At 37.5% G+C, this 52,076-nt stretch overlaps 1 protein-coding gene across 6 annotated transcripts; it reads left to right on the top strand.

Annotated features, from left to right (window-relative positions):
* Nucleotides 1-8,730: 8,730 nt before the first annotated feature.
* On the top strand, nt 8,731-36,045 carry cep43 (centrosomal protein 43). Of its 6 annotated transcripts, none has more exons than XM_041250511.1 (20): nt 8,731-8,845; nt 13,106-13,159; nt 13,366-13,420; nt 15,279-15,367; nt 16,025-16,162; nt 17,224-17,250; nt 19,813-19,869; nt 21,287-21,357; nt 21,573-21,634; nt 22,722-22,783; nt 26,559-26,639; nt 30,213-30,433; nt 30,731-30,802; nt 31,562-31,633; nt 32,044-32,127; nt 32,429-32,544; nt 33,004-33,075; nt 33,485-33,518; nt 33,623-33,725; nt 34,612-36,045. In XM_041250511.1, the coding sequence occupies exons 1-20, from the start codon at nt 8,762-8,764 to the stop codon at nt 34,684-34,686; spliced, it is 1,629 nt and encodes a 542-aa protein (XP_041106445.1). In that variant the 5' UTR covers nt 8,731-8,761; the 3' UTR covers nt 34,687-36,045. The 6 variants fall into 6 exon arrangements, with proteins under 6 accessions (XP_041106445.1, XP_041106446.1, XP_041106448.1 ...); XM_041250512.1 differs by having other exon boundaries at nt 32,062-32,127; XM_041250514.1 differs by lacking the exon at nt 30,731-30,802.
* The last annotated feature ends 16,031 nt before the right edge of the window (nt 36,046-52,076 follow it).

Genomic DNA, 52,076 nt, shown 5'->3' on the forward strand with positions numbered 1-52,076 from the left:
GTATTGGTTGTTAAGGGGCCGGACTGGTGTGGCAGTAAAATCCAAGAGTGTGACGTAGTTGGTTTTTCTGTACCAAAAATGTCCTCAGAATATTAGCTTGATTACTGTAAAAACTACAATATATCCTACTATGTTATTTTTTTTTTTACTCACTGTAACTTGCTTGTTTGTAATTTATCTGCAAGAAAAAACAAAACTAAATCTTCTCATAGTAAGCACATTGTTTTTATTTGTACGGGATTGAGTACGGGAATTACATGAACTAAAAACAAAACAACCAAACCACCTATAAGAACTTCAGAAGGACTGCTGTTCTGTACGTAGTTTATCTTTAGCTTTCTTTCAGAACTGTAATACACTAAAGTAAAATGTGCTTATTATGTGTGTGTTCATTAGTTTGTAATTTACGTGCTAGATTGAGGATCCCGTCTATTCCTGGGCGTTATATGTGCATAGTCAGTGTTGCGTGTTTATTTGTTTACTGTGTGTGTTTTTTTTTTTAACAGGGGGGAGAAAAAAATACCTTAATGTTTCTTTATTGATAGTGGCGTTTATTCGAGGGCGGCCTCTATTATAAAGCTGATATATGACTGCGGCGTCCATACAAAGGCGTCTTTAATTCGAGGGCGGCACCAAATTGAAGTAATATGGTACCTATAATGTGATCTATAAAAAACACTAGACCTGTAGGGTTATAAAATCTAGTGCATGTACTGTATGTGTTTGCATTTAACTAAACTTGATCTCGCCGTGCTTCACTTTGACACTCAAGGCACATTGGAAGATTTAGGAGCACGTGCTTGTTTTCACACAGTACTGCTTTGTGACAACTTTTTTTTTAATTTAGTCGTTGCCAATTATTTTTTGTTGTTTTTCTCCCAATTTGAAACGTCCAGTTATTATTTAGGCTCAGCTCACTGCTACTTACCCCTGTGCTGACTTGGGAGCGGCAAAGATGAACACACATTGTCCTCAAAAGGATGTGCCATCAGCCGAACGCTTCTTTACACACTGTGGATGTCTTACTGACGTCTTACTGGCAGCACCTGGTCTTTAAATAATATACCTAAAAAGGGGATTTCTGGTAGCATGACTATAGAACTGGTAACATGACTATAGGACTGGTACCATGTCTAGTACAAGTTTCAAGCCTGGATGAAAGCTCCAGTTTTAGCCAAACTGGATACACAAATTAAAATCAATGCTGGTGGATTTCAGATTTAAACAGAAACTTCAGTGGTGCCCATAAGTATTGCTGCCATGTGGTCATCAATGAATTAGCTGTCTTAACGATTTTCTTGAAAAATTACTAACATGTATGCGGTACATGTTTACTGAATTTCAAATAACCCTATAGATCTATACACCGGTTTTCAACAGTAAAGTCATCATAAGATGATTGAACTGCACAATTAACTTTATAAGGCAGTGTGGCAGGCTGACTTGAGCGGTGACATTAGAGCCGAAAGAACACACCGTACTGAAGGTGAAATGAATGTCAATCACACAGCAGACTGGGGTATGAAACATGATGACGCGCATATTTATCAAACCAAATAAAAGATTTAACAAAACACAACACAAAACAAAAGGGTACGTCGGCCAAACTTATCTTGTTAACCCCTTGTTCACATTCTGCACTGGTTCACTATGGATGCGTGACTGTCAGCTAATCATATTATGCAGCTGATCAGTCACGCATTCCCGAGGTAATTTTCAAAAAAACTAAAACAATAACAAATAATGGCGGTGGCTTTTCGTCCAGCCGCAAAAAACAATAATATAATAAATCATAATACAATAATAATAAGAACGACACACATATACTATATACATAGGGGGCGGGCACTTTGCCACAGGCAGCTTAAAGGAATATGACCGACTGAGAAAGCCCCCTAGGTTGTTGACTGCCTAGGCTGCCAGGGGTAGTTAGTCATGCATCTAGTTATCCCACTTGCCTCCCTTAATCCCAACCCCTCCTCATACTACAGCAGCCACTGAAAAGATAACTATATTTGATTTTCTTTATTTCAACAGGGCTGAGAATCAGTGTTCCATTCTTAAACTGTCCAACTTGTCCACTAGGCAGTATGCTTGATCCTGACTTTTTCTTTTTAGTTCTGTTAAAAAGATATCAAAATGAAAAAAGACTTAGAAATTCAAAACAAGATACTCTGAAACGCTGCTGCAGACACTAGGCCTGATTTTTAGGAAGAAAAGAAAATTATGTAATGTGTGTATATATGTATGCATATATGTCCTTTCTTTTGCAGGCTCTTTGTAGGTATCACCAACCACATTTGGAGGAAACATCTCCACAGAATTTGGGCCACTTGAGTTGGAATGACCCAAAACGCACGACAGAGTGCTTGTGATGTTCCCTTCACTTTCTCCTTAAATGTGGTTACATTTACTGCTGTCGCTTTTTCTTTTTCTTCATCAATTCAAGGGGAACATTTAAATAACCTCAAGCAAAAGTTGCAGCTGCTTCCTGGTACCTACTGACTTCATGTGTTCTAGTTCTAATTCACTCCAATGGTCTGGTAGCAATAAGACTATGTGATATACGGCATGTGTACCAGGATGCAGCCATTTCTTCTTGAGCATTGTATTTTAAACATTTGGGTATCCTGAATTACCTTAAAAAAATATTTTAAAAGCTTTAGTTACCACTTATATAAAGTATATATAGTACACACATGCATATTAGGTTGAAACAAAATGTTTTAACTTGAAAAATGGTCACCAATGTAAAAAACGTAAGGCCAATTGCAGTGCTCATAAAAAGAAACAATACTTAGTGGTTGAAATGTATTGAAGACAGTGAGACAAATTAAATCTTGCTTAACCCCTTTAATAGGTGGTGTTTAAGACTTCTGATTGCCCACTTCTATATTGTGGCTGTAAACCTAATCAGATCTCTAACACAACAACACTTTTGGCTATACAAATTTATTTAAGCAATACTAATGAATAATAAAACTGACCATTTTTGTAACTTCCTGTTCCTTTACTCGCTTCTCTTTGATCGTTTCCTGGTAAACTTTGTAGTTGACATACTCCTGTTTTGGGGTCTGTAATAGAGAACACCACTTACACACTGTATAGCTCAGGGGTGCCCAAACCTGGTCCTGGAGGGCCGGTGTCCTCCTGGCTTTTGTTCCAACTGTCCACTAAATTAGTTAATTGGACCAATCAAGCACTTATTAGGAACTTAATTGGCCCAATTAAGCAATTTAGTATACAGTTGGAACAAAAACCTGTAAGGACACCAGCCCTCCAGGACCAGGATTGGGCAGCCCTGGTACAGATGATGCTGTATTCATATTCACATTTATAAGGTAAACATGAATGAAATACATTTAAAACTAAGAATTTAAATTGATAATCTATTTATTTATTTTTATATCACACAGTATAAACTCTTGAGTGTCCCTCAAGTGAACAATCGTTTACATGATTTTAAAAAGAGAAAACATTTTAGATCCTGTAAAAACATTTTCAACATAGTCTCTACATAAAATATTTACATTATGTATATTGTTTTGGGGTTTTTTTTGCTAGATTTTTTCACATACAACACTAACGGTAATTTCAGAGACTCCGATTAGCACTAATCTTGGCTCTAATGTTAATTTAGTAACCAAATCCACAGGTTCAGAATCTGACAGATTCTCTTCATTGCACTTTGCTCCGTTTTTCTTTTTGGAATTATTTTTTCTTTTCTTTCCTGTACCCTCACCTGTAAAGAAAATAAATAAAGTAGACCAGTTACATCAAACGTTTTAGAAGTATTTTGTGTTATAAAGTCTGTTAACATACCTTTAGGACCCATCAGTGTATATAATATCTCAATTTAGGTAGCATCACTTTGCTTCTGGTGTAAATTTAACCTTAAACCACAAGTCGCTACCCGCTGTTTTGATAAATAGAAGTATGATCACAATCATGTGGGAGTGGATTGCCAAAAATTGATTGATAGGCAAAAATTATGGCGCACATACTTTCTATTTAGTTTCGTATCGTTTGCTGTTAGGGTTTGTATTTCACCGTTGTGTTTTGTGATTCAGGTCATTAGGTCATTAGCTTCTGAGTGTGCTAACACACATTCTTCTTCAACAGTTATGGCGTCTGCCAAAAAAAGACATAATAATAAATAATAATAATAATAATAATAATAATAATAATAATAATAATAATAATAGGCCCAATCTACCCGCTACCAAACCAATCCAAACCAAACCACGCCCCAGCCTTGACTGCTCATGAATATGCATGACAGAGGCAATTTCTGACAGCAATTCGGCAATAAAGAGCTCTTGTCAGGGCAGGTGAAAACATTGATCATAGAAATAATAACATGTATCTGTTAAGGAGGGGTATCTCTAAATAAATCTAGGTGAGTAGTGTTTAAGAATGCAATTGTTTTAAAAAGAGAAGGCTTAGGATAAGACATGAGGCAGATTTTACATTATATAGATAGGGGATAAGTCGCTACCGGAACTGTTTGGATTCCCATGATGCACTGCTTAGGCACGGATGGAGGTTCCAGTGTTAAATCATCAGAGTTGACCATCTTGTGTATAGAGTTGACCATCTTTGTTACAAACAGAAAATGATTCTGAGTTTCTGCTGGCACTGCCTGTGAAACTGTAGCTGGCTTGTTGTTATGAAATTCAGGTCTCATTCTTGATTCTTCTGTCACTCCACTCCATTCAAACTGCACATGCATGCCCTCAAACTTTAATATTTCCTGACATAAGGGATGGCATCTAAATCCCTGTATTCGGCACATATCTTTATTTATGTTGAGTCGTAGTAGTTATAATATGGACATATCTGATCTGTACAGTAAAATTACTGTATCAGTTTGGGCTGTCACATTAAATAGAATTAAGTCATTTCCATTGTTCTTATAACAATGGAAACTATGCAGGACTTTTAAAATGCATGATATTTTGTTTTCTTGGTGTTTACTGTTTTGTGTGTGTTTATATTACTTCAGTATAGAATGAACTACCTGTGGTTTAAAAATACAAGTCCAACTAATTCTGCATGCTGCATATACTTGTGAAATATAATGTGCCTTTTCCTTTACTAGTCCATCTATAGTGCATGGAATGACCTACATACTGTAGGAATGTTGGGTACTAAATCAAATTTAAAATAAAAAAAAATATTAAAAAATGTATATTGGCCATCACAAAGTACCATACCAAATACCTCACTCTTATCATTAAAGTTTTGTAATACCATACAACAGTTTGTACATATCTGTTTGTACTGTAACTGCTTGTCCAACGGGATCCAAGGCTAAAGAAGAGAGATGATTTTGAAGATATCAGCAGTAGAACAGACTTCATTAAGAAATACAAAGCCAGGCCAGCCAAGCCAGTACATCACTGAAAGTTAAAAGGCTACATTTGGCTTGATTTTGAAAAGACTGCCATTTTTTATACATTCTTACTGTACAATACAAAACAACATAATACAAATGTATTAGTATATATCCAGAGAATTCCAGAGTGAAAAATGTAGCACATCTTTTTAACCATGTGAAAACTTAAAAAGGTTAGGAGCTCTGTTACTGATCATTGTGTGTACAGTGCCAAGAAAAATTATGGAAATTCCATGTTTTACCATGAGAGCCATTTCTTAAATATCCAATACGGTTTATAATAACCAATTCCAATTTTGGACAATGAGTAATTAAGATTCAGGGTATGTGAAAAAGTAAGTGCCCCTGGTTCCATCAGCTCAATTAAGGGGATAATTAGAATCAGGTGTTTAAATAATTAGGTAGATCTTCAGAGGTGAGTTTTGGAGGCCCCACTCTATATAGAGATCTGATCAGAAACTTTGTGAGTTTGGTCTTCACCATACAGGTGTGTGGAAACACGTCATGCCATGATCAAAAGAAATCTCTGAGGACCTCAGAAAAACAGTTATTGATGCTCATTAGTCTAGAAAGGGTTACAAAACTATTTCTAAGGATTTGGGGCTCTGACAATCCACTGTCAGACAGATAGTCTACAAATGGAGAAAGTTCAAGACCACAGTCACTCTACCCAAGAGAGGTCATCCTACCAAAATCTCTCCAAGAACAAACCGGAAAATCATCAAGGAAGTCACAAAGAAGCCCAGAGTAACATCCAAGGATCTGCAGGCCATCTCGTCTTGGCTAATATGTGTGTTCATGAATCAACTATTAGAAAAAGGCTGAACAAGAATGGTGTTCATGGAAGGATAGCCAGAAGGAAACCACTGCTCTCTAAAAAGAACATTGCTGCCCGTCTGAAGTTCGCCAAAGAGCACACAGATGATCCACAAGACTTCTGGAACAATGTTCTCTGGACGAGTCAAAGGTAGAACTTTTTGGCCTCAAAGAGAAACGTTTTGTTTGGCGAAAAACAAACACTGTGTTTGAACAGAAGAAACTCATCCCAGGAGTGTGATGGTTTGGGGCTGCTTTGAGCCTCAAGACCTGGACAGCTTGCCATCATTGACACAACTATGAATACGCATTGTATCAGAAGATTCTAGAGGAGATTGTCAAGCCATCCGTCCATGAGCTGAAATTGAACCAAAAGTGGGTCATGCAGCAAGACAATGATCCTAAACATACAAGCAGATCTACAAAATAATGGCTGCAGAAGAAGAAATTCTACATTTTAGAATGGCCTAGACAAAGTCCAGACCTAACCCCATCGAAATGTTGTAGCAGGATCTGAAGCGAGCTGTCCATGCAAGGAAGCCTCTCAAACTGCAAACGGCGAAAAAGCTCACACTTCGACTGAAACCCGACCCGCTTTGCATGTCACCCGTAGGTACCTGATCCGATGCAGGGCTCTATTGCATTTTTCATTATTTTCATACATTGACCTACTTTCTTTCATTAAGCTTTCAATTGTCAGTTAGAGTTAATTATAGTCCCTCAACTTGTCCCACATATTTTCGAACTGTTCACCGAGCTAATAATACAGAAAACATCACCATGGATACAGTCTCTGTTCTCTTTATTGTAGCTGTCAAACCAGTAGTTAATTGCTGGCATGCTGCATCACGCTTTAGTCATGATGATACCTATAGCACAAGTCAAATGCAACAGATTAATACACACGCTTAATCAGAGGATTCAGTCTGACTCATATTTAATAGAGGGTGTATCAAGTCGAAACAGCACACTAATTTGTGTCTTTAAGGACACATTTAACACAGTAAAAATTATATTTTCCATGATCATACACTTTCTACAGTGGCTCATTAAGGACAGGGAAAAATAATTAACTAAAAATATACTGTGAATTCTCAGAATCTCACTTTTTTTTTTTTGCTGTGTGCAGTGTGGTACAAGTTGAGACAATCTAACATAAACTAAATCTACAGTAGGACACTGTGTCAATCTTTCACGCACACCCTATATCCGCTTAATTTGACATAAGCCCCTTTCACACTGGCATGCTGTACCCGGGTCGGAACCTACCTGGGTCGGGACCTGGTGTCTTGTGGGTCGGATATGCAATTTCACACTGCTGTTGATAAAGCAGGGTCGACCTGGGTGAGAGAAGCGATGACACAACATGAGTATCAATGCCCCAGAAGCAGCTTGTCACAGATGCTTCCATCCAAGCTTCGGATTGAACTGTCGGCCCAAATGTTGATTAGGGTAAATGTTCTTAATCTCTGCTGAAATCTGGTTTATGGTGTGTCTCAATCAACAAAAATATGGCTAAACAGAACAAACAGAAACGTTTGCGCAGGTGTGGCTGTTGTCGGCTTACGAACAGACAGAATTTTGTCTCACTCAACCCCGGGTCAAAGTGTGTCGACCCACATCCTGAGGTGGGTCGCTGTGACCCAGGTACGTGGTTTCACACTACACAGGATTGTGACCCAGGTAGCCAGAACCCAGGTTGGGAGTGACAATGTGAAAGGGGCTATAGAAGAGAAGTCCAGGTATTACTAGTTGGTGTTAAACATACAGAAAGCCATTTTGAAATCAAAGCTTATAGTCGCGCTAGCCAACGTTTTAAAATACTTTCTTACACACTTTGTGTTATAATTACAATGGGACTACAGCAAAGGTACCATTGCAATAAAATACAGCATCCTAGATAAATGAAAATTATATATATATATATATATAATATATATATATATATATATATATATATATATATATATATATTTTGCAAACTATTTGCTTAATGACTGTCATAATTAAACAACATAGCAACAATGGTATTAAAAAAAAAAAAAAAAAAAAAAAACAAGAATAAGTGGTACATAAACAACACCTCCAAACATTCACTGGTCACAACATTGTTAATACTTAAATTTGAACAACTGTGTGTGGCTGGTGATAGTGTCACAATGCCACTGTAAAACTCGGGGATTAAGCTTGTGATACATTGCTGTTACCTCAGCTTGTGATAGTCGATTGGCAACTTGCAATCGAGTTGCAAGCGCTACCAAACCTCAATTTTCCCGCTACGCTGTTGACAGTCCTTATTTCCTCAAATAAACCGTTTGAATAAAACTTGACTGGTTGTTCACATTTTACTATTCGACACATCAGCCCTTTTTATTATTCGAGCATACTGCATATACCACATAAAAAGTAGATATTATGCTTCATATGTTTTACTTACTATAAACTGAACGTTTCTGACACACACACACACAAAGCGTCTGAGTTGTGTGTTGAATGTATAGTGTCGAATAAGCAAATAGCAGAGTTTGTGTGGTTGTCTTGGTGAAGATGTCTGCCGCAGAAGAAGATACTGAGCTTCGGGACTTGCTAATACAAAACTTGGAAACTAGCGGGGTCCTCGGTAAAATAAAGGTACATTTACAAGCGCATTAAATGTTTTTAATTTTTCAAATTACATGTTAAAGCTTTTAACGAATATCTTGCTTTCTAAGAGATGTGCTGCAGATTGTTTACTAAGGCCGCGGCTGGATCTTCAGACTTTCCTGGTGCACTTGACCTGTAAACTGACCGACTACTGTATGGGCTGTCCTGTTGTACGTTCTCAAACCAGTTCTCATTTGATCAGAACTGTATATTCAGAAATTTAAAATAAAATATCAGTTTATTAATAATGTTTTATGAGCTCTATATCTAAACCAAAAGACTGTCGCCGATGCAGTTTCACGTTTCATAAATGTTATATTATTTTGCAAAACCGCGGGTGTGGTCATAATGCTTTTGCCATTCTGCTTTTTATATGTTTGGTGTGATCAGTTGTCTAAATTTGCTTATTTATGGTTCGTTCTAGGTTTTCATTTTACATATTGGTAAACTTGGACAGATTATAAACATGTGTTTTTCAACTATATGCAGTTTGCTTTCTACGAATCATTTAGCTGTTCACCTAACGTTTAAAAAGTACATATGCACTTTTAAAGGATCTATAGACAAGATTAGACTAATGGGCTAGTTAGCTTGTACCACTGCCATGCCGCTGAAGATATGTTGTATTGTAACGCTGAATGAGCTGTGGCTTCTAGCGGGAGGTGACAGTGTTAATCACTGGAGGCCAGGTCGGTGGTGTGGTACAGTTGGTCCTTAAAAGTACCATTTATTAAAACTGCTTTTTAATAAAACCCAAATAAGCTCAAGAACCTAAAGAGACAACTGAAATTGTCCAATGAGAGCCAGGGTTGCCAACTATTTTTTACAAAAACCTGCCCACTTCTTCCCGAAAACCCGCCCAATCAGGAGTTTAAATTTTGACATCACAATCACCTCTGATGTTGTCCCCCATTGTAACAAACAACTACACTATTTGCAATTGAAACTTTTTTTGTGTTTTATGTGTTTAATTGCCAGGGGGGAAAACACAGATTTTCTATGCTGTCTGAGAATTTTTAGTTTTACACTTGCAAAAAACATGCAAGGCTTTTTTGGTTGTTTGATAAACAAATCAATACACCTGTGGTATATAATCAATACACTTGTCATATATGATAATCAACACAGGCAATTTTGCTTTAAAGCTTTAAATTTAGTAAACATACTTGTTCAATAAAACTGCTTCTAGAGTACAGAGGTCAAGATTGAAACTTAACTGCAGTTTACTTCAGTCCAGTGAGTTTTTACTACTCAGCAAGCTTTTAAAGATGCTGAATACGATTTAAAAAAAATCACCCCTAAATATTGGGCCAGTGAGTTTGGCAATAGCCATCCAGGTGACAAAGACTAACTCCAGATAAACTAATATAAAACCCTTTTTGTTTTTGCTTTTTATTAGTACACAGACATATTTTCTTGTAACTTCTTTCGAATTTGAAAGTGTACTGATAAATACTTACTGTAAGAACTAACTGTTATTCAATAGTACTGTTTGTGTATCTTATAATGTGACGCGAGGGGCACTCGATTTTATTTTGATAGCGGAATAACATGGAGTCTCTGACCCCTTTTTCCCTTCCTCACTCATAGTCTGACAGTCTGTGTTTTGCCACGCTGTTACACCTCCCCCCCTTATAGCTTAACTCCCCTGACAACACAAACTTAGTTCCAGAAGCGGAGGAGACAGTCGTACGTTGTGGCGGGAACGCTGTCTCGGGGTTGGTCCTGAAGTAGGTGACAACAAGGGCACACAGGTCCTGGGGAAGTCCTAGGTAGAATAAGGGAGTGCAGGGGGAGGTCGCTGCTTCCTTTGCTGGCAGGGACTCAGGGCCGTAGTGGGAAGTGGATATGGCTGTGGAGTAGGGGTAGAAGGAGAGGCGACAGGGCTCAATGGTGGTTGCTGGGTGTTGAGGCCTCCCCCAGTGTGGTCAGTGCAGCAAAGAGGCTGGCACAGGCGAGGGGCATTGGCTGGCCTGTAAGGGGGCTCAGTGTCTGTTTACCATGGTAGGGAGCCAGCCGATCTCGATGCAGGACAAGGCGGTGACTGAGACAGGGCATTTGATAGGAAGATGTGTGGTCCAGTGGTTAAAGTAACGAGCTTGTAACCAGGAGGTACCCGGTACAAATCCCAGCTACTAACTCATTGTGTGACCCCGAGTAAGTCACTTAACCTCCTTGTGCTCCGTCTTTCGGGTGAGACGTTTTGTAAGTGACTCTGCAGCTGATGCATAGTTCACACACCCAGTCTCGTATCTTGTAAAGTGCTTTGTGATGGTGGTCCAATGTGAAAGGCGCTATATAAAAATACATTTTTATTATTATTTGTAACAGGTACACCACCTCACCCAGGCGATCCAGTACCCACGGACTGTCCAGTTTCGGGCAGCGACCTTTCTTTGTCATTGCCTGTAAACCCACACTAGCTCTCCCATGACGAAATACTGCCCCCTTTCCCACATGTTGTAAGTCTGCTTTTGATGTACACCAGCAGCCTGGAGCCGGCCCCTGGCGAAGCGATGGCGGTCCTGGAGCTGGAGCATGTTCTCTGGCCCAGTGGGGGTTGCAGGGGCATCCTGCGGACGGCCTAACATTAGTTCGGCCCACAGTCGTTTGAGTGCATCTGACTGGCCTGCTACGTCTTCCCAGTTAGGTTTCGTACTGTCTTCCAGCCACTGGAATACTGGTGCCAGGTCAGGGTCACGCTCTTGCCAGGCCTGCCACTCTGTTGACGGCACCACCTGGACCACAGCACACCGTCGGATCGGGATGCCGTTCTTTGTTGTCACCGGCAACTGCGTCACCTCGACCTTTGTGCTCTGCTCTCTCTTGACACAGTGATTGCAGTCATATAGCAGGCAGGAACGCTGAGACATGGCATTGGCATTCTGGTGCCTTTCACCTGCGCGATGCTGGATGGTGAAATCACACACCTGCAGTTGCTCCAGCCAACGTGCCAGTTGTCCTTCAGGTTCTTTGAAGTTTAGGAGTCATTGCAGGGAGGCATGGGTGAAGGGTGAAGTACTGGCTGCAGAGGTAGGGGAGGAATTGGATCGTGCCAAGCTGTACGCCCTCTGCTATTCAGGCCAGTCATGGGCCTCTAGAGCTTAAACTGTGTTATGAAGGTCTCTTGTGACGTGATACCGTTGTAGTGGGGCGTCTTGGGTTGGGGACCAGTGGATAACAGCAGTGGCTGGGTTGGCATTTTAGTTGGGGCCTCAGTGGTTACTGTACCCCGCTATGGCTGTTAATTCCCTTGCATCTCGCTGGGTGGTTGACTCTTGGATGTCCGCATTTCATTCACTGGGCGAGTCTGCCATGCGCTTGCCTCGCTGGGTGGTTGTCTTTGGTATGTCCGCATAGTTGCGAGCTGGCCATACAGTTTCGTTTTTTTACAGGGTTTTCTCACACTCTCATCTCGATTTAATGCCATAGTCACTTTCTCTCTCATTTCCCTCACTGTCTGATTTCCTGATTCGCTCACCTTATACTGTTGCTGCTGTCCCCACCAGTGGTAGCTGTCAGGTTCAGCTTTGGTAGCAGATGTTGTTCTTCCCCCTGGCTGTATCTGTCGTACTGCGGGCTGTAGTTCTTTCACCTTTATCCACTCTCTGTCCCCAACAGTTGTATCAAGCACCCCTGGCTTAAGCGACCCTTCTCCTGGGCGATTTCCCTTCATCTCCACTGTGTTAATTGGATCCCTCCTTTGTTCTGACACCAGTTTAACACTGAGGGTTCTAGCAGGAGGTGACGTAGTGTTGACAGTGGTAGTAACTGGAGACCAGGAAGGTGGTGTGGTTCAATTGGTCCTTTAAAAGTACTGTTTATTGAAATTGCTGTTTAGTAAAACCCAAACAAGCTCAAGAACTTAAACCAAGGCAGCAGCACTCCCCCTTCTTAAATATTGCCACCTCAGGATCTCATTGGACAATTTCACACGCAACTTCATTTGCAAGTTTTCCCATACAGCACACAGACAGCACGTGCATGTAACCACTCACTCACTGACAGCCGGGTGGGGGGAGAGAAGACGCATACACAAGCACGCTCCTATGAATTGTTTACATAATTTACATTCTCTGACCCCTTTTTCCCTTCCTCACTCACAGTCCATGTTTTGCCACGCTGCTACAGTATTTGAAATCGCAACCTGCTTTAAAAAAATAAAAATAAAAAAATGACAAAGTTCTATCCAATTGCAGTTCAGAAATGTATTGGTTTACCACACATAATTACGTGTTTCTTTTTCAGGCAGAACTCCGAGCAGCTGTGTTTCTAGCTTTGGAAGAACAGGAAAAAGTAGAGGTAAGAAAGCTATTTTAGGTTTGTTAAATCTATAGCCAGGTAGGTAAAACCTAAATCGTGCTTTGTTGCAGACGATTATTTTTATTTTCAGGTTTCCATCTTGAAATGGTTTTACGATGAGTTGGCCACACTATGACAGTGTGTAACAAATATTTAGCGTATCATTTCTATACTTTTATAATGTTATGTGTTTTTTTTATTTGCAGAACAAAACTCCTTTGGTTAATGAAAGCTTGAAAAAGTTTTTAAACACAGAAGATGGTAAGTTTTAGGTATTAAGCACAATACCTTTTGGTCTGTAACATCAGTTTTCTTTATCAACAGTGTGTGAATGCCCTCTGCTTGCAATAGTGCATGCAGACCAATTTGGCTATAAAAAGAAGTCTTTCATCTCATTTTGATAAAAAATGAAAAGTGTTTGCTTCCTGTAATTAAGTTTTATAGCTATGTAGGAGGTCAGTGTCTTCAATATTAATTTTATATATCTCCTGCTAGGAGGAATGGGTGGAGGCGCCAGGCAATCCACACCTAGATAACTACAGCCCTGTGTTTTTCGCAAAAACTAAATAGCACGAAGTAAAACGAAATGCAACCTATAAAACTAAATGCAAAAATAAAACTAAGTCATTATAAAGCAAACATAGTGTAGCGTTTCAGCAGGAGGCAGAAAACGAGAGAGATGCTTTGTTTCTTTCCTAGGGCTTTTTTTCAGCACGCCTTTCTCTCGCACACAGAGACCGCAGCTCTGTCAGCTGCTCAGGTTACAAGACCAACAATAACAGCTGGTGTCACAGCCTTCTTTTAACCTTAGCCCACCTTATTGGACGCACATCCCATTGGCCTTCAGCCGCACACTAGGACCAATGGGCACAGATAAACAACAGCCAATGAGGACAGACAGACAACAGCCAATCAAGGGGAGACACAGAATATGCCCATACGCAGGCTAGGGTTACACGGACAACAAACAAACCAGCGGCGGGAAATACAGAGCGGGCGGGAACACAATTACACACAAACATAACTGTGGAATTACATTTTTAAATTAGGAGGTTTGTACAAAAAATATTTTAAATAAATACTCGTAGTTGTCAAGGCTCAGCCATTACCATAGACATGATCTGAAGGGAAGTGGAAGCTCTGACTAGCACTTGTGCAGATGTATAATTTGGAGCGAATCATTTGGGAATTCAGATTGTGATGGAAGAGAAGAGACGTTTGTTTCTAAAATGCCTAAACCGCGCATAACAACAGTGACAAAATAATGATGTGCAGATTTTGCAGCTGTTGGCTGGAATGCGAATCGAAAGATACCATCGTTAAGCATTCGATGTTTATTCCTTTTGGGGAAAATATGGCTGTTTTGTATTAGTATGCTAATTCTTTGTTTTATTTCAAGTGGTGCAAACTTTGCACTGGAGTAAATGCTGTTTTGGTTTTGAATGAATTTGAATGAATGAATCTGCTTTGCTTAGTGTTTAAATATTGAGAAACTCCAAGCTTGCTGTATACTGTTATATACTTGTATACCTCCCCAAGCTTGAAATACAATTCCTATCAGTTTTTTTAATGGGTAGATTGCTGTATGTCCGATTATTATGACAGCTCTACAATAGTAGGGCAGTGTAAATATATATTTTTTTAATTTAATCTTATTGTATTTTTATAGAGGGCATGGGCAGTATTTACTGTAAATAGGTAGTTAATTATAGAGAGTGTGGGACTGTACATTACCATTACTGCCGCTAATGAGAAATTATGGTAACTAAATTATTTTTCTATAAAAAAGCAGAAAATGTTTAATGTATATGATGTATATAGCTATAACATGATGTGCACTACACTATTATTGATATACATCTATTTGAGTTGTTTGTATTGTCTATCTGTAATAATAATAATAACAATAATATGAAAACTAGAAAGAGGTAATGGACCTTGCTAAGGACATTCTTTAGCCCAAGTTATTGAGAGCAGAATTGGATGGTGTGTGGCGACTTCTCTGTCTATATGCTTGATATAGGTCTCAATGATTTACTTTTTCAAAATGTTGTCTGTTCTGGTTGTATACTTACTGAAGTAGGGGGTGTATGTTACCACATTTGTTTTAAAACTGCAGGACGATTGGTGGCCAGTCTTATCTCGGATTTTTTGCAGTTTTTTAACCTGGACTTCACACTGGCGGTTTTTCAGCCTGAAATAAGCACAGTAAGTTTTATAGTCAATCTCTGTTTTAAAAAAATAAAAGTACATGCTTAGACTGTTTTATTTAATTTCCCTATCAAAATGATCTACTAGTTTTAAAAATGTAAATCTAGTACAAATGCAGAACTTCATACTAGCAATGTTTTTATGTAGCAAATGCCAGCTTACATGGATACATGTCGTAAACTCTTAGTTCAGCTGCGGTAGTGAGATTAATTCCCGAAACAGAATAATGGTTTTATATTGAATAACTTCACCAGTAGGAGAATGTGAATTTATATACTTCAAATGAAATTTTCATGCAACTATGTAAAATTGTCAAGCTTTGCAAAGTGTGTTTTAGTTTTAGAAAAGTCTCAAAAAGAAAAACATAAATGTGTCCCAATGATAATATAAAATGGACCACTAGGTGGCAGCATAGCCTCAGGATTCATCAAGGGCTTGAAAAAAGAGATTTGTCTGTAGAGGGCCAGAGTGTGTTGTATCAGATTTAATAGAAGCAATTCAGAGGGGGGGGGGGGGGGGGGCTGTTATTAAGACAATATTAAAATGTGACCCCCTGCATGGCATATTTTTTCCATTAAAGCCTATAATAAACCTTTTATGATAGTAAATACTGTGTTTCTTTCCTTGCTTACTCTTGTGTGTGTTTGAGTTCAGTTGAATGGATTGGAAAGCCGAGATGCTGTAGCCAGGGAGCTGGGAATTCCGGACACAGAGGCAACCAAAGGGGCACCGCTGCTGTTGGAATTAATGAAGAGGGGTCGCCACAAAGATAGAGGCTCCAGTTTTGCAGAGGTACCTCTTGAGCAGATCCACATTGCAGCTAGACATTTAACAAACAATATCCTCTTCTTATAATGAAGGGAGGTATCCAGTTTACGCCGCATAATTAAATAAAAGCATGACTGTACAACTTCATCATTTGTCCACATTTATATAATAAATCAAGAAACTAAATTCAAATGCATGAGTAAGTAAATGATGTAACAACTCTGTCCTGTCTTTAACAGGTTCTTAATTTTGTTTCCTATTAAGTTACACTTCCAGAAAATGTTTAGAAAGTTGTTTATGTATGCCCATTTACATTAACTGGGTCAAAAGATGTGTTTACACTTGCACAAATATTCCGGAACGAGTGACAGAGAGGACGTATTTTGGAAGATTTTGCTAGTGTTAATGCTACTGAACGCATTCCCTAACGTGTCCTCTTATTCTCTCAAAAGTTGTGGTCCGATTCCGGCATAGTCGGAATATTTACTAGTGTAATCGTGCTGAGGACACATTCCGGAACTATTTGAGAAAATTCCCAGCAGGCACTGCACACATGCCAGCCACGTCATCACCTTGCTGCCTTCCTGTGATTTAACCACGCTGTAGCATTAAATAATGTGATTAAATACGTGTGTTATATATTACATGAACATAGTAAAAGTAAAATAAGATGAAATATCTGTTGCTTACCTTTCCAAAAGTTTTTTCTAGTCCTCTTCATCAACGTCCACCACACGCACTGAAGAAGGTAGTATTTTAAAATGATGGTGCTTTCGTGATGTCATCATTACACCGTAGAGTCAGACATCTTCACCTTACAAAGTGCACATTCTCTTCTCCTGAAAGAAGTACCCCTTGCTGCTTCATACAAGTGTAAACGCACCCTTCCAGAACAGAATGTTTCAGAATCCTTTCTAAATGATTCCGGAACACAAGTGTAAATGCAGCAAAAATCTGTTCAACTTGATTTTATTTATTTTAACCTTGATACTATGTATTATATAATTTAATAATAGATGAATGTACTTTTTTGCTCATTATCTCGCTATACATGTTCTCATTTTCAACTCTGGTTTCATCTGCAGGGTGATTGGGCTGTACATATTCCTAAGGTATTAAATCTTTATTGGTGATTGTCTTTGATGCCTTTCCTTTTTAACATTTCCTCTCTGTTTGTAGTTGTCTGTAGGAGAAGAAAAAGATACAAGAAATAAAAAATGTACCTGGTATTGCATCAACAGTCATAAATAACACAAGGATTTGTTTTGGATGCATGTTTTTGTAAAACTTGCCAACTTGTAAATCTCAATCTTCCTAGTGTTCTGTTTGCTACGAATCTGTCCTACATTTCCCAAACCAGTCATTAGACATTCTTCTCTGTTATCTATTTTATGCAACATTGCATATGGTTTGTAAACTTTATCTTGCAAACTCATGATAATTGAAGATGTTTTCTTAGTTTTAAAGCAGTTATGTTTATTTTGAATAGATTTGTAGGCTGATGTAAGGGTAAATGGGTAGTAATCTGCGGCTGCAAAACACCCATATTGCTGCCAAAAAAATGTTTTAGCTGGCGTGAAGTGGAACTTTAGCGGTCTGTGCAAGGGTGGTGGGTAATTCACTGACACAGGAGATAGACAGGTGGATTTGGCAACAGGTGCCCAGTTTTATTTCGGGGTGCTATTTTTCTTTTAGCCCGCAGATGGCGCTGTGGGTCTGTGGTCTGATTTACTAGCGATGGTAAACAGAACCACGGGCATACCAAGCGATGGTACACAATACCGGCGCCCTTGCAGGTGCTTCGAAACAATCATTCAAAACAGAAGGCACAAAGAACAGGGAAAATAAAACAGTAACAAAACTACTAAGAAAAGGTGCTGCACTTGACAGCTATATCCCAGTTGCCGCTACCCGTGCGACCCGGATCACTGTCCTACACTGCCGGCTAACTAGCCTGCTCCGTTACAATACTCCGGGGTCTGCCCAAGGGTTCCCCGCTCTCACTATCTCGCTTTGACACACTCAGTTTCGGTTTTTCCCGACTGGTTCTCGGTCCTCGACCAGCGCTTCCGCACTCTCGGCGCGTTTAAAGGGCAGCTCTGAGGAAACAGCAGGGCTAACAATCTCCCAAGACTCGCCTCTCAGCCATTCAGAGAGGGGGAAAGTCCACACACCCACTTTCCCACCTCCCCATTTCACTGCCATGACTCACAGGCGGTTGTTGGACGACTGTCGCCCTCTTCCTGCAGCCCTGTGAACACTCCAGCAGAGCCGCACAGATCTTCCCCTGCTACATGGTCACTGAAAGTGCGGCATATGTAAAGAATGTTTTTCACCTGGCTTCTGCACCCACTATCAAATTTGCACTTTGCCAACATGAACACATCTAAATGATATTGAAATGTATTCAAATGAAGAAAAAAGCATGGAATTGAGTGGGGATCTGGAATACTAAGCAGGCACAAACATTATAATGAGATGTAAAGATTTTGCCTTGTACTTGGGCAAATGCTGACCCTACAAAAACTTTGCACCTCCTATGACAAAGTGCAAACCATTTTAGAAGTGAGTAATTAAAAGCTGTATAAAACCACACACCTTCAGAGACCTGTCATTGGACTCAGGATGGCTGCTGTGGTACACTGCCTCATGCGACGAGGCTTGGTTCTTATTGAGGACAGGCAGGAAAATCTTCAGAGGAGAAGGGCAAGACAGAGAGGGTCCTCTCTGCTTACCTCTCAAGTGGTGTCAGCTGTGATGTGGATGGTGGCCCTCCTCCTGTTTCTGCTGCGTTGCGAGTTTTGCCTTTGTTTGCCGCTGCAGGTCTTGCCACCATTTCATCACTTGGTTGACTATACTCCTGGTAACACCGACAGTATCGACCTCAGCCGTAAGGACTCTGGGCGCCAAGAGGACTTTACTGCCCTTCCTCTGTCTTATTTTTAGTTTGGTTTGATTTTCCTGCTCCACGAATCTCATACAGCGTCTACTGCTGTCTGTACTCCTAGTTCACCTCACCTCTGGACTGCAGGTGCGGCCGCTAAATAGCCTGATGCACAGGCGGTGCTCACTGTGACCCTCATTATCAAGATTGCATCTCATTTTTTGTGTGTGTTGAGTAATTTGCATCGTTCTTAAGCTTACATAGGCAGCAGTCAAAAATAATTGCCTGGCCGCTAGGTAATTTGGATTTTGCAGCCGCAATTATTTGCACTACGCCTATCCTTACATCAGCCCCTTTTATATTTAACACTTTTATAAATGCATTTATTTGTAAGTGATGTTCTTTTAACTGAAACATTATTATCACTGGTAACAGGGATATAGTAGAAACTTCCATACATTTGATGACACTTGGTTCATAAGTTCATTATGGTTTTTCACTTCTCCAGTTTTGGTGAACCTGTGCCTGGGCATTCGTAATGAAGGCAGATCATTGGAGCCTATATTATTTATGTCCTTGGTGAACTTCTTTATATTGCTTGCAAAAGTATCACAAAGCTTATATATTTTAGTTTAGTTTTATATATAAAGTGACCACTAACATATTATTAAATTGGAATTGTGTATTATAAAATTTAAATGTAATGCATTTAACTGATACAGCCATTTTATTTTTCTTACCTGTACCATCTAACGGTTTCACTGCTACCTATTTTGTTTCCTTCTTCTAGGAATTGTCGCTAAAGCAGATAGCTGAAGCCAGGAAAAAGTTTGATCATTATGATAAGGTGCTTTTCCTTCATTTATAAATATTTATACTTCAAGTAGTCTATGTTTTTAAAGTTGTGCATTAATATTGTTACTTGTATTACTAAAACTCTCAGGATACGCTGTGGCGATTACTATATAAGTAATTCTTATTAAAAACATTATTTCTGAAAGCCTTGTTATCACAAGGTTTACATAGCTAATGCTGTGACAAATAAAAAAGGTTCTTGTTTTTAAATTAACTTTAGGCTGTTTTCACACCGGGTCTGTTTCAGATGGACTCGTCTGTGAGCAAAAGAACAGAGTTCACTCGTTTTATTTATATTATGTGTGAACCCGATGTTATTGCTGTAGAAGGAAACATGGGAACGAGGTGGGGAGCACTTTGCTAATTTAAATAAATACATTTGTTGAATGCCTACAATAGAGAACAATAATACAGTATTCAGTTACGCAACACTGCACTGTTCTCTTATTCTAGGCATTAAACAAAGTAAAACAAAGACTGAATATATTTTACTATTTGTATGAGTTTTTTCCCCGTTCATCTTGACTTTTGGTGTCTGACCAAATTTCCATGAGAACTTTAGTTTCTTGCACTGTCCAGGTTACCAGATTTGCACAGTGAAAAACTGGGAGTTTTTTTTTCTTGAATTTACTGATAACAAATAATTCATAAGATTGTTTATTTTATTTTTGAATGGCGCGAACACAACCAAATACATTTTTCTACTTTTAACTTGCTGAGCACGCAGATACAGTTTTGTACTCGGAACGATTTAACAATTTTACTGTTTCCGACCGGGACAAAAAATGAAGAATGACAACTGGACAATCTAGTGTAGTTCCCCGAAACATTTTGTTTTTGCTCTACTAGTTTCCACAGAATATGAACTAAACTACGAGCAAAATGTTTACTTCCGAGTCTGGCTACCTTGAAAGGTTAGTTTCCTATGTGCAAAAGGTCCGGTTCACATTGAGGTTTCGTACGTGAACTAGACTCGGTGCATTTGTCAGGCGGGCCGAGACCATCTCTTTAGGTGGACTTTGTTGTTCACACTTCATGCCAAACTTACCATACCGAGTGCGGACCAAACTCTATAAATGGACCCAGTATGAACACAGCTTTAGTATTAATTAATTTTGAATGGTCTTCCTTTAAGTTGAACCCTTGAGTTATTTGCTATTTTTTACCATTTCACATTTTTTTGATGTGTAAGTCAAATAGAAGAATAGCAGGAGAACACTATATTCAGGTTCAACTTATAATCCAGGTATTATAATTGTTGCTTATAATGTGCTGTTGCTGTACCATTTAGGTACTTATACATTTTAACTATATAATCTGTGGTAAATCTTAATACCATTGTCTTTCGTGATATAATAGTAAAGAAATAATGTTGTTTTACAACAAATGTGTTAATTTCCTTTTTGTAGGACAGAAGTGGTGAGATAAACAAAGAAGAATTGAGGACACTGTTTACAGATCTTTTCCCTCACTTTCATAAGTAGGTATTATGTTGTTATTATTAAGGTGGACCTACTGGTTTTGTCATTTCAGTTTTAGCATTGTGTAATTATTAGTTATTTATCAACAGGTTTTTTTGTTTGTTTGTTTTTTAAAGTACATTCAGCATGTCCTCTACACTGGAACAGTTGCTTTTTCTGACTTTAACTGTCTTACAATTAAGGTAATGTTTTTCTTGTAAAATGTACTTTAAAGGAATATGCTGGAAAGGTATGTTACTGATGAGTTCAGAGCTGTGGATAAAGATTTTAGTAACTGTAAGTATATTGTTATTTCAATTTTTATATTTAAAATAGCTTTTCTTTAGTAACCAAGCTTATCCAACATGGCCTCGATAAGCTTTGTATTGTCAGAATACCCTTGCTACTAACACACACACACACACACACACACACACACACACACACACACACACACACACACACACACACACGTTTGCATTCCTATATTTGAGGGGATTTCTCATTGACTCGCACCTGTGTTTTTATTTATTATTTCTAACTCCAGTCAGACAAAACTCCACACAGGGTGAAAGTTGACAACAAACTTTTTTTTGAAAGCATGTTTAGTTCTTAAAAAGGTATTTTACAAAGTGGGGATGCCCCCACAACGCCATTTTTTCAGGGGTTACTGTCTTTGTGGCGGAAATTTTCTCAAAGTTTCTCTTCACATTGACTGTAACACATGCCCCTGCCCCCCCCCCCCCCCCACACACACACACATATTCAGAGCCGTTCAGTGACACATTGTTTTAAATAATGGCTCTTGTGTGTTTTATAAGGGAAGCAAAAAACTAACAAACAAAACAGTACCTGTAAGAGGTGAACACATTCACCTAAGTTTGATGACAGAGTGTAAATATCATGGAATGAAGACCAGTTTACATACCTAGCTAGCACTGATTCAATTCATGCCACTGTCTGGTTATTTTTTGTTTATTTTTTATTTTTTTAGGGATTTGCATAATTCCTGACTCACGTCATTTACTTTTTTTTCAATATCGATCCAAGACAGTGTGTGTGTGTGTGTGTATGTATGTATGTATGTACTGTACTATATATATGTATAAAATTGTTGTGACATTAACAAATACTTAGCACCACGCATAAAGTGCCTCATTATAAAAGTAAGTTTTATAGTTTACAGCGAGCAGCAGGGGTGTAACATTATACCCCTAGCGAGCAGGTTAGTCTTAACTGAATCACTATAAATTAAATATAAACATATTTCCAAATGGTAGTAGATGTATATGCTGCATATTGTATGTATGAAAAACAGCAGCTTGTAATTTTACCTTCCGTTGTTTCTCATACTGAGGGTTTTTTCTTCATGTTTTCCATTCAGCTATTGACTTTGACGAGTTTCTTGGAATGTACAAACGTTTATTTATCCAGTGTAGAAGTGTGGTAAGTATTGATTTTCAGCTTTAATGTGATGTGGCTGTTTGTTTTATAACACAAAAATACTTCTGCTTGAAGTTATTAATTGGTGAAATCAGGCAGAACATTTCCCTGAAAGAGAAGATGACCAACAACCAATATTTTTGGGATATGCCTGCCACAGGTTAGGTATTTACTGAGCATTTTATGTCAGGAGTGACATTCTCAGTACCGACTACCGAGGGAATAAGTAGTCGTTCCCTTTCAATTCAAAGACGACGAACAACCAATACTTTTGGGAAAGTACATCAAAGCTGTCGCAAGAGAGTGTGAACAGACAGCATATGAGGGACGTCTCGCTACCACCAAACTAATCTTTGTGGTGTGAGCATGCAACCTCAAGGACCCTTGTGCCTAATGAAAGCATAGAGGGATCTACCACATTGAGTCGGTAGAACCTGGTGACTGTAGGCGGAGTAACCCAGCTAGCCACAGTACAAATGTCACTCAATGAGACACCTCTAAAGAGGGCCCATGACAGCCACTCTTCTGATAGGGTAGGGGTAGGCTGCCATTTAGTATATGCAGTTGAAACTGGCCACAATCCAGTGAGACAGCCACTGCTTCGAGAGGGCTTGACCCAGCATCAGTCTGGCCCGCACGGAACTGCAACAGGTAACCAGTGTGTACGGTGGCAAGCACCCAAGAGTCTGAGGTGCAATTGCTGGGGCTGCTGAAGCTGGGGTGGAGCCTGTCTTGGAGGCTGCCTAGAGTGGTTTTGTTGGAACTGTCTCCTGAAGCACAGGTGCACTGGGGCCCCACGTCTAGCATTCCCCTGTCCTTGTGGGCGGTGTTATAACCGAAGCAGTTCTCAGCTTGCAGCGATGTGGAGCACCGCTTTCAGACAGTATCAGTCTTGACCACGTGTAGTCACACAACCAGAACAGCATGTGTCTTACAGCGGACTGGAGCACAGCCTTCAGACGCTATACAGAAAAAAGAGAGCGAGAAAGAAAGAAAGAGAATTCTTTTTGGTTTTGTTTTTTTGATAAGACCTACTCACCGAGGTGTGTGGTAAATGTATACAAGTCTACTCTGAATTAGACCCAGAGGAGGACGCATACGTTATTGTTTTTATTTTTTTTCAGAAACAAACACACACACTTACACACAGCAGAAGCTGAAGGGTAGGGTATTTTTTTAATTTTTTTTTTTTAAGATCGCACACACCGAATGGGCGAGTCAGGTCAGTCCAGCGGCGTCGACTCAACAGCGGGTGTGGCAGAGCCGGATCCTGGTGGAGAAAACGTCTCTCTTTTCTTTGTTTATATATATATATATAATATATACTTCTTTTAACTGCAAAAACCAGAGGGAAAAAAACAGACAGCAGATGCTGCAGGTTAGGAAAGCAGGGTACAGTCACCAAGTGATGTAGGCTGTTGAAAGTAAATAATGATTTTTGTTTTGTTGTTAAACGGAGCACAGTTGTGCAGCATTTCAGCTCAGTCCTCAGAAGCCGAATTTCCTGATTCAGGGGAAGTGGCATGTCGACTTCCAGCAATAAATTGCAGGGGAATTAGCAAGAAAAACTCGAAGCGAGAGCTCTTTCACAAGAATCAGTCACGCAACTGGAGAAGTTAGTTTAACCTACCTTACCTACCTGATTGTGAGAAGTAAAAGAGAGCATGATCTCCGTGGAGTGACTACTTATTCTCCCGGTGGGCGGGACCGATGGCTTCACTCCCCGGAGGAGCTTATTGGCAGCTCTGACATAAAACGTTCAGTAAATACCTGACCTGTGACAGGCATATCCCAAAAGTATTAGTTGTTGGTCGACTTTGAATTGAATGGGAACTAAATATAGAGTCTTGGAAAAGCTAGGGTCTCTAGCTACCTACATTTTAAGAATCACTTTATTCCTGCTTTCTAAAACTGTATAGGCTCCTGTTAGAAACCATAAATACATAATCACAGCACATGTGTTTATTAGTGGTATATCTTAATATTTAGTGGAAACTATCATTTACCAAGTAAGGTGGTGTATGTTTGGAAATCTGTTTCCTTTCGGACAGTTACTGAAGCTTATTGGTAAAGGCACTTGGTTATTCTTGAGATTTACTGGTAAATGTCAGAAGTAAAGCGTTTTGTTTTCGGACATTTACTGCTTTACTTGATAAATGTCGCCATTTACTAGTAAATCTTAAGATTTGCCAATATTCAGACTTTTACCATAACATATTTAGGACCTCATTTACAAAATGGCACTAAACATTGTGGTGCACCATAATTGCAATTGCTCTGCACGTTCATGATTTCCATATTTACTATTGCAATTTTATTAATTATCGTGCAAAATAGTGGGCATGTTAAGGCACACGGTTATTGTGCCATACTATGGTAATCAGAATGAATATGTGATGTGTATGATAATGTGTTTAAATGAGGCAACCCACTCTGAATAATTACACTATGTAACACAATTTTTGTTCCTGGGTAGTAAGTGTTATTTCCTAATTGCTTATGCCTCAAAAGTATAGAAAATGGCTATTATTCCCCACAAACTTTGCTTTTGTGACCAGGACAGTGATATTTCAAAATGTAAATACAGTATAATCATAAATCTCGAAAAACTACTCACTTCTAAATCTTTTGTAGTCATTTTTTGTATTACTTTAGTATAAATACATGTTAATTTGGATTCATATGTTGTTTTTTTCTGACTTTATGTGTACGAAAAGACACACATTTGCCCGTTTTCCCATTGGAAATAGTGATATTTTGAAATATCACTGTCCTGGTCACAAAAGCAAAGCCATTTTCTATACTTTTGAGGCATAAGCAATTAGGAAATAACACTTACTACCCAGGAACAAAAAAAAATAAATTATTGTTACATGGTGTTATTTAGACCGTATTTACTATAGGGCGATAATCTATTTTTCTGGGCTGAAAACTATCTGGTATCATGGAGGCATTACTTGCTTTAAGGTTTTCATACAGAGCAGTGAAAATTACCTGTAAATAACAGGTTATATTAAGAGTGAATGAATGTTATAATTTCTTAGATTTTATTTTATAGTTCAATACATTGGTTAAATAAAACACTGGACCAAACAAGGTATTATTATAATTATATATAAATAAAATAAAAATAAAACCTCCTCCACTGCAAGCAGTTTTAGTTTGCCGTTGCCTCTGTCTGTCCCCTGCTGAGTGCTGTGTCTGTTGATTGCTCATTTTTGGTCAATGTAAGCCACCTCCTTTCACAATAAGCCACTGACCAAAAGACATGCCTAGACTGCTGGGGCTTTTTATATCGCGGTGGTAACGCATAACTCTCTGACATTATTGTGCACATTAAGTTATCGCTCACAATACATGTAGTGTGCACACTATGGTATATAAATTAGCCAAATAGTGTGCACATAAATTAATGCGTACTCTGTTAGTAAATGGGACAGTACATTTTGATCTATGGTGCACCTTAGGCTCACCACTTAATGTGCTCATTACAGCTGCATTTAGTGCCCTTTCGTAAATAAGGCCCATAATGTGTTAACTGTTCAGGATATTTTGTGAATACTGCAGATGACAGACAAGATGTAAAATTATATTTTTGTAAACTGACATGAACAAATGTTCTGTTAACATGCTCTTTAAATGCAAAAAACAAAGTTAAGTTTTGTAATTGTAATACATTTCGGCATTTGTTTTGCTCGAAATTGATGTTTTGCCCTTATGGGTTTATGCAGGAAGCAAGAAACAAAACAAATCCATTTTAAATTGTTTTTACACTTAGGTGACAAATGATATGTCCGACATTGTTCAAACACCAAGCAAGTTCCATGACGAGAAGCTACATTTTACATCAGTAAGCAAGGTAGGGTACAAACATATATAATTCGGTTCTTTTGAGCCCACTGTCTGTTTGTGATGCTTTTATTTAAATTGAAATTGTATGTTGATCTGCCTCTTTTTCTACAAATAATTTAAACAATACAAACAGCAACCCAAAAACATAGATTTTACTTGATTTTCCTCTATCAAAAAAATATTTCTTGTAAAATTTGCATAGCCTTTAGAATGTATGTCAAAAGAGGCTTGATGTTCCTAAACTGAAAGATACAGTTTAAAAAAAAAAAAACATACTTGAATCTTTTTTAATCTTTTTTGAGATAAATAACACTCCTGATGTGATTGTTTTGCATGTTACATATGGCGGTTCAATAGAGTGAAAGGATTAAAAATAAAATATAAAAAAAGTATGCTTTAAATTTTGGAAAATAAATCGCATCCCAAATGTTGTGCGCACCCTGTGCATTGTGCATATAACTGAGCCATTCTGTTTTGGTATGCTAAGAGGTATCTTTAATACTTAGTTTATTTTTTGGTGCTTCCTTGAAAGGATGAAGAGGGAAGTAAAGGAAAGTCGTATGTCATAACTGTGAAGTACTGTAGTATATAATCTTAAAGGCGCTTCATAAAGGGTTTTGTAAGTGTAAAGGAAGCAACGATCTGGCTAGTGGAAGGGTAATTGCATGATGGGAATAAGATAATGGTTTATAATTGTGCAGCTTATGCTGAGGCATGATGTAGCTCGGAACACAGGTTAAGGAAGTGTAATGCTGGCTTTCATGATTTTTGTTTTGTTTCCTGGACAGTTGTCAATGACGTCGTACTGCATATATATTATATATATATATATATATATATATTATATATATATATATATATATATATATATATATATATATATTATATATATATTTGCCCTCATTTTAGAAGGTTTCTGTATTCATGATCATTGCCAGGTGCTTTTTCTGTGACACATTTTGTTCAAAGTGGAGGCATGCCATTGCTTGTTTCATGAATCCAGAACTAATAAGAAGTTAATCATAACCATATGTTCTTGGCCTGCTTTGCAGATTTAATATCTGTATCTCTTGATATTATGTTCATAGCTGTAGCTTATTAATATAATGAGTCTGCACTAATTTCAAATGGGTGCCTTTGATTAGTTTTAACAATGTTATGTACTATCTGTTTCTGTCATTGTTTTCTGTCATTTCTCTGTACTAATAGTATATTACTTTTATAGGGACCAAAAAACACCAGCATACAGTTTATCAGTAATATGTTTCAACCAATGACCTTAAAATCTTCTAATTTTACATTGAAGGTATCTGTAGGTTTTTTTTTTTTTTTTTTTTTTTTTAATTGTCAGTGTCCGTTATACTGAACTGGCAGAACTCAATCTTGCCAACTTGATGTGATGGAGAAAACTAGCTAATGAGCCAATGGGATACTGTAGAGAAGAGAATAGAGGAGTGTGAAAAAAATGGTATCATGCAGGGAAATATTGGAGGAAGGTGAATTCATTTGTAAATGACAGTTATTGAATAATGCAATGCAAGCCGGTCTTTAACCTTTGTGCAAGTTCTGGTTGCTGGATTGCAGACTGCAGATTTAACCTGTGCCAGCCCCAGTTTGATAGTGGAACAAGATTCATTTTGACGGACTGGTTTCATGGTGCTAATGGAAATGTGGCATTAAAAGCAGTTATTGCATTGCATTACAGGGTAGTAATCCACAGGAAATTAAAACAGTAAAAAGTATTAATGGATTTATAGTACATACACAGTGTTCCGCGTTTCTGGTTCATTCCGAATTTTACCGAAAAATTATAGGATTTTTTCTTTACTGGACATTGGTTTTTAATGATTTATACCCGATTTTTGTCTATTATTCAACATTTTCCCGGTGCTATTTTCTAGGAAATTAACAATATTTTGATTAAAATGCTGTTTTATTTTGATTCCGACATTGTAATAAACAGCCCAACTCTTCATCCTAGGCCGAAACAGCAGACGTTTAAACCTCAGAGGATCAAATAATGTTCAAATGTGGTTCTCTGTCACTTCACAAACACATTATCACCTGATTATGTTGGCCAATCAAAGTCAGATTATTGTGGCAATTGCTGGGTGTAGTAACTACTAGCTTGATCAAAAACTAAATTGAAATACTGAAATATTATATTTTTAGTGGATGAGGAATGGAGAGAAAATGTAAATCAGTTTATGAATATTCCAAAGAAAATGAATGTTTCGAAGTATACAAAAAGCAAAAATAGCAGAAGTGGGTTAGATGAGGCAGAGGATGCATAACGTTGCAAGTACTGCTGCATTGAGGTACATGTTCACACTGACAATAAAAGAACATACTGAAAAATAAGTGACACCTTAAACTAAAACAAGAAAGTGAACTGAGAGACAAGTAATCAATTTATGTTGCTTTTACACACGCTTTAAAAGAGAGCGCAGAATGACTGTGTTAATGAGTTTGTCAGAGCGCTGTGCTTTGCTGGACAGCCACTGTTTATTGCAGAGAGGTATGTATTTTTGACCTTGTGCGAAAGTACTGTCTGTAGTAAAACACTGCCTAACGCTCACAATCTTAATCGTAAATATTTGGCAAAAAATGGTGATGCTTTAGTTGTCAATTGTCTTTTATGATTTGAAGGTGAATAAACCTGGCTTGTTTTATGTTCATACCTTCTGTAGATACTGTTTCCGTCAGCACAGCTATTGCCCAAACATTCGCAAAGTACCAGCTAACTTGGGAAACTGTGGCTTCCATTTGCACTGATTCTGCTTCATCATACATGCCAGGGACATTAACCTAATAAGAAACCAGAACTGCTCCTCATGATATTCCACATGTAATGTGTTTTTTTTTCTGAGATTTTTTGCCCTGATTCTTACCGATGTTTCAATTAAAAACTATTTTGTACCAATTTCATCCACATTTTAATATATGTAAAATAAACTTTGAAAAATTCCCGGATTTTTTTTTAGAAGATAAAAGCCGAAAATGCGGAGCACTATGCAAGCAGTAATATAACATTTTTTGCAGTGGAATCTCTGTATTGCAATCATTAAAGGGGCTGGTAAATTGGCTTTAATTGAGGGTCTCAGATTGTTAAGATAGGAAAAAGTCCAGACTTTTAAAAAGCTCTGCATTTTTGACTGGGAGCAATGTAATCGTAAGGCAAATTGTTTTAACATTTTCAAAGGCTCTAACACAGGGCTTTTCAAACTCGGTCCTGGGGACCCCCTGCGTTGCTGGCTTTTGTTCCAACCAAGCTCTCAGTTACTTAAGTAGACCCTTAATTGAACTGATAATTTGCTTAATTAGACCTTTTTACTTGTTTTCAGCGCTTAAACAGTTGCAGAGTTCAAGTTACTTATCAAATGTTATAGCTAATTTGAAATAGGCAACTGTTCAAGAGCTGAAAACAAGTAAAAAGGTCTAATTAAGCAAATTATCAGCTCAATTAAGGGTCTACTTAAGTAACTGAGAGCTCGGTTGGAATGAAAACCAGCAACACAGGGGGTCCCCAGGACCGAGTTTGAGAAGCCCTGCTCTAACAGTTGCTTTAAATTCTTTGAAGGTTATTGAAACCAGCCATAGCGAATTAAGCTTGCCGACTGGAGGTGTGAAGAATAAAAGCAATGTCCAGATATCAGCCAGTGAATCAAAACTGGAATCAAAGTTCAACAGCAATGTTCCAGCAGTTAAGAAGGGTAAAGATTTTGATCTGGACAATGAAGAGGATGAAGGAGATTCTTTCTTTGATGATCCATTGCCTAAACCTGAGAAAACATATGGCTGGTGAGCTTAGTTTAATTTCTTTCACTCATTTACAGGAGTGTCTTAACTGTAAAACTGGTGACGTTCCACTGTTCCTTAACCTTACATTAACAGTTCCGAAGTTATGGCCTCTTATTTCCCTAGAATTAGTAAAAGACTGTGTTTCAAAAGTACACATGGTGTAGATTTATGGTTGTGTTATAAACTTACACAATAGCGTATTTTTTTGTATTCAAATGTATTAGTCTTAACTAAAACTAAACCTCCTCCCTTGTTCTGTTATTCTTTCTCTGTATCATTGCTGCATTGCGATATTAGTATATCCCTGGCAGACAAAAGTGTTTCAGGGGCAAGTGTCTCAGAAAACAAGATGAACAATAATCACGAAGAGTAAGTATGTCAGCGTTGGCTTTTTCAGATGTAGATGTAAATTTGCATGTAACCAGGAACCCTAGAACTACATAACTGTACATCTCGCTCTCAAAAAGATATGCAACCACATAAGGTTAATTTACCTGTTTAAAAACTAATTTAGCAGGTCCAAGATCTGAACAGCCAAAGTGAGGTGATTTTTAGTTACGCATCCCAGATTTATGTGACAAATTGCGAATTCGTGTAAGAAGCAAAATTTTTCATTTGCATGTTAAAAAATTGGTTTCCAACGTTTATTACTTTTGGGGGAAATATCCATTAAACTCAAACAGTGAAGATTTCATCTTACAAATTCTTCACACTATGTGACAAGAAGTACTCTCAAATTACAAACAATGTGTTACTGTGTTAAAATCAATTAAAAAAACTTAATATAAAAAAAGTGCTGGAAAGTATCAGTACTTCACAAATTAAATGAAACACGTACCGAGAAGTTAGGCCTACGGCATATGATCAATCTTAACTGGAAGGGAAAAATCGATCTGCATGGTCCTTATTTGAATGTATTGCTATTGATATTTACATTGTGGGTTTCAGAAACTTAATAGTAATTGCTTTGAACGTGACATTTGCACTAAAATCTAAACTCCAATCAAAGCACTTTAGGAGAATGCTGTGCTTGTCGTTTCTTCTTGAATAACATTTGGAGTGTGTTTCTTTTCTGTTTCCCTTTATCATTTCATGTCTTATTTTCCTGCAAAAAAAAAAAAATTGAAGGTGGTCGCAGACAGACAAAAGTATTTCAGGAGGATCTTTTTCAAAAAGCAGGAACGGTAGTTGTCACAAAGAGTAAGTTGTAGTCTTCAGAAGCACTCTCACCGCTTACACGCTTGTTGTTACATGACATTTGAGTGCTTTGTAGTGGTTTGATACAAAAAAAACAACAGTAAATAACATAAATGTATTAATAACGACTTCTTGTCAAAAAAAAAAGACTTAATGACTGTTTTTTAGTACAGTTACTGGATTACTATGTATTTTGATTGACAGCTAGCAGTCTGTTAATGTTTAAAAGTGCTTCACAAACTGCTTGTATCCCAAGTTTCTGCCCCATGAGTGTTCAGGCTTTGATATTCTATAGCTTGGTTTTCTGTGTCTTTAACATGTGTTTACCATTGTCCTCTCGCCCTCCCCTCTCCCCCCTGCATGTCTGTCTGTGTCTCAAATCTCTTTCTTCTCTTTGCTTGCTCTGGGATTAGGATCACTGATAAAAATAGTGACACAGATGAAGAGACTGAGGATCCCTTTGTAGAGAATGGTAATGGGCACAATCCTGAAGAGAGGTGAGACTAGGGCTACCTGATTCAAAAGATTAAAAAAAAAAAAAAAAAAAAAAAAAAAAAAGTGTAATCTCCCTGGATTCTTGTTGCCTGGTTGATGACCTTTTCCTTTTCTTTTCTCATGATTGCCATTCGTTTGTCATGTGTTTTTAAACATTCTGTTCTGCTAACCGCCAGGGACGTCGATTTTAAAATAAATAAATAATAACTTGAAAGAAATCGTAAACAACCTGGGCATCCTTATGTTCCTGTTTATTGTCTGTGTTTGCACTTTGCTGACTTGTTTGCGCTTTTATTTTTCTAGGAGGACAGATTCAAGTAGGCCAGTGGGAAGTCTTGCATCTCTTTCCGATGCACCTCTTTTAAAAACTGGTTTAGGGTCCCTGGCTGGAGTACCCCCACTTAAAGGACCTGCTGACAGTAAGAAAACAACTACTTGCATTTAGACAGGGCAAAAACATGTGAAACTACATGTCTTTTACGAAAACCTAAAAAAGCTGCACCAGTCTCTGTTACTGTTTCTGTATTGCTGTTGCTCAGGGGTCCACTGCAATAGTAAGTTGCAAAGGTTAAGCAGCCGGCTCTTTTACAATGCTTGCTGTCAGGCCCATTCATGCTTCTCTGCAGTCCTTGGTGGGCATCAGGTTACACTGGATGGATAATTTCTATACATTTTTCCAGTGGGTCTGGGTCAACTGCCCTACTTTAGAAGAAGATTACTCGTAAATCAGTGCAGGAATTTATAACTATGCGTACAAACAAGAATTCATGTGCACTGTTCATTTTTCAGCATAGGGAATTCACTATTTTAAACTGATGCATAAAGTTAAAAGATGTACCTATTTTTTATATTTGTAAATTTGGTTTTTCTTTTTATAGTTGGTAATGGCAAACATATTGATTTGAAAGACCTGAAGACAATGAATGAGAAAATAGGCTCCCTTGGATTAGGCAAGTTTTCTTTATTCTAATGTCATTTAATAGTGTTTGGGCAAGATTTATAAGCTTTTGCTTCATTTCAACGTGTCCCCCCCCCCCCCCCCCCCCCCCCCAGTAATTTCAGAAATTGAAAATGCATGTAGTAGTAGTAGAATTAACTGCATTTTTTGTTGTTGTTTTTTTTTTGAATGAATACATATTTAGATTTCGCCACCTTTTGTGCCATAGCATTTTTATGTTTTAAAATACACATAAATCATAAACAAATGAACTTATTTCCCTAGTTTTAACATGTTTTATTTTAATAAAATTGAATAATGTGATTATCACATTGTGTGTGTGTATGTATATATATATATATATATATATATATATATATATATATATATATATATATATAAAATTATTTATTTTTTTGCAGGAGATGAAGATGATTATGATGATGATTTTAACAGGTAACGTTTTATTAGTTACTCATTTGTCTAATGATTGTATTACATCATTGTTACATGAAAAAAAGAAAATCTGTATGTGCTATTTTGTTGTGTTGTTTGATCAGCACCAGCCATCGATCAGATAAAACTAAAAGTGAAGTTAGCATTGGAGAAGAGATTGAAGAAGAGCTTTCTATTGAGGGGGTGGATTTCAATGCCAGTGATAAGGTAGGCTCAGCTTAAATCGTGATCTCTACACACTCTGTCAAATATACCAAGGCATTTATTTACTGTAGTTGACCAGCTGTTGGTGTGATTTCAAATGTATTTTTCTTTGTATATTTCAAAAGGTTTCCTCTTTTAATTATTGTTTTTTATTTGTTTCATTGCTTTGTTACTGGGCCTCTGCAATGTTTGGGGAAGTAGCTGAAGAGGAAGGCAATGTACTGCAACTAGACTGAATAGAGGGCTTTCATGAAAAAACACCAATAGATTAGAACAATGACAAAGAAAGCATAATGAGAAACCTGCAAATCAAGTTACTAGTAGTGATAAGAGAAGCACGTACGTAAGCAGGATGGAGGTAGAAATAAGAATGCCCACAAACAAGAGGGTTTTTAAAATAAGAAGGATCACATGTATGTACTTAACATGGTCTTTATCTCGTGTTAAGTTTTTTTTTATTTCTAGCATTTTAACTTCCTTATAATTTATTTTCACCAAGTAATACTTGCCCAGCAGTCAAAAGCACATATTGAAGGCACATGTATTTTTAAAAAAATTTGGATTATTCACGAATGAAACTTGTAAGATTAAATTGTAACATTAAGTGCAACAGACATACTACTGTAAAAACTGAAAAATAAATGGTTATATTTTGCATGCAGCAGTTAAGTTTGCATTGATGTCCTTGATAAAGGCACTAATGTACAAAAATGCAATATGTGCAATTTGTATTGAAATACACAACACACACATAGCTGTATAAAAGAGCATAATTGTCTATTTTCCAGGACCTGTCGTGCTTTTCCACTAGTCAAGGGCTTTTATTTTTTTTTATAGTGATACAATTTCTGCTTAAATGCTCACTTTAGTTTTCTATGATCTTTTCTAGCTTGATGACTTCACACTGGATCGCAGCATTTCACAGTTCAGTGAAACTATTGACTACATGGAGGAAGTTGCATAGACATGCTGTAATGTACAATAGATCAGACGGCACTGTTCAGACAATCTTACTTTACTCAAAAAAGCTGGAACTTGAAAACCTTGTCGGTGCCTTTTCTTTACAGATGTACACTAAACTGAAACTTCACTACAAATTCTTAACTGTGCAAAGGAGGCGGTTACAACTGCTATCATTATTCAGTCAGGACTGTACAATTTAAAGTGTTTCTTTTGTTATATTTCAATAAAACAGTATATCGTGAAAAAAACAGCTCCAGACATATTGACACAACCCTGCTGTAGCTAGATGGGGAAATACACTGAAGGTAAAATATGGACAGCTTATGAAAGCTTTCATACTGCTTCTTTTACTTAGCTTGATCTACCTTAAAATTATTTAGCTCAAGAATTGTGCTAGCAGGGTTTGGAATGTGGTTATTGCTTTTGTATTTCCTACCCTAGTTACAGTACACTTAGTACTGTAACTAGGGTAGGAAAGTTCTGATCAGCTGATAATCATATTTACCCTGTTAATATTGTGCCCCTAGGGCCACTGGTACATTCACAAATAGGCAATTCAGACATGAGGATGCAATACAATCTCTTACTGTATATGCTTGAATAATTTATTAAAAATTGCAAAATGGGCTTAACAAAGTGATGCACTCATTTCTAATGTGTTATGTATCAGAAAGAAGTACTGCAGTTTTCTTTTGCGTAAGATGTGGCAGTCTGATTTTGTTATTGAAGCACAACATTAAAATATGAATTCCCATTCTTACCAAGTAGCCAGGTATTTCTCTGACTGCTTTCTCAGAATATTTCAGACCTCTGAGTTACACACAATCTATTTGACTAATGCATCAAAAAGATGTTTCTGTATTACTTACCAGTGCCAAACACCGACTGTGCAGTCAGTGACCTACTTTAACACCAGGAGAATCATTTACAGTGCTGACATTATTGAACTGAAAAGGGGAGTGATACTGTAATACAATTACATTGTGGTTGAAGGGTATTGTTGATTAAATAAAAATTATTGGAGAGAAGTGTACTGTCAAAAAAAACTGTTAAATTGAGCTAATTATACATTATATGTGCTGCTTTGTTGTACTGCTGTGCTTAAAATACATTTTTTCTGTAATTTCTGTCGAGTAGCCTCTATCTCAAAAGAGCCAGAGGAGGGTTTACCTGGAGCCACATGTCAAATCATGATTTTTCTGTATTTACCACAAGAAGTAGTGGTTATCTAAAGTTGATAATGTGGTACCAATCATTTCAGGTGATCTGTTAGGTTGCCTTTTCAGTATATTTATGTATTTTTAAGGTTTCTGCTTTTTAAAAATCCATCTTGAATCTGCTGTTTTAAAAGACAATACAGTACAGAGTTACAAATCCAGAAGTTAGCCTGTATATAATTGGACTGCCAAAACAAAAATACTAACTGGTTGCAGTAAAAAAAGAAAACATGGGTTTTGCAGGTTAGAAAAGTTCATAACTGGCCAAGTTATGCAGGCAAACGAAGACACTTAATGTTTTATTTGTCTTTCAGTGCAGCCTAGTTACTCCTCAGGGTAAATTATCCTAAAATTCAACTAACCAGAATGCTTAGTTATTTGATGTTGCTCTGTACATTAGAGATGTCCCTAAAGCATAAATGTATACTTTGTGCCTCTTGGTAAATGACTTTTTGTTGCTGAAGTATGTTTGTAAAAAAAAGAAATTGGAATTTAAAATGTGTAAAAAGAACCCCTAAATCAAAGTAAAATACTTTCGCACATGTGTTTCATGATTGTGTCGTACTGTTTTGTAAATAATGTCCCTGTTATCCATTTAAACATAAATATATATATATATATATATATATATATATATATATATATATATAGACACACACACACACACACACACACTACCGGTCAAAAGTTTTAGAACACCCCCATTTTTCCAGTTTTTATTGAAATTTAATTCAAGTCCAGTGAATAACCAGAAATGATACAAAGATAAGCGGTAAACTGCCAGAGGTTAAAAAAAAAAAAAGTTTAGGTTACTAAAAACTGAAAAATAATGTACATTTCAGAGTTATACAAAAAGGCATTTTTCAGGGAACAAGTAACGGGTTAATAACTTACAGCTGTTCTGCAGCAATGGAAGTAAATTAAGCCTTGAAAGTTGATGCTAACAATTCCTACATGTGTCCCAACTTTTGTTGATTGCTTACAAATCATCTGTCTGTATAAAAGCAGTGTTGGAACAGACTGTGTTACTACACCCTCTTAAGCATTATTTGGACAGTATTGTACTGCAGGAAGTAGTATATTGCTATCATAATGGCGAGAAAAAGACAATTAACAAAGGAAGACAGACAGACCATTTTAACTCTTGTGTTGGTCTTTCCTTTAGAGAAATTGCAAAAAGCCAAGGTGTCAGTGAGTACAGTTTCCTACACCATCAAAAGGCACTTGGAAACTGGAGGAAACTCTAACAGGAAGAGGTCTGGCAGACCCAAAGCCACAACAGAATCAGAAGAGAAGTTTCTGAGAGTCAACAGCTTAAGTGATAGGCGGAACACGGACAACAGCTTCAAGCACAGCTTAACACTTAACACAACTGTGAAGAGAAGACTTCGAGCTGCAGGTTTGACAGGTCGAGTGGCAGTAAGAAAGCCACTGCTAAGATGGCAAAATAAGATAAAGAGGCTTGCCTGGGCCATGAAGCACCACCAGTGGACTACTGAAGACTGGAAGAAGGTCTTATGGACCGATGAATCAAAATTTGAAATTTTCAGTTCATCACGCAGGGTTTTTGTACGCCGTCGTGTAGGCGAAAGGAAGGTTCCTCGGTGTGTGACACCAACTGTCAAACATGGAGGAGGAAGCGTGATGGTCTGGGGCTCTTGCTGGATCCAGAGTCGGCGACTTGCACAGAGTGAATGGCACCCTGAACCAAAACGGTTACCACAGCATTTTGCAGCGCCATGCAATACCCTCTGGTATACGCCTAGTTGGTCACGGGTTCATCCTAGTAAGATAATGACCCAAAACATACCTCCAGGCTATGTCAGAACTACCTTAGAAGAAAAGAACAAGACGGTAGGCTTCAAATCATGGAATGGCCAGCACATTCTCCAGACTTAAACCCCATCGAGCTGGTTTGGGATGAACTGGACAGAAGGGTGAAAGCAAAGCAACCTAAAAGTGCAACACATTTGTGGGAACTTCTGCAACAGCGTTGGGAAGAACTTTCCGAACAATATTTGATTTCCATTGTAGAAAGAATGCCACAAGTGTGTTCAGTTGTTATATCTGCAAAAGGTGGCTACTTTGAGTCAAACATTTAGATTACATTTTGTTAAACAAAACGATTCCATGATTTCTTTTTTTATCTCCAGTTGTTTACTTGTTCTATGCTTTCATTTCAGAGTACATTGAGACATTAAACTGCATAAATTTCAATAAAAACTGGAAAAATGGAGGTGTTCTAAAACTTTTGACCAGTAGTGTATATAATTTTTTTTTTTTATTATTTAGTAGTCGGCAATTGATTTTACCGTTTTTCTCCCAATTTGAAATATTCAATTGTATTTTAGGCTGAGCTCACCGCTACCACCCCTGCCCTGCACTGCCGAGACATTTGCTGACCTGTTCTGACATGCAGTTTGCCAAATTGCACAACACTTGTTTTTTAAAGAACGGGAGTGAAATTATTTTTATAGCTCTAAAAAACAAAGGACAGTGTCTTTGTCTAAGAAGATGATTCATATTTACAGTCAATAAGTATAAAAAAATCACTTGTAAGATATGTAGACCTAAAAGAAAATAGTAAAATGAATGGACTTAAAGTCGTTATCAGTCTCTTCATAATCAACATTTAGCAATGAATTATCTGTTTTTTTCCCTCTGCTATGACATTTAAAAGAAATACGCATTGCTTTTAAGTTATTTTAGGTCAAAGCACTGCATCCTCCCAACAGCCCTATATCACAGTTCAAATCTTGAGGTAGGAACAGTTTGAATCTTCTAAGTTTAACTGAAACCACTGAGATCTGTGGGAGTACAATTTACCTGTATTACAGTAACAAATTACCATTCAAAGCATCACGCAAGAAAAGGGAGGGGGGGGGGGGGGGGGTGCTGTCCTGACCCTATCCTACCCTACCTTGGAACTGCATTTAGAATGTAGTAGCTTCCGCAAAACGGGGCACAAACCACATTTACAATTATATTTGTTGGCTTGGTTATGCTGGTTTGGAAACATTCCACTTACAATGCTGTGTTGCTGTAGGAAATTATAAATATCTTGACAGGGAAACCTTAAAGGCATTCATTTTAAGGTTTAAAATATTTAAAAGGAAATAGTTATTTGTGAACTAACTTCTCGTCATCATTTTTGCTACTGCATACAGCGATCAAGTATGACTTCCTAAAGAACAGCTTATAAAATAATACATAACTAATTAAAGTGTGTTAATTACAACAAACTGCAATCTTTACTTAGCAATGGACGTTTGTTAATAATACCTGCAAATATATATATATATATATATATATATATATATATATATATATATATATATATATATATATATATATATTTATATTCTAATTCTTTAAGAACTGGAAACGGAAACCTTTAAATAAGACATGTTAATGATTAGTTGATATTTACAGCAGAGCAAATAAAGGGTCATGAACATAAATAATTAAAAACAGAAACAGGGAAATTGGCAATTGGCCTGTGTACTTTTTGTTTTCTCATAATTGTTGTAAAAAGTTTCAAACTCTCTTAAAGCTGATATTGATCCCAGTGGAAAACTGATTTATGAACTTCATTAATCAATCAGAATAGGATTTAGAAAACAGTCCTTAACAAAATATTCCTTAATGTTTTCTCATTAAAAAAACCCAACTCGGCGAGTCAAGTTCTAAATAGAGCAATCACTATCCCACAAGTTGATGCCCTCTAAACTAAAGCCCCCTTCACATTGGCACTTCGGCCCGGGTTCTGGCTGCCCGGGTCACAAGCCCACACGGTGTGAAACCACCTACCTGGGTTGTACCTGGATGGGCAGCGACCCACCTCAGGATGTGGGTCCACACGCTTTGACCCGGGTCGAGTGAGACAAAAATGCATAATGGGTGTTTGTAAGACAACGAAATAACAAACAGCCATGCCTGTTTATTATGTTTAGCCATATTTTTGTTGCTTGAGACATACCATGAGCAGCAAATGAAACATTTGCTCTAATTAACATCTGGGCCGACAGTTCAATCCAGAGAAGCTTGAATGGATGCTTCTGTAACAAGCTGCTTCTGGGGCATTTATACGCGCATTTTATATTTGCTTCTGTCACCCAGGTCGACCCTGCTTCTTTAAAAGTGTGAAATCGCGTAGCCGACCCGCATGACATCTTAAATGTTTTTCTACACATTACATTTTTATGCTTTATAATAGCATTCATATACTGCACATAAATCATTACCTGGAGATAACTGCAGTGACAGGTGTCATAAGAGGAAGTCCAGGGTACTTAATGTAAAGCCTAAATTAAATCAAATTAAAGTTTATGGTGCTGTTAAGATATACTTTTGCCACCATTTTGATTTAATCCAGGCCTAAGTTTATTTTACTGTTACTAAATATAAAACTTTGTATTTATACAAAATGGAGCAAGATAGAGAACTTGCTCGAAACTGCTTGCAAACTCCAACATTTAAATCCAAAACGTCAAAACATTCTCAGTGGAAAATCAAAAAAGCAACTACACAAGCTATTGACCTCATTTCTTCAGTTAACCTACTTGTAAAAATGTTCTGCAACCTAAGTTTAAGGGGGCACAAAATGAAAAAATATTTTGTTCCGGTAAATACTAAAAAGGCATTACAAGTAATTTCTTCTTATTCTTTCTAGTGTATGATTGAAATGTTACTGACGTATACAATCCCACTACTCTGTGAGTGGGCTTTGTTTGATTACAGCATAAGGTACTGTTACATGAACAGGCATTTCAAACACGTTTGTTGTAACTGGCTTTTAAAAAGTAGGACACTGAAACCTATTGCTCATGGAAAAATATTGAAAGTTATAGAAATAACCATCTTGTTAAATATTTGGCTTCACAGTATCAACAGAAAAAAATGGGTCGCGTTCTGTTTCCATGCTGTCACCAATCACTGCACGCAGGGTCTTTGGATTAAAAAAGGTGAACAAACAGAAAACGATAAGGTATGTCATTATCTTACACATCTCACACCAAGGATGTAAATAACACATTAGAGGTATCAGTACCGTACATTAAATAGGTCACAGTGACATACATACTGTAAAATAGTAAAGCATACCAAATGCCAAGAATTTTTTTTTTTTAATCAAAAATCAACATGTTGTTCCCAAGATATGGATTTCAATGGCTCTGCCAATCAGGTGTCGGTACTGCGGAAACTATCACTATGTGCTACATTCACATAATCAGTTTCATTGCAATATTCATGAAACTTGGTGAAGCAGTTCTGAAAACACAGGTCTCATTAATAGCCAACAACTGGATGCATAGTTCTCAATATGTAGGTAAGAATGTGATTGCGATATACAGTATGTATGTTAAGTCTCCATCTGAACCAAGAAACCAGTCTGCAGAATTCAATCTCATCTCATTCTGACGTCAAACCGGGCAGAAAGATGCTAAATGTATCATGATTCAATTGAGTTATACTTATAAATTCCTTCACCTACAGTATTTTTCCCCATTGGTAGAACTGACATACCTCTGATCTGCCAACATGTTTTCTTTTTTTTTTCTGCAGCTCCAGGTTTAAAATGGTTGTTGCTAACAAAATAATTCCATACATATTCACCGCCATGCACTTATCCATTCTCTATATACAGTAGTAAACACATGTTTTATCAAACATATATTGTTATTTTATAACATGATATGAGGTACTACACTTGAGTAGTGAAACTGTCATCATTCCTTCAGGGCCTTCTTCCTGTCAGTAACAAACCAGCTGCTTCCCCATGACTGACATGCTTTGCAGCCAATAAGATGCTTTGACCCTGCAAAGCAGTAACAGACTTCCTGGAAGGCAAGGCGTGCAAACTAAGAACTTTCTTTAACCTAGTATTAAGAACAGATGTCATGTTCTGAAATTAATTTACATACTTGTTCTAATACGTTATTCATTAAAAGCTGCATATTTGTTAAGTGTGCATGACAGGTAAGATTTATGAAATGATTTTGTTAGCAACAACCACTTTAACATCTGCTTCTATCTTCCATCCCTTTGGATAATAATTTTATTTACTTATCAACATTTGTTTTTTATAGTGTATACAGGATTATTGTTGCAGTAAAGACATAAAATAAATAAATAAAATCGGTGAAATATTGTTTTTCGATAGGTTACAGATTTTCTCAGCCAGCAATATGAAGCTAACACCCACAAACACCACAAGACCTTTGTAACGACAAGTGTGAAAAACACAGACCACTTTCCCCATAGCATGATCATGTTGCTTTTCGGTTATGCAAACACAGCCATGTATCTTAAAATCCCATTGGCATTCTTGGAAAAGATATGACCATACGTGCCTGTGCAGCTATGGCCTAAAGTTTAGCGTCACCTAGAATTTTAGGATTGAGCCATAATTTTAAAAAAAGCAACCATATGAAAATAAATTAGATTGTGTAATCAAAGAAACTACAAAATAATATCACAAAAGTCTATCGGAAGCCATACTAATAGTGCTTCATGTTAGATTTCGAATTGTCATATTTTTCAGAATTTGTCAGTTTTTTGTGAAGTTTCTGGAAAACTACAAAGTGATATGTAATTCAATATGTTGACGTAACATTATTCAGCAGGTTTCATTCGACTTTATGAAGCAAAATCTATTAATTCTATAGGGTGATGCAAAACCTTTGGCCATAGCTGTAGATGCTATAGTAATAGATGTTCCATCATGGTCTGATACATTAAATAAATAGTATCTGTGACATATTTACTGAACACCCCATCGTGCAACGAAACCACATGCATTTCTTGGTGGTGGTGGTTTCTAGTATTATTGTACTCCAGTACAGTCTTTAAAATAAATTATACTTTTCATATTGGTTGTGCTTCTAGATGTCAACATACTATTTGTACAGCCTTTGCATTATTCCCTTTTTCTTTTATAGGTTTTATTTGAACTTTAATGTTATTTTTTTCCTACCACAACACTAAGTCTGCTTACTGTGTGTTGCATTCCAGACCCTTACACTTGCATTTCATTTTGCCAGTAGGAAAATGTGTTGGTTTAAGAAGTTACGTCGAGAGCAAACCACATATTTATAACAGACTGCAGTGCTGTGGCAGGCTTCATCTGAGTCAAAGAAAATAACATCTGATAAACAAATGGCTGGTTTCACAGACCACCTGGGGGTAGATTATATCTAAAGTAAAGGCGGATGTGTGCTCTGAGAAGCTATAAGAATTGTGTAGCTTTCCAATTTGCAGTTTCTCATACACAGTATCAAATTAAAAAAAAAAAAAAAAAAAAAAAAAAAAAAAAAATCAGAAATTTAATGCACCACAGAATGGGGGAAGAGATATAATGCAGGAATGTTTTACTTTGAGAGGCAACTTTTTCTGGCGGTAGTTCGCTATAGGTAAGATTGGTGGTGAGGGGGAAATGTGATACGTGATTGTAATAAAAATATACAAAGAAATACTGTCCTACTGCATTATTATAATGTTCATTCTATAGGCTGACCCGCATGACATCTTAAATGTTTTTCTACACATTACATTTTTATGCTTCATAATAGCATTCATATACTGCACATAAATCATTACCTGGAGATAACTGCAGTGACAGGTGTCAATATTCATGTATTTAAGTGCAACTGAGGCAATACTTTTATTTATTTATTTTTTTAAAATTTTTATTTTCCTAGATTAAGTTTTATACAAAAATAAAACTTTTCTTTTTTATTATTTTGCTGCACATCGCTCAACCAAAGTATATAAATTAAAATATAGCCTACAATTGAAACATTCCAATATTGAATACAATAAAGTAAATAAAATAAATATAGCTATAACCCTAACAATTATTTAAAACAGTTAACATAGTAACAGATTATTGGTAATCAGAGGCTCTGTGAGATAACCTGCAAAACACTTGTAAAAAAAGGTGAGGTAAAGTTTGGGGCTTTGGGTTATTACACCAGTAACTGATCTTATCTAGCATGCAGTGGAAAGCAAACATGTAAGAAATTGACCTAATTAGAGTATTGTAATCTTCTCACCAGTACAGATTGGAAATACAAAAGTCATTCTCATACTTGATCTTATGTCTGGTTATGGCTAAGCCTTTGAACTACCAGTAAATACTCGTTTTGTATCATTTAAGTAAGCTTTTAGACCCACGTTTATATTTGTGTATAAAGCTGCCTTGTCACCTCTGATTTTCAGAGATGGATGTCCTTCAACAGATCCATTAGAAAGCCACACTTTTGCAAGGGTAACAGCACGTCACTTAAAAACTTCCCAGTTAACTCCTCTGATGCTTAAAGGTGGAGCACAAATGAAAAAGAAAACAACATACATAAAAACCCTTTAATTAAATAGCATTGAATTGTTTTATGTAATCATCATCAAGACCCCTATTGAATCAATTAGCAATCCATTGTTCAAGCTTTTACAAAATGTGTACATTTTTGTTCTGAATGGATGAATCATTGTTAATGTGTTCAATAATAATAGCATTTGAACAATCCTATTTTTTGTATCTATTTTGCAAAAGTTAAAAAATGAGGTTTGGAATCAAGTCCTATTTTGCAAACAAAACAACAAACCACAAAACCTAAATGTGTGCTACAGTAAGTACGTTCTAAGTGGGGGGGGGGGAAAATTTTTTTTTTTACCAAGAACTGAAAACTGAGACTGAGGTCAGACCCACTGCTATTTGTTTAAAAAAAAAAAAAAAATTGGGTCAAAGTCATACTAATATTTTCTCACTAACTAGCAGAAAATGAAACTAGTTAAATTCTTAGCCACTATGACACATATTGCAGTATTATTTAACAATTAAGAAAAATGTCATTAAATAAAAACATTGTTATGTGACATTGAGGTTGTTTCCATTCATCAATACACAAAAAACAAAGTCCCTCAGTGTTTAACTCAACAATACCAAACAGTTTATTCTTTTAATTCCATTGCATCTCAATCGAGCATTTTGTTTTCATGTTCTTCAGGGGTGTCCAATCACGGTCCAGGAGGGGCATTGACTGCAGGTTTAATAATTAAAAAGAGATAATTAACTACTGGATGGTGGTTTAATTGTTTCAATTAAACAATTTAGAACAGGGCTGGAACAAAGATCAGAAATGGAAGTGTCAACTCTGGACACCCCTGGTGTACATCATATCACCAAAAAACCTAATAGAAAACTAAGACAGCTCAACTTGCTGATGTTTCACGAGCAACGGTGTCTAAGGTGATGTCGGCATGGAACTCCGAGAGAAAGACATCATCAGCAAAGGGCAACAGTGGACGGAAGTGCATACTCCAGGATCGTGATATCCTTGCATTAATTCGAAGTGCAAGGCAAAACAGTCTGAGCAACTGCAGATCAATTGACTGCAAATTTCAACCTGGGGCGCAAGCAGACCGTTTCATCAAAAACCGTCCGCCCAGAACTCCACAGAGCGGGATACCGTAGTCGGGTTGCAGTGCACAATCCGCTCATCACACCTGGCAATGCACGTTTGCAAGTCCAGTGGTGCAAAGATCACAGGCAATGGACTACAGAGCAGTGGAGAAATGTGACATGGTTAGATGAATCATCCTTCACCATGTTCTCAACAAACAGACTATTGCACGTGTGGCCAACAGTGAAGGGTTCTGGTTGTTCCGTAATGTTGTGGGGTGCATTTTCCTGGCATGGTTTGGGTGCACTCATTCCCTTAGAAGGCAAGGTCAATGCTAATCGCTACTTAATGGTACTGAGTGATCACCTTCACCCCATGTTGCAGCATTTCTGCAGCATTTCTTTCCTGTCGGGGCAGGGGGTGGGGTGGGGGGGGGGTGGGGTGTGTGTCTTCCAGGATGACAATGCCCCCATCCACAGAGCATGTGTGGTCGCACAGTGGTTTGATGAGCATGACACTGACGTTATCCATATGTCATGGCCTTCTCAGTCACCAGATCTAAACCCGGTCGAGCATTTATGGGATATTCTGGAATAACACCTGAGACAGCGTTTTCCACCTTTATCAATCAGGCGTGAGTTGATTGACTTTCTTGTGGAAGAATGGTGCTGCATCCCTCCTGCAGAATTCCAGAAGCTGGTAGACTCTATTCCACGACGATTACAGGCCGAACATGGTGGCCCAACGCCCTGTTATGTGACTTTACATAGGTGTTTCCATTTTTTTTGTCCACTACCTGTATATATAATTTGGCCCTATTCATAAAGCTGAGTGATTTACAGTGATGGATAAAATAAAGGGTTGTAAGCATAAAACCTTTAAATTAAAACTAGCAAGTCATCAATTATTATTTTTTAATTAATAGAAAAAGACTGATAGGATAAAGCTTTCTGAATAATGTTGTGTTGAAACAAAAAATTGTTTCAAAAGAGACACAAATGCTAATGTCTTGCAATAAATTATATTTCTGAACAGTAAAAACCAAATGAAATGCTCACCAATGGGACTGAACATTTCAAGGTGCCTCTGCCATTTCTGTACAGTATTTTTTTTTTATTTTTTTTATTGCTGGTAAGACCAAGTGACTGCTTAGTTCATGTGACTGTTAGCACAGGTTGCACTGTGTGATTATTGGGGTTCAAATGTAGCTTTGGGCTTAGGATGTTAACCAAGGATTATGAGAAAGCCATTGAAAGGAATTTAAAAGAACTTCACTGATGTTTTTGAATGTATATTTTTAACAAGGTATCTGTAGTACATGCTTGGAAATGTTCTGTATGGAAACACACACACACACACACACACACACACACACACATATAATTATATAATATATATATATATATATATATATGATATATATATATATATGGGTACAGGATTTCCTCAAATGTAGTGCGCAGTTGTTTGCTAATGTAGTGCAGTTGCAACAGGATGGAATGGTGCAAGGAGCAGTAGAGAGTAAATCAGGTAGTGATTAAAGTGGTGAAGTGGGGACAAAATAAGCCAGACCTTTTCAACCTTTGTTCTTGCTTTTTATTTGAATAGGAAAACCAGACATTTTTTGTCACAACACTAGCAAGAAACAACTTAGGTGCATTTTTTTTTTTTTTTTTTTTTTTTTAAATGGGTCACCCTTGCGGTGGAGGTGTGAATGCTTACTGCACAGTATGTTTAAATGCAATAACATGTGTTATTTGGAGCAGAATTTTGTATCAACAATGAGGTCCTTACATGCACCCTCAGCCATAATGTTCTAGAGATGACATGATTCCAGGTGCAGTTAAGCATGGTTGATGTTCTTTGGTGATGGCAGCATGCCATAAACTCTCTGTCTCTCTGTGCTATGTGGATCTGTAATGTGGTTATGCAATTGGTGGCTATAGCTCCATTTTACCTAGTAGTAACCTAATTAGGCCAGACATCTGTCGAGATGTCTTTAAACATATTTATTTTAGAGACAAAACCTAATTTGTAACACATAAATGTTTAAAATGTCTTACTCATCAGTCTATAGTATCAACACAAGATTTTCAAAGTCCTGAAATTATTTAACTGGAAACTGCTGCATTGTCATAGGTATAGTAACTAAATTGTCCTTTCAGAAAGGAGACATCCACTTAGTTGAAGAAAATGACTGGTTCTGGCATGTGATTTTGCCACATTATAGAAACCCGCAGAAGGCAGAGATGAACTTTGCTTCCAGGAGGCCATCTTTGGAGAAAAGCAGCCTGAGCATAGGGTGTTGATCATGTATTCCAGGACTTCCTTAGTGATAGGCAACTTGGAAGATGAAGGTTTGGAAGCAGATCGTTGAATCCCACGGAGCAGCATTTGTATCTGAGAAAGATGAGATAGGGGAGGGATAGTGACGCCCCCAAATTACAGCCACAACAATAATAGGATACAATTAAAATAAAGCTGAAGATTGCTCTGTGGAAGGAAGGGACAAAGTCTCAGGGGACCAATTCCCATAGAACCACTTGAAACCTGAGGTACTGTACCACTGAAGCCCAGAGAGGGGGGCAGCATTGGTATAGAGACCGAGAGAGTCTGCACAGGTAATTAAATCATTATAGAATAAGGAAATTCCGTTTCAGTTGGAGAGAAGATGGGACCATAGGGTGATCTCGGCCCGGCACCCCGCACTGATATTAACATGGTGATGTAGTTCGAATACGGAAGATGCTAGCTTCAAAAGATGAGAAACAAATGAACACCCTAGCGTAATTAACCTTGTAGCAAAATTTAAGATGACCCAGTAAAGAAAGAAGTTTGTGTTTTGTACAGGATTTTCTGTCCTGAAAGGATTTTAAGAGGTCTGAAATGCAATTTGTCTTGAGGGAGACGTGCTTCCATTTTTTTGGAGTCCAGTTCAATCCCAAGGAATTCCAGGCAGGTGGTAGGTCCCAAGGTTTTCTCCTCTAATAGAGGAACTCTGAGTTCAAAAAATGCAGTTCTTAAAATACTAATAGAATGAGCCAGGGGTCGATCCTTAAAGTCCACTAATAGAAAGTCATCTAATAGATGGAGCATGAATGGCAATTTAAAATTATTTAGGAGAATCCAACACAGTGTTTCAGACAGGGAATTGAAGATGTGAGGGCCGTTCCTACAACTGAAAGGGAGTCAAATCAAATTGCTGTTTCCACTGAACTCCGAAGAGATGCCACTGGGAAGGATGAATGAGCATGACTTTGAATGTACCTATGATATCAGCCTTAGAGAGCCATGCCCCTTGACCTGCTATTTTAATAAAATGTATAGCATCCTCGATTCTGATATAGTGTAGAGGGACTGACCAGGGGGAACTAGGTCATTGATGCTGGAAATAGAACCTGAATGAGGTGAGGATAGGTCAATAATTAGCCTTTTCTTGCCTGAATTTTTGCGAATTGCGACCCCCCAGTGGACTAATGCAGAATGACGGGAAGGGGGTTCAGGAAATGGGCCGATCATGAAACCTTTGGAAGTTTCTTCCATGAGCAAAAGATCAACAGAATCTGGATTGTTTAGAGAACATCTTAGATTACTGCAAATGTGGGGGAACCCGTGACTGGCAGGGTAAATTAACTGAAAACTGTGGTTGGAAAGAACTATAGCTTCGAACTACTAGCGAAACATGAGAATGTATTTGCTGGTTTAAAGTGGACTGGGCTGAAAGGGAGCAGAGGCTAGTTTTCTGGAAGCCGGAGCTACAAACCATGCAAGTGAAAGCTCTCAGGCTGGCGAGTGGCGACAAAATAGCTCATTGTCTAAGTTGCCTCAGTTACCTCAATTGCAGTGGCCTTAGCTGAAAAAGACTTGTGATAGTCGAAAAAACTGTACCTCTGTAAATCGGTCATGAGGATTAGACAAATTCTGCCAAGGTTAGTTTTTTGAACAACCGAGGTTCTTTGGAATTAAAAACAACACTCTGTTACTATGTCCTTACCTGCCTGAATTTGAGTACGGAGTTTGCTGGAGAATAAGGCTTGTCTGGGCAGCAGGGAAGCTGGGTTGTGGGAATCGAAGCTGGCTGCTGCTGTAGAAAGATTAAAAGAAGGAGCGTTAGTGAGTGAGCTTGAACAGGGCGCCACAGCGGGGAATGCTGATGTAGAAAGACCGAGAGGTACGGGACAGCATTCAAGGTAAGATAGACGTTTATCCAACCCAGAGACTGAAGCTTGAATCATTTGCAAGGCTTGGAGGATGTCCGCGTTGGAGCCAGAGCTGGCATGATTGGGGGATTTTACAATTATGTCAGGAAAATGCGACCCGGACTTGGGAGCTTGAACATTGAAGGCATTGCCAATTGAAGACAGATCTGGAGACATGGAGGTTGATGCAATGGATTGATTTAGTAAGGAGATGAGATCCACATAGGAAAGCACCAGCGCTGTAAGAAATGTTCCTGGAGAACAGAGTATTATCCCTTTTCAGTCCATTTATTCAGCGCTTGTCAGCTACGTCAGGTCCAATTTATTTTCACACACGCTGTTTATTTTACATGTACTGTTTACATTTTTTTTTTTAGAGTAAAACAGGTTTAAAACATGTTGCATGGCAAAACGACATCAGTACTGCATCTCCAGCCAAGCCCCACTCCTTGTTCGCTATATTTTTCACATACCTCTTTATAGACGTGTATACTGATAAATCCTCTCCTGATCACTTGTTTTATCACCAAACTCCTCAATAATGCGGTCCAAGTCATTATTTTATTGCTATAACATCTCAAAAAGCTCTGCAAATGTCTGTGATATTCTTTCAACGCTGGATACGGAAGCAGCTATCTCCTTTGTTTGTGTCCATGTTATCTCAGTTACGCCCCTTTTTTTCGGCTGCATTCGATGCCTATTTGTCTCACTCAGCCATTGAAAGGTTTTCTCTGCTTTTCCCAGAGAAAAAATGACTAGAGACCTGTGCTTTACGTCTCTTTGATGATGTCAGACAGGAAAGGGAAAATTGTAATGTTGGACCTGGTCCGACATAAGACCGCAAAAGATTAAGAGGCCAAGGAATTTTCCAGGACTGATATTTTCTCTTTTTATCGGTGCAGACGGGTTGACGAGACAGCCGAGACGTTCTCTTGTGGCTAAGTCGAACTGGACTGACTGGGCTCTCAGGAGCCAAAATGCGACTTTCAGATTGAGGAGTCAAAGTAAGCGAACCAAACAAAGAAACGACAGGGGCTTATGGGCAGAGAGACCTATTTAATTGGTTAAACAGGTAACGTATACGACTGATGGGTGGAGTCTCCTTTCAGAAAGACAACTAGTTTCCAATTTCTATGTTAATCAAGGATTCAGTGAACTACGGGCCACATCTACAAACTGAACATTTTGCAAAATTTGTCAGACAGACTTGCAATATCCCATTTTAACAGATCTCATTTTGGAATTTATTCTTCAAATCCAGTGACAGAATGAATCTCACTATTCCAAAATGCATGTGTATGTTGCAAAGCTGACGTGGGGCTTTTTTTTATCTGATTATGAGGCCATTCTAAGTTGTCTTTTTCCATATCAAGCTCAGTAAGGTGTGCAGTCATCTATAATAAATCGGTCCATGTTTGATTACCTACATTTCTTCCTTAATCTTAATTCTACATCTGGGTTTTTAAACATGTAGCAAATCTAACCACAAACAGGTTTTGTTATTTTCCCAGTCAAAACATAGCAATAGTTTATTCTTTCTGTGGTATTTTTTCAATTAAAGCAAGACTCGTACACTCGCCTGTACAAGTTATTGGTTTATCAACTGATGAATATCTAGATTAAAACATGCTGTGCATCATAGTTTTATTGCAATAAAATATTGATGAAAAAATGAAACTAAATGCAGAAAACATGATGTTAAGATAACTATAGAGGAATAGTATGACACGATTTCTCGCTGCCAAAAGATGCAGAACTGTCTGGAGCCTTTGTATATGTAAGTTACCTAATGAACAAAATGGCAAACAGCAGAAAACCTTGTTTTTTACTAAATGAAAAAAATTACAAAGCGAATTGTTGTTGTTTAGTGGGTGGTAAATGCTTATCTGCCTTCCAATATTTCTTGAGGGTGGAGAATTATATATTATATATACAAAAAAAACTGTCTGCAATATGTCTGTCATGACTTGGGTACAAGATGTTACGAAAAGGTGACCTGTTTCAGTCTGTAGAGGATTACTGCTAAACCAAGATGTGTGTCTGAATATTTATACAATAAATCAAGGCTTTGCAGAGACGTCATCAATTGCAGAACTGGTTGAGAATGCCATCAAATGTGTTTTTGAATAATAAATACATTAAAAGTAGGGCATGGCTGTATTATAGTACAGTATATATATATATATATATATATATATATATATATATATATATATATATATATATATATATATATATTAGTACATTTTATACGAGCAAATGCTCGTTGTGGTTTGTAATATGTCGCATTATCTAGCGTCCGTTACAATTTATATTGTGACATATTAAATTAAATACCCCTACACTAATTTTTGATTTTTGTCGTTTCGTAATGTTTTTTATAACTATATATCTTGAAATTATATATATATATATATATATATATATATATATATATATATATATATATATATATATATATATATAATATATATAATTGTTAAATATTACAAGTAAAGAATATCAGGCAATTAATATGGAGAATCAACTATCAGATGCATGTAGTAATGAAAAACACAATTACAGTCCTACATT

Source organism: Polyodon spathula, chromosome 5 (genome assembly GCF_017654505.1).
Source record: "Polyodon spathula isolate WHYD16114869_AA chromosome 5, ASM1765450v1, whole genome shotgun sequence".
Lineage (NCBI taxonomy): Eukaryota > Metazoa > Chordata > Actinopteri > Acipenseriformes > Polyodontidae > Polyodon > Polyodon spathula.

Coding starts and splice junctions, on each gene's coding strand:
- cep43 (XM_041250511.1), top strand. CDS start 8,762: ATGTCTGCCGCAGAAGAAGATACTGAGCTTCGGGACTTGCTAATACAA. Junction 17,251..19,812: donor GGGCTGTACATATTCCTAAG/GTATTAAATCTT, acceptor TCCTTCTTCTAG/GAATTGTCGCTAAAGCAGAT. Junction 33,726..34,611: donor ATTTCAATGCCAGTGATAAG/GTAGGCTCAGCT, acceptor GATCTTTTCTAG/CTTGATGACTTCACACTGGA.